General features: G+C 36.6%; 1 protein-coding gene across 1 annotated transcript; it reads right to left on the reverse strand.

The window, feature by feature from the left end:
- Window positions 1-32,949: 32,949 nt before the first annotated feature.
- On the reverse strand, window positions 32,950-58,865 carry LOC139123262 (RYamide receptor-like). The gene is made up of 6 exons (XM_070689391.1): window positions 58,346-58,865; window positions 38,864-39,268; window positions 38,010-38,204; window positions 37,421-37,632; window positions 36,750-36,870; window positions 32,950-33,936 (listed from the first exon to the last, which is right to left on the reverse strand). The coding sequence occupies exons 1-5, from the start codon at window positions 58,691-58,693 to the stop codon at window positions 36,792-36,794; spliced, it is 1,239 nt and encodes a 412-aa protein (XP_070545492.1). The 5' UTR covers window positions 58,694-58,865; the 3' UTR covers window positions 32,950-33,936; window positions 36,750-36,791.
- Window positions 58,866-72,089: the final 13,224 nt, after the last annotated feature.

A 72,089-nucleotide genomic window follows, 5' to 3' on the forward strand; every position in this document is an offset into this window, starting at 1 on the left:
CGAGTAACCGGAAGTGTACCCTTCTTTCATGGGCGCCGCCATGTTTTTTTTTTTGAGTACTCGTAAATAAACAAAAACGAAACAAATTACTATTATATAACATGCCTTTTATAAAATATACCTCTTTTATTAGCCAGTAAATGTTATTATGCACCTTGTCGCTGATACAAAATATCGTTAATATAGATAAAGGGAGAAAACTGTCGTGCATATGAACGGGGGCATACGCAAAGAATGCTGGGATTGAATTATAGAAGAGCGCCCCCTGTGTCAATAATTAGATTCAAAAATTGCCAGTTTTTAGACGGAACGCTATAGTTTTCAGCTTGCAAGTGGAAGGTGGGCAGTGCGGTTACCATTGCAATGATAATGATTGCATAATACGTCCCTTGTTTATCGCAATAGGCTGTTATCATTGTAAAAATTGCCAATTTTTGTCCAAAGTTTTACACGCTACAGAAAATCTATACCTGCCCTGCTGCAGGGTTTGACGTCGTGTACCACAGTTACGAGTGGAGTGATACGTACCGGCCGCCGCGTACTATGCATATAATAATTGGTGCATAGTACGCGGCGGCCGGTACGTATCACTCCACTCGTAACTGTGTCGTGTACGTACGTGAACTGCTTTCATCAGAGGGAAACTGGGCATAGTTGTCACATAAAAGTTTATGAAGTAACAATTACAGTTAATCATGAATCAATACAAATAACATTGCCAATCTTTAATAACCCCTGGCGCGACACCAAGGGCTGAGCCTATATAATATTATATAGGGCTATGCCCTTGATGTCGCGCCAGGGGTTAAGATTGGTAGTGTTATTTGTATTGATTCATGATAAAATAGATTAATTATTACTTCTTATACATTTGTATGACAACTATGCCCAGTTTGCAGTTCATGTACGTACACGACGTCAAACCCTGCAGCAGTGCAGGTATAGATTTTCTGTAATGTGTAAAAATGTTGGATAAAAATGGGCAATTTTTACCATGATACCAGCCTATTGTGTCAAGCAAGGGACGTATTATGCCACCATTATCACTGCAATGGTAACCGCACTGCCCACCTTCCACTTGCAAGCTGAAAACTATAAACTGAAAACTGTGTTATAAAAAAATAATTTGCACGTTTCGTATTTCTTTATTTACGAGGACTCAAAAAGAACATGGCGGCGCCCATGAAAGTAGGGTACACTTCCGGTTACTCGCATAGTATATTATGAATCTGCGCACGCGTAGTCAGTAAGCCGCTGGCGCGACTATTAAGGGTTGACATGAAAGATAATTGCTAATTTGCATATTTAATGAACTTTCTTAATTAGGGCATATATCTGAATTGGCTGGATTAAAATTGACGAAACTTGGTATGTATATTAAAGATACTATGATATTAACATTATTGAAAGTCATTAAGCAATTTTACTACAGCCAATTCCTTTTATGCATATTTAATGAACTTTCCTTATTAGGGATATATATCTGGATTGAGTAGACCAAAGTTGATGAAACTTCCTAAATATATTGAAGATACTATGATACAATATTCTTCAAAGTCATTAAGCATTTTTTCTTCATCCAAGTCCCAATATGCGTATTGAATAAACTTTTGAATTTTGGGATTTATATTTGAATTGACTTATTGATACCTTCATGCCGTCAGTAAATTGAGCATGTTGGTAGACATGCAAAATTGAACATGATTCAATCGCTTTGCAATCAATATACTAGTGTTTTTGATGGAGATTCCGGTTACACAGTGCAGTGTTATTTTTGAACGTTTCAATGTAATCTGTAGGCAAAAGTGACATCTTGCATCAACTATTAAAAAAATTACTGACTTACAGTAGTTAATCTGGCATAAGTATCCATAATGGTGGAGTCTGAAAGGAAAATATAAGGAATGTATAACTTTTATTGTTAAAAAGCCATGTCTCGTCTAGAACAACATTGGCAAAGCATACTCACGATCCTGAATGAAATCAAATGCAGCTGAATACGAACAATACATATGATTGTAGCCTTGCAACATGTAGGCAAAATGATGATACAAACTGGGTCTTTGTGGGCAATGACTTAGTCACTGTACTCTATCTTTCAAGCTATCTTTCATCTAATATGATTAGATGGCTTATCATGGTCGACATTTTGATTTCAGTAGTCATAATTAAATATAGCAAGCAGTAAACTGAAGTCGGCATCAACCTTTACAAATTTAGTCAGTGTGAAACATGATTTATGATCCACTAGCCATTATCATCGTGACTTTAAGCCATCATCAGCACCATTTATTGATGCCTGACCTCGAGATGACAGTGCATAAACTGCAAGACTTTCAAGTATTAACAATTTTTGTATAATGTAGACTAATATATTTCCGAGTTATTGTGTGTTCATATTTAATTGCAACATTTATTTCAAGTACAGGCACCACTGTGACTGTATTACTTTCTATGACATTTTGATGGTTTATAAAGCGGGACGCTTGCCCTGCTACTTTCAGCTGATATGCTTTAAATCAGCAAAATTAAATGCTGTCTAAACTTCATGCAGATAATAAGTTACGAAAAGTCATAACAAGGGTAAATGTTGCCATTACCCTATCAATGCATACATTGGAAACATACGAACAAACTATTATTATTTTTGAAACTAGCAGTATATCAGCATCTTTAGTAAAAAGAACAGTGTATATCGGTGAGACACTTCAGTAAGATCGTCACTTGTTTCGTAGAAATTATTAAAACGTTCAGAGAGAGAGAGAGAGAGAGAGAGAGAGAGAGAGAGAGAGAGAGAGAGAGAGAGAGAGAGAGAGATATTGGGGCTCAGAGGTAATAAATTTTTTGAAGGAGAATGGAAGTTTAAGGGGGCGGTGGCAATATTTTCGACTTAATTATACATGTACATCGTTGCGATGGTTTGTCCTATTCTGCTGTTGACAATGAAGTGCTTCTGCGAAAGTGTCGTCCTCGGAAAGCCTGCATTGTTGTCATCTTCGCTGAATGATTTCAAGGTTGTTATATTACTTGGCGTAGTAAGAGTGCTCATAGAGGATGTAACTTAAAGGTGGAATGAATGTTATCCGTCGATTTTTTTCTATTTTATCATCAATCTTTACGAAGGTTTATATTCCGCTGTTTACTGAGAAGTGTTTCTTGGAAATTGTTGTCCTCGATACGTCCGGTTTGTTATCATCACGACTGAGTGATATCAAGCATGTTATATTACTTGGTGTAGACATAATGCTCTTCGTTGATGTGTAAGAACGCAGTGCAAAGTGCGTTCACGTGTGTTTGATTTACATCACGTAAATGTTTTCAACGCGATGAGACTCGGTATTTGTGTCAGCGCAGAAGCACGATCGTCGAGTTGTGTCTACTTTACGGTCGGCAGGACCCAAAACGGCACTTTTATACGAAATCAAACAGCCTTTTTGAAAAGTTGCTTCAGGAACGCGGGCGGATCGTTAATGCCTACCTGGCGTAATTGTGAAAGATTAACTCCATGTATGACCTTACAATAACAACTCTTTTGTCGCAGTTTTGATAATGACAGTATATCGTTGATATTCGCCTTTCAGGAAATCGAATAACTGAACATTTAAACATTTAAAAGTAAAGACCCATTATTAGAGCTTTGCAGAGCTATTTAGAGAACAGTTTGAATGAAAGTCTCTGCTGTGACTGTCGAGCTGCTGCAAACGTTCAGAGAAAATGTTGAACATGCATATAGTATAACGTGTCCGAGGATTATAACTGGGACAGATCATTATATAGAAAGAAGCTGTATTTTTTCTCATATAAGGAAAGATACGTCTAATCAGGATTATAACTTGGACAGATCATTATAGAAAGAAGCTGTATTTTTTCTCATATAAGGAAAGATACGTCTTATCTCATCGTAGTTATAATATGGAGTATATTGTTACTGGAGGTTGAATCTTTTTCTCTCGCAAACTATTGAAACTTTTCATGCGAACAACCGCAAGGCAACTTATCAAGGTCAACAAAATGTCTTTGATCGTGAACGATGATACCTTAAGAGGCACAGTTTTGCCATAGTACCCCTAAGCCTAGGTGTCGGAAGTCTAATGGAAAACGGTGATTATATATATGGTTTGTTGGTCAGGTAATTTTTTCCATTGTAAACAGGGTATTTTTGTTCCTGCTCGTTATGAGAAAACATAAGCCTAGATTGAGGCAAATGAACCTTGACCGTGAAATCTAGAGTTGACTTACAGGATGTATGCAAGTATAAGATAGTCGCACGTATGTCGTATGATTTCGTTCAAGGTCAAACTCAATAAAAACAAAAATACGATAACATTAATTAATATAGCTCGCCGATACGATACTGGCGTCATTCACTGAGATATGATCAAGATTACGAGTTGTAAACTCCCCAAATTGGCATGTTGCTGAGTTCAATACTCAGACTTCCGTCTTCAAGTGACAGCAAAAAGCACCAGGTTAACGGTTTTACCTTCAAAGGGTGCCGCCGTCTTAAGACATGCAGTGCAGGCAGTACCCTCATTAACCCAGCTTTTTTCAGAATCTAGCATCGCGCGAAAACCGCCGATGCAAAACACAGTTCCTAAAAGCCACTGCATTTTGTCAATGCTCCATACTTAGCCGGAAGAGACGACCGACAAAAACTGATTCAGGATGATCATATGTCAGCTGTTTAGGATGTGAAAGACTAGTTAAACTTTGGCGATTTCAAATTAGTATTTTGCCCACGTACCAACATATCAAAGTGCCTTATTCAGTTTTTGTAAACTACCATTATTTATTCGACTTCGAATCAGTATTTTGTCCGCGTTTAATCATCAAAACCAAATTAAATTGCTTTTTTCAGTTTGTGGAAAGTACCTATGTTACAGTAATAATGCGACTTCGAATTAATATTTTGTCAGCGTACCAACATGAAAGCATAATCAAAGTACAAGTTTGTCAGTTAGTGTAAACTACTAGTATTACACTAATAATTCGACTTCTAATCACTCTTTTGTCCGCACACCCACTCTTTGTGCTTTTGCCAAAGGCAAGTCAAAGTGCCTCGTTCACAGTCAAAACTACCACTGAAATACATAAAAACCTCTCTTTTTACAACATATGTGCATTGATGTATATTTGATTGAACATTTGAAATTGTGGCGTCTGAACGGGTCACATTGGCCTTAAATTACTTTAGAGATATAACTCTTGATTAATGCAAGCCTTTCCACCAGTAATCAAGGCATTTATTATAGTCTATGTTAAATCAATATTACTAATAAAACAAGTATGGTATTTGGTCAGGGTTGAGCTTCCTTTCTGCTCTCCAATTGTTAAAAAATCACTGAACGTGGTCAATGAGTTTGAGCTTCCTTTCCGATCTGCAGAAGATGGATACGGGTCACACTGTACTTGACACAGCCTTGCCAATTACGGCGTGTACAATATTGTATATTAAGGGAAGGTGTTCAGCCTGATCAGGCAGTACAATATCTTTGAAAAGCGTCTGTTGTACACACACCCTGGGGATCTAATTCACCATGTCTCCGCTGCAAGACTGATGACTGATATTATGGCCAGCAATGATGCGTTGAATAGAAAGCAGGCCATTTTAGACATGTCGACAGCTGTACACGCATTTGAGATTTGAATATCGGTCAAATGGATTTAACTTAAGCCCGTCTTGTGAGTTTTCTGTAGTATGATCATTAGCACACATCAATGATATTAGTGATGCAATTAATACTGAATAGGAAACTAAATGTAATCTTGGAATAAAATCAATTCTCAATATTAACCAACATAAGTCAAAGCAGAATGGATTTCATTGACTGGCTAAAGTCAATACAAATGCCACAGAATTCCATTCTGATAACATTAGACATTCTCTCAGTATAAACAAACAAGCCAAAGGATGAAGCCATACAAGTAATGGATCAGAACACTGGACTGGGCAACATTCGGAAATATAAATGTGTGGTATCAAAACACAGCAACATCTTCGCGAAAGCCCTAAAATGAAACAGGGCTCATTTGAATTTGATTGAGAGGACTATGAACAAATACATTGTTGAAAGTTTGATTCATTTCTGTCAAGCTGCCCTCCTTTCACTTCTCCGTTGTTGTTTTAATGTATCAGTGGTTTCCCTTTTCGCTCTAGGCATGGCATGCTGGGTGAAACCATTAGATTTCTAGGGCGGATTTGAAACATTTGTTCCGTCGGGACGAATGTATGTTGTTTGTTTTATTTTTTATGTCATTAGACCACACTGGCTGTACCTTAACTATTATATAATGAAACACAGGAGAAAGAAATCAGCGGAGATCCCAAAATTTCTTAACTTGAAAAAAGAAAAAAATGCATATATTATATATATATATATATATATATATATATATATATATATATATATATATATATATATATATATATATATATATATATATATATATATATATATAGAGAGAGAGAGAGAGAGAGAGAGAGAGAGAGAGAGAGAGAGAGAGAGAGAGAGAGAGAGAGAGAGAGAGAGAGAGAGAGAGAGAGAGAGAGAGTGATAGTTCAATGCATATTTCCATAGTTTGAGTCATATTTGTTCAAGTGTTTTAGGAATAATACCTCTGATCATAAATGTTTTTTTTGAAACAAAAATGACCGTCAATCGATCATAGTGGATCGGATCGCAAGGACAGATTGAACTCATTAAGTTTATATATATATACAAGTTCTGGTACCAAGTACAGCGCATACTTATCTCTCCCATTTCTAGCTTCCATTGATGTTTTTCAGTCTCTTTCTAAGATTACGTAAGCATTGCAACATAATGGCGATAATTGTCTATAACGTTAATAGTATTATCAATAATCATGAAAAGTATGACTTTCACTGGAGATAAACATTGCACGTGTCCTCGTTTTTTCTAAGGTTGAGCCAACGATGGTGTGGTTTGATGAGGTTACGTATGTGCGCAATTTTCTATCTGCTTAGTCCAGTAAGCAATAAAACTAAAATGCGTCGAAATGTATCAAGAACCATGTTTCATACTTTCAATTTTAGTCTGATCGCTTGCACTATGACCTGACAGTTTCAGTAATTTTTATATTCTGGTGGTTTGTTTGGCTAAGGCAGTCTTCGCTGATACTTAAAAGGTTGAATAGCTGGTGATGGAAATATTTGTGACAGTGTCAGAAAGAATCAAAATTCCGTATCTGAAGTCAGACACTGTGAAATTCAAAGAAAATTCAGTTGTAAAAGGAAATAGTGTGTTTAAAAATAGTGATTGCAAGTGGGCTCCATCAAGCTCACAGCATATACAATACACACAGTTCACAGCATGATGACAAGTAAAATACAGTAATTACCTTACAGACTTCACAAAAATCCTGACGCCATTTGGAAAATATTCATTTACGTCCCCGTATTGATAATGTACCCCTTACCGAATTTTTTATCAAAAAGACATGAATTAGAGCGCTATTAGTTTTCATAATATGAGCGTTACTCTGGAAAATTGAGTCTTTAACCAATTTTGCCAGGAAATTGAATTTAAAGTAGACACATAAAAGGTGTCGCAGAAGATCTCACGCCAACCCAGAGAGGTTAAATGACGATATGATTGTCACTCATGTTTTCATGTTCTGTGCATAGCCTTTTGGGAAAGCATACCAAATTACTCCCAACCGTTTAAAGTGAATCATACTTTTACATTAAAAGCGGCGTCGGCGATAAAATGGCGTTGTACCGGTGGCTACTGGTTACTCGATACTCAGTTCACCCCTGTTATTTTGATGCATCGTATCGAATTCCTATAAATATCTCATTGCTCTCTCCATTTGCAAAAGTACACGACTTGTATCTATAACCATTTTTTTCGGCTCAGGATTTATACTCAGGGAGACAATTCGAGAAAATGTGACAGTCGAAAAAATATCACCCTTTAAAATCGTTTAGGATGATCTAGAACGCACTTAACCAACAACAACTGTTGAAACAGTATTATTTGTAATAGGTATGGTCAGTTCCTGGAAATTCTATTACGTTTATGCAAATGCCTTCCAATAGTTTGTGATATAGAATTGCAAACTGTGATTGATAGAGGATACTAATTTCTTCCGTGTCTTCAGCAGGGTTCATAACATGAAGTGGATAGGAGTCAGCGGTCTTGATGTCTCTCGAACTTGTTTTTTGGACGAATCAACTTAAAGGTATACTGTCACCTGTTCCAATTTTGCCACAGTTACCATGGAAAGAGACAATCTAACCAATTACTAGATTTTAAGCGGTTGGCCGCTTTTAAAACAGCGCCCTTACATGGACATTTTGAATACCAAGGAATACCCCTTTGACCATATGTGGGCATATTTAGATTACAGGCGACTGTATACATTTAAGTTTGGGAAAATGTGACTGGAAAGAATAGTCTAAAGGTGCCCGCTTGGGTTAGAATGATACGCACATCAAAACTATCGGAGTTGACCTTCAGCTTAACTTTTCCTCAAGGTCACTTCTAATCTTTCAATCTTTCAAACATTTTAATCTCTGGGAAACGAATCAGCGAAAGTTTACCGATATTTGATAGTCCTCTGCTAACTCTGTAGGGATAAAATTATTTTTTTGATTTTCATGAAACAGGACACTGACAGCATATACAGAAAAAGTGTTTAAGTAATTGAGATTCCAAATGTCTATCCCCGATTCACAGGTTAAAATCACTGGCGACAAAATGTAAAAGACAAGATTGTTTAACTTCCAAATAAAACAATTCTTCTAATTTTTTGTGATTTGTTAAGGACAAAATAGGTCAACTTTATTCTCAACACGTAAGTTATCTTTAAACGAAGGTGATCATGTAACTGATTTGCGTTATGGCAGCGATCAGCGAGTATATGCTCCAGGCTTCCGGCTCGTGTGAGACTGAAATTTTGCAACGAGTGTAAGACATTCCATCGCAGCTCATTAGGGTGTGGGATTATTATTTCACATGTCCCTTCAATACTCAAATTTAGAAAATTGCAGTTATCGTATGTTATTGTAAAAACACCATTGCCATAATGCATTCCTTTGATTTATATCATTCTCATCCGAAAAAATACAACGTTTACCCAAATCACATCGTGTACGAAACATGTTAAGACTGGTGAAAGATTTCTTCTCATTGCTGTAACAGCATTCAGAAATGAAAAAAATGACGTCGAATAAATAAAATGAACATATAACATTATGTTTTGGTCTATCTTCACATACTTGTCACCGACTTAAAAGTGCACAAACACGTCCACTTTGAAGTGTGTCGTCTGCCCGCACTCTAGTTCCGGATTTACATTACGCGACCATCCATTGCTCACATTATACGCCCGACTTGGGCATGGGGACAGTAAATGACCAATGAGCATTCGTCAGACGAAAATATATTTTTCCTCGCGCGATAGACTGTACAGAGTGTGAGAATAAATCGATCCCTTACTATAGTGTTCTCGGACTCCCAGCGTAGCAGGGACGTATGAAATACGATGTCATTTGTAGTCTAGCTTTCACAGTTTTTCGACAATCTTGAGCCTTTAAAATTGCCTTGCTAAGAACTGGGCGAGCGTTTTCATCATTTTACAGCTCACGGTATTTTTGTGACTTTGAAAGCAACTGTCGACAGACCAAACCTACAAAATATAATACCTCAATGGCAAGCCGCTTACTTTTTCAGTGGCATTAATTTACTTTTATGTGGCAAGGAATATTGTGTTCGCTGTATATTTCGACGTTGAAAACCCCAAAAGACTTCATGATTGCAGAAAATGTGTTTGTGTAAATGTGCTAATATACACAGCAAATTTCAGTAACTTATTGATACGCACCAAAACGCCCCGACAGATCACAAAAGATATGAGTAGTTGAGTAGTTTTCACGACAATTTTCAGTCTGATACAAGACTGTTGAAGAGAGCATACTGCATCATTTGAGGGAAATTTGACAATCTGAGCACAAGATATGAAGGTCATTAGAGTAACTTTGACCTCGTCTCACCAAATAGCAAGAATTGCCTCACGATCACGTTTCAATTACAAGATACATGAAATTGTTATAAGTTTTACATAAGCTTGATTCGCGACAACTGTACATGTTTATGAGCAAACGTTTGAAAGCATTGTTTTAGGTGAAATTTCCATGCTGCACACACTCTGAGTCCTTTGAGTGGAATGAAGATTGTAGGGAACGACATGTATCGCAATAACATGTATCGCTGTAACTACACAGTATCATAACATGTAATAAGTCAGCAGACACACCGTGGGTAGTGACAAACTCTGAACTAACACCATTATCTCGACAACGAAATAAGTCAGTGAATAAATCAGATCTGTCTTTATTGCTTAAAATGAAGAACTATTTAAACAAGAGTATAACCAAAAACAAAAATTGTAGCTCTCGAAAGCACAACGATAGCAACATTATCGTTGACAACAAAAGCAAAGAATACAATAATGCAGCTGTTATAACAAAATAATAATATCATCATTATCATCATTATCATCATCAGCAGCAGCAGCACCAGCAGCACCAGCAGCATCACTGGTCTCGTCATCACCGTTATCAGTAAACAGGAGGGTTGCTCAAACGTTTCAATCTGTATCGCAGCAATTCTTTCGAACCCTATGGCCTATAGGTTGTGCAGGATAATGACCCGTCCTATTCAATTATCATAATGTCAAACCGATATTAACACGCTTTGAATCAGCAGCTTCAATGTCAATGAAAGGTTCAATTTAAACTTGAAGCATTAGTACATTGTGGAAATCGTCGTCTCCTATTCATCACTTGTTTGACAGTTTCTACTTCTATTACTAGAGATTCCGGAAGGCTATATGTCTCGAGAATCGATGTTAAAAAAGATATTTTCCAATCTCGCCTTTCCGCACTGTATTGATCTCATTTAAATCAGGGAACACCATTCATTCTGCATTGCTGTGAAAATTGCTGATGGGATAGTTTTCATTCCGCTTAAGAGGAAAGTCTCTATAAGATCAGATTTTAATGGAGTATGTGAAAACCCTATTGTAGCAATTTCCAATGACGCATCATACCAGATTGTGTTTTCATAGATCACTGAACTTTCACTGAGCTTATGAAGTGATTGAGCTATTGTTAGGCTCTAGTGTCTCCACTTGCCTGCAACTACGTGTTCAGACCTAGTAATTTTAAAAATGTATTGGCCGTGTAAGGTCCGTAAGACATACACATTCAATTAAGTCGGCGTCTATGTTCCTAAGAGTTTGAATGTCACGCCTTGCTCATCGTTCCGTGTTTGTAATCACCTTACAGATGAATCATGGAGCACCGAAGCACTTTCACAAAGATTCGACGCCCTCGATACTCACGCTGAACTTTAAAATTGATTCGAAAATTAACCTAGTACGTAACGATTGGGACAATCCTTGCATTTCGAAACGCAACAGTGACTTTAATACACTTCAAAGGGTGTCTAATGACTTTATATTACAGCCTTTATATTATTAGCTACGTTAACGAAATATATCATGCAATGTTGTCTGTTTTACAGAAACTTGCTAATTATCGTACCTACATGTACCTCGTGGATAAACTCGATAAATTATTCTATTCAGACGAGGCCGTTCCCGACTAAAGACTAGCTTGACAAAATTGAAATTTGAGGCTTTAAATTAGACTGAATCTGTATCTGAATAGCAAGTGATGACGATGTCGTTGAATTCTATAGATATACAATGCAGTGGGCCCATTTCATCATCCGGTCCGCATTGCCTGGTTTGGTTGCTTCGGCGTTGATTAGTCTCCCTAACAAACTTTGTTTATTTTGAGTGTCCTGCCCGAATACACATCCTTTGGGCTGACTTGCAGCGTATTGCAAGATCATATCTGATTGGTCGATTGTCACTATTCACAGCAACTTAGGGAGTTTATTTGTATTGTTCAATGATAACGGTAAGATTCTGCGAACAATTTAATAACAGCTTCTAAATCGCTGCAAGTCGGCCCCATCCTTTGATTGCGAAGTTGGGGCATATTTGAACTTTTATGCATGGGAGTTTCATGTTTTACGTAGAAAATGTTACAACCCATCTCTGCGTTGTCTTAATTCTTGATACCTTACGCAAGAGTTTGCCACCTAAGTGAGTCATAAAAGTCTAAGGCAGTCGACCATATTTCAACATGGCGGATTTCTAATTAAGGTAGAACACATACGATTACTGAAGTCAACGTTAAGGTTAAGGTTACACTGGAGTTTCATACAAGAAATGCTTAAAAGATGAAAGATGCGTGAGATTAGCTAGTAAAACAGAAAAAAAGTTTGGCTATTACGATTTTTCGTTAAATGTATTTATCAGATCACTATGTCAAACTCTAACTGCTGTTAGAAGTCGACTTTCACCCACAATGCAACTCAATTCATGCACTTTGACCCCGTAGCAAAAGAAAACAACTAAAGGTAGCAAACATGAAGACATGAAGAGGAAAAAGACGTTGCATTGAATGACGGTTTCGGCAATCGAATACTGTACCTTATTACCTTCTACTAACTTGACCTTCTCCGTCCAAAACCTTCTCCAATACTTACCTATAGTTAATATATATATATATATATATATATATATATATATATATATATATATATATATATATATAATATATTATATACATATATATATATATATATATATATATATATATATTATATATATATATATATATATATATATATATATATATATATATATATATTACAATAATTAATAAATATTACAAATAAAAACACAAATTCCTTCAATTACACCACTTGCTTATAATGCAACACCACCTACACTATAGTATCATGGTCCATCCCAACAATATCAATGACAGTAAAGTCGTAAGGGAAAATTAGTCTGAAGATTGCTATAGCTGTATGAAACTTAAGTAACAGATACAACAACTTTGTAGTTGAAGCAATTTGTGTTATTATTTATAACGCTCTGCGTTTAGCGTCGAGCACGGTAATTTCTATGGACATTTGTGTACTTTGAATATATATATATATATATATATATATATATATATATATATATATATATATCCCATATAAATAAATATGTAACATATAATGACACGATATCATGTAAAATTATGATAAAAGAAGGCAGACTTACTAGCATATCTGAGAAGACTAGATAATTAGTAGTCTTACCGTCAAATATTTTGGGAATTTATCATTGTGACTTTGACAGATGGGACGGTAAAGGTAATGATCCATGATTTAACAGAAAGTAAGATAAATTTTCACATTATACCTTATCCGGCGTCACAGGTATGATAATTCTCGATCAATTAGAAAGGATTGATCACTCTTATTATGTAATAGATTGTGTGTAGTCCGTATCCTATTAGGTTAGCAGATACCCTTACAAGCCGAGCGTGTACATAAAGGTAACATATATCTATGCCTCTAAGACGGAGTCCCTCGCGAAACATGAAATTAAGAAAATAGTTGCATCAGGATTAATCGCTCATGTCGTCTTGGGAATACGTTTGTCGCATTCCTGTTTTCGCATATTGCACTCTTTGCAGCAGTTAAGAAATAGCTATGTCGTCGTTTGAGGAGATTAACCTCGCTTTGGTCAGGTTCACCGGTCTTTTACGCTGTGATTTGTCACATAATTGGCTTGGGAGATTTGAGGCAGTCCGGGAAAAATACCTACTTGACTTCGAATGAGGTCGACCACGACCCAATGACAAATTTTGACACCCTATGAATTTGACTGTTTGGTGATAAGGATGCTAATGATATTTATTAGAGTATTCTCGATTGGATCTAGCCAACAACGTTATATTTCAATTTCTTGCGTCCAATGAAAGTAAACGACGAATAGTTTTTTAGTCTTCGCATGTGGTTCTTCCGATCGCTTTTCTATTTCAGTATCTTTATTGCATTCATGTTAACATGGCCAAAGCGAGCGTTGGCAAACAGACATTTCCTGGAAGCTCGGGTGTATGTAGTAGGTATGGCTAGCAGGCAATGTATTCACGTGACTGCTTCGAGAAACACATGCTTTTCTTCAACGTACAGGACGTGGCAAATGGAATTGATCAAGACTTGTACATTCTCAAATAAAGTTACACGCCAAGAAAAAGCCAAGAGAAAGAAGGATTATTCTATCACTACCACGCAAAAACTTTCAGATAACAACAAGCACGATAGTCTCCGTCTTTTGATTGATAATGTGACACAGAGCTTTTACGGTATCGCACCTGATATCAATCGAGATAATACGGAAAGAAGGTATAAATAGAATGTGAAGGAAGGCGAAATTTACGTCAGTGGTATTTCATCGCCTTCGTGCTCGAAATAAAAAACATACAGAGCGGCGAGATTATCTCTGCGGTGACATATTCGACAGCTACTTTTGGGTTGGGAAATATAGCATCGTCACAACAACTACACTATACGACGGCACGAGAGATGACATTGAAAGCGCTGGATAGGCTGGTTACGTTGACCTATTCAGCTTATAATTCTTACCTGGTGATGCCTTGAATTAAAAAATAACCAAACCGATATATTTCAAGTTGCACTTCCCTAAGTTTCAGGTATAGTGTATAATACATATAGGGCAACAAAAGACTAGATGTGAACTAATTATGATTATATAAAATGGGTAAGGAAGAACAAACAGCGCTTCGCCATTAATCCACTATCAAAGTGCCTCAAAACACGTATGTCCCGATGGAATGTCGTTTCGGAAACTTGCGCAGAGTATGGTTGGGTTATATTGCATATTATATGTCAAGAAACACATGGCCCTGGTGCAACTATTAACCAAATAGGTCAAGCATGTTGAAGTGGGACAAAGCAGGCAGCGCTTTACGTTTGCTCCCTCCATAAACTACTCAATAGTCGGAAATTCTGCTCTCATAATCATGAAGACTACTATAAGCAATACTTTCACCTTCAATAACCATGCAAGACATACCTACTCAAATAGGTCAGTCCAAAAAACATTCCTTCATTAAATTTAATTTCAATCCAATCAGCCATCAATGAGATTTCGAAGCAACAGTCAGATAGACAGACAGACACCCATATATACACACACGGACTTTTGTAAACACCTATATTACCTGGTCATGAGGGCGATATCGCCCGTTCATTGCCCCGAGGGGCCGTGCATTACCAGAAACACATCGCTATTCGCCGAGGCCGTAGCCGAGGAGTATAGCGATGCGTTTCTGGTAACGCACGGCCACGAGGGGTAATGAACAAGCGCTAAGGCCCGAATAAACAGCAGCTTATAGGTGTTTTATAACACGCCACAGGCTCATGTTGTATTAACAGTCTTTAATGTGTTTTGATATTTTGCGCTGCAACAATCCACTGTGACAAGTTTGTTTGCCTATTTCTCCATAGCGGTAACAGTAGTAAGCTTACCAATTTTTTCACAAAAATATCATAAGCATACTATTGACAACATCATTGGGTGCATTTGAATCTTTGTCGTCGATGAGATGTTCAAGTTCTTACGCTGTTAGAATAGAAAATCTTACTGTTTTAGAGAGAGGCTCGTCGCTTATTCCGGGTGCTCATCACGTTATAGTCCCTCGGAATTGTTTCAAAGCTGTAGACGACAATAGGCGTATGGTCAAGTGACCAAACACTTTTTCAAATTTGGCAAAAAAAATATTTCCCTAGGGAAGTAGTCTTTCAAAAATATCCTCTGACGTCATTTTTGTCGATTCAATGGGTATTAGACGTAGCTATTTTCTCGTTTCTGGCGAATCGCAACACAGAATGAACATGTGACATGATATGACATGAACTAAGCAATGCAAAGTGAGAATATAGCAGCTGAAATGTTTTCAATTGTGATTACTGTCTTTTTGTTCAACAAGATCTAATGTTTCCTTCTTGGCTATTGTAGGTAAATATTATAGGTTAAAAAGCCAGCCTCTTCGGGTGCAAAATGCCCGCTTATAACCGACAAATGCTATAACTACGTAAACTGGAATCTTTTGGCATTGACGTCACGCGTAGTCGCACGACAAAATAATTTTAAAGTCAACAAGGCACGTCGTCACGCTTCTTGAATACTATACGCTGGATTTCCTGCACTTAGCGAAAATTAATATATCTCCGTGTGACCTACGTTATTTAAATATTTCATACGTTTCAGCTAAAAGTATTTTGTATAATGTTTCTTAGACACTACCGCTTGTATTTGCAAGCCGTAAGTTACAGTTGTTTCAAGGTGACCATACCCCTTAGCTATGAAATGGTTTTTGTCGAGCACTGTTCTGTTGTTAAGACGAACTGTCGGTATGTTCATCTGACGTTTCTGACGAAGTTGAACTTGAGATCCTCTTTTAGAGATCACGAAAATCTCGCTCCGCATGTAGTGTTAGGCTGACATATTCTAATTGCGGATGTGTATGAACATGTTCCTTCTTGTAAAACAAATAATTCTGCACATGTCAAAACTTGGCCCACCATTAAAAACTTTCCCTACATTAAGGCAAAGATTGCAATCGAAGTAGGTGCTTTAAATACTCTAGAGATCTGTTAATTTTACGCCCTGAAAATTCCAGTCGCTGTCTTTTCTCAGGAATCAATATCTCAAATGCTAGGTGTGAACGGAATAAAAGACATCTCATTAGCGGTCTGTCCGTGTTAGATTAGAACAACGTTGGACATGTTTCATTGATTCATTCGCGCTCATTGCGATTCAACACGTGATTCGTCTCCTCACAGCTTCTCTGAGAGCGCCTCTTGAAAGCGATATTGACCCCTGCTTTTTTCTTTACAAATATCCTCGCAAATATCCTATTTTCCCTTTTTTTCCGAAAAAAAAAATCAATTTCTGTATTTGTATTCCTGTTTTTGTCAGGCTCATAATAAATCAAAGAATGGGGCAGGCTATCTTGTCTGGTTTGGTAGTTATACTGTAACAGTAATAAAGGTTTTAAAATAATACAATTCTCTATTTTATGAAGCTGAGAGTTTAAATATATTGATCGGCAAATTTAAACGTGATGGAAAACTAATAGACGAAATATACAAAATCCTTGAAAAATGTAATGACTTAATTTCATACATATACCGATATAGTAATCAGGTGCATGATTAGGGAACGGCGTCAAAAATATTGAGCTAATGTAACATTTTTGGAAAAGCATTGAGAACATTAGAATTAGTGAATGTGTCATCATCCCAACCAGGTCAGTTTCTGTGTGGGGAAAAGTTTCAATGTCTATCACGTAGAAACAGCAATATATTAGACAATTGTTGGACCAATCCAGATGGATGTAGCATGCTAACAGGGTACGCTTACCCATTCCGGACACCTGGTACCACCACTAACTATCAGTTGTTCAAGATGGTCCTACTTAACGTTGTAAATCACGAATGTCCAATGGACCTGCTGATGTACGAAACGATTTTTGAAAGTTTATTATTCTCGTCGCGCCTATCCTTTGTCACATTATTTTCATACATATATTGTTACCCTGTTTAAGACCCGGGTTTGAGTTTGTGCCACTACAGTATAAAACCGTACGAAGAAGAACATTTCAGGTGAACAAATACTTCAGACGCATAGTATATTTCTGAAGCGGTAGCCCCAGGGGGAAGGTAGAGGCAGCGGTGGATGACATCTTTGGTATTTAAACAAGGCTATATTTAGAGCTACGATTTCATTCTGTCACAGCCGAAGTTTGCTCCGATGCTCTTGTTAATCAAGCGAGATACGAACATGCCATTATTCCGCGAACAGAGCTTTTCACACAACTTAATTAAATCGTCGACCCGGAGGCATCTTGTAAAGGCCAGTGATATGAGACGTCAAGTGATCACCTGACGAAATGCAAAGCATACACTCAAATGGATAAACGAAGGGAAACCGAACAGCAAAAACTGAAATTCGTGTTTGTTTTCCAGACAGAATATTGACAGACGGACTGCGAGACCGATAACGTCCACGAAATTTCCGTAATGATTCTTGATCATTAGGTAAATCACAGGGGTTGAACCAGAAAATAATGTCACTAAAGCACTCAAAGAATTTCTTGATGCATTGACGTCACTGCCATAAAATCTATATCAGCTACATTAAAGGCAACATAAATAAAAATTAATCAAGGCTACAGTCATCTCTAGTGATGATCCCGTATAGACATTGTATCAGATAAATTTTTTAAGCATGGCAGCACATAAAAGTAGATGATGATGTATTAGGAAAAATACCAAGATCTGCAACATGATTGAAATGAGATACTTTTCCCAGAAAACATAACCAGTATACATTACGGCAATACAGTCATTAGCACTGAATATGTGAAAACGTCATATATAGCCTACAATTGGGTAAATAACCTTATTGAACATCCGTTGGAAAGTGCCTCAAATGGAAGCTGAGTAAATAGCTTACACGTGTGAAGAAGCAACATGGTTACATATTTAACGTATTAAGGTAAAGTGCAACGAATTCGGACGCGCACGCGCTTTAGAACGTTTCTGCGCAGATTTAACTCCAGCCTGCCGTAAATGGGTTATTTTGTAGCGCATGTATTTAACATCACCTGTCATTGTTGAAATTGCGCTTTTACCTAATATTTTGACCCAGTCTCTTAGAAATACACGTGACCTATAACCTTGTCATATTTTGACCCCTTAGGAAGCTGGTTTTTATTCAATATGAGCGAAAAAGTAACAGTTCTCTCCCATTTACATGGCGCATATTACCCATTCACCTGGAGATATTGTAAAAAGTAGCGTGGTGACACCCTTTTATTAAAAGTGTAAACTAAATAGTATTATGTCAGGATTTTATTCGCCAAGTTTGGTCAAAATGACACCATTCAAAGCGACAGGAAGAAAGTTCGAAAATTATGTAGTGATATAATTTCGATATCGTCATTTTGTAATCGATACTTATGTTAAAATTTCTTTACAGAAATCATGAAAACTATACATTCGATAGATATGGATCTTAAGTCTTGGTATTTATTAAGATTAACTCATTTGCTTAGCGTTTTATAATTGCTTTCTTTAGTTTAAGTGAATTATATCATTTTTATTTATTTCTAACGACGCCATTTTAACGTCCGTTTCCATGGAAACGAGCGTGGTGACCCCCATTTTTATTTCATTTTTGCACTTGCACAACTTCCAAGAATATTTGTGCAAAGTTTCAAGAAAATGACACCACAACCTAATTTTGACGTAATTCGTAGTACTTCACCTTAAAACCAGAAGAGTCAGCCCGGAGAATTTAAATGGACAATCGAAGGTAAAGATGACATGATTGTATCTTTTGTAACAGTAGATCTTAGGCGACTGGATGGAGTCTGTCTGAATTCTCTGGACAATTGTCTGCTACCGTACGAATCTCAAATGCATGCTTCATTTGAAAAACTATTCACACAAGGGAGCTGCAGGTTGTACAACTAGGCCATCGATAGCTTATATGCACACTATATATGGTAATGTAATTTGTAAGGGCAACCACTATACAATGTAGTCATATAATCAGGTTTATCTTTTTGTCTGTCCGTCTGTTTGCCCCAGTTTCAGTATCTCTTCTCTTTTGTTGCAGATGAGTACCAAGCAGGAACTAAAATCTCATTCATTTGATATTTGGCTAGGGAATATTATGGAAGTTACCGAGACAACATGCCTCTTTAAGAGACTTATGCTCAACAGAATAAGTTAATAGTCCTCTAGAAATAGAAGATTTTCCAAACAGAATATGGCATGAATTACAAACTTCAAAAGCATCAGTTACAGTACAAACAAATGGTTACAGTGTAACACTCTCATACACACATAAATACGTAGACAAATACATAGACACTAGAAGCATGTTGAAACATTTGCATACGTAGATAGATACATAGATAAATACAGTAATACAGAGATACAAACATACATAAATGCATAGAGACAGTGAGACAGACAATCAGATTATCTCCATATCATAAATTCCACAATTTGAAGTATCTTGTGTGACACCTTTAGATTATCCCTAACAGTTATTAAGGAGAGTAGATCTGATTAAGAATACTCATCTTTTTGGATTTTCTCAAAATAGGATTTTTGAAGTGTTAATTACGCCAGACAATCCGTTCCTCCTGGTGTCTTAGGCGTCGCAAGTCACGACCAATAATATGGCTCAAGATATACGGCGATGAGACAGCCCAATATTTAAATACCGTAGCCGTACGTGGCATTGTGTTACTTTGAAAAGGACAGTAGGGTATGGTGAGCATATAGACCTACATTATTTAATTGTCGTTTAAACATGTCACCTTATGGTAGAAGAAAGAGAGACGAAATGAAAAGTTTGAACATGATATTTTCGATAATTTCATTTCACACCAGCGAGATGATTTAATTTGTCAAAATTTTTTTATGTACATGTAAGATTCATACTGTGACTCATTATTATAGTTATAGTTTTTGCGAAATTATAAATTTTATTTTTCTCGATTGCGTTAACACAGGGGTGGCGGCCATTTTGAATTTTAAATATCGGTAAATTTTGGGTTATATTTTTCTCTAGTACCAAAATTTGCACGGTGACCCCCAATTATTATTCTTGATTTTGAAATAGAATGGTTGAAATATTCCTTAAGGAAATTTTGAGTAAAAGTTTTAGTCTTTCACTTTCGAGGCGCATACTACCTTAAGTAAAATGGAAAAGAAACATTAACGTGACTAACTCATATTATCCACGATACGTGTTGGGTTACGAGTGAGTGAGTTTCCCTTGATTTGAAATCCCGAATATTACATTCTAAATTGATGAAGAATACGTAAAAGTAAATTGAAGCTGCTGGCCGTAAAAATTAAGTATCTCGATATTTATAACTGTCTTATAGAAACTTAAGAAAGAATGTAAACGCTAAATGTTCAAAAAAGCTAAATTTAGTATTTCACACTGCATTATACGAATACGAATACAAATCAAGAATGCGAATAACTCTCTCTCTCTCTCTCTCTCTCTCTCTCTCTCTCTCTCTCTGTGTTGCTGACAGATCCGTTACCCTCATAAAACGCTCACAAAATCCTTGTTAAAACGTGACGTTCGTAGTGTCATTTATACCTTGTCTCCTGCCCATTAATTTTCAAGTACGTATTATGTAGTTTCTTCCTTTTTTCGTCTTGTTTTATCGAAAAAAGTGTTTACAAATTATCGTCTTAGGCTGAAATTAAAATTTCTTCATTCAACGCCCTGGCGTAGTTTATTTTAACGACACTGTTTGTCACATCTGTCTCAAGTGCGCTTGTAATAAACAATGGAATAAACAAATTGAGCCTCTCTCAAACAAACAATGTCGAGAGAGGCTGTCTGTCCGGCACATTGAAAGATCCAAAGAATCGAAATTTAGTATCTACGTACATGCAAGTGAGTATCATTTACAGAATACATTTTCGTTGTGCGCTATCGGGTCTTGCTTCACGTCGTGCTTGACTGCACAAAAGAATAGTTAATTAGCTTATATCGAAGGCTACTCAGATGTCCATCCTCCAGCTTTGGTAATGCATTTCATCGACGAGAAGGACGCATTTACAGTGTAATCCAGTGAAATACGTCAAATAGTCTAGTGAATAGTAGTGTATACCCTCAATACGTAAAACACCACATGCATCACTATAGCTTTTTCCTTGGAACGATTTTATTTCTCGTTCGGATATACGTAAGATGTGTTATCAAAAACCCCTAGAAAGCAGCTGCAAACCACTACCTGACAGCCTGCAGGATTTCCTGGCTTTTGTGACCTCTACCGTAAATCCACACTGTAGTTGTCTTATTTCCCTCCAAAAGTAGAACGTATATAACTTGCACTAATCTCATATCGTTTCAAAATATCAAATGAGCCCTTTCCCTGCCTGGCTTCTTGATTTTGATGGCATTTTGAAACACTTAATAAAATTAAGCTCGTATTGCACACCACATTTTAATCAATATAACTTTAGTTCAAAACACAACAGTATTTATGCCAAGTACATTTTTTATGTATTTTCAAAATATACTTTTCATCAACCTTTATGTACATGATGATATTTTTAACCAAAGGGTTTAAAAACGACGAACATAGGCTCAGCTATAAACTTACTTTTTGGTCTATACATGCAATAGACAAAATACATGAGCACAAATAATTCTACCCCAAATATTTTGAAACGTATCAGGTCCCTATTTGAACATGAAAATTTTGATCTCAGCACAAAATAAATACTATAGTGCATTTTTATGTAACTTGACTTGCAGTCTATCGATTAAAAGTTAATTTACATGACTAATCGTGTTTCACCTTGTACACCTCTAGTGGCAGATGTAATTTTGATACAACGCCTCCGAACAGATAGGATTGAATCAAAAATAGCCCTATAAGCTTATTTATTATGATCAATCGTGTTTAATTTCGCAGACAAACACTAATTAAAGCCATCAATCCCAACAAAGGTGGAATAGCGAAAAGTCCTGTCAGGCGAAAAATAGGAGTAAGTGCGGGAATCTGTTGGTGCACGTTAGTCCAACAAGAGATCACAAACAACATTAAGTCGCATATATTTTGATCGCATTAAATCAAACAAATGAAAAGGTATTTGTATCTATTTTGTAAATGATGAAGCAGGATCCTGCACATTGCACTTTTTTCATCTTTCTCAAAATATGTGTGATACTTTTTCGCTTAGTCAAAAGAAGATAGAGTAACTAAAAATTTGATTTCTTGTTTATTACATGTCGTTTATTACATGTCATTTATAAAATGAAATTAAAAAAATAATGGGCAAATCAATACAGGTTAGATAGATGAATATATGATACATGAAATTTTATCACAAATTTAATAAGACACTCAATATGTACGATGTGTCTTTTATAAGGAAGAATAATCTCTCAGATCTTTTGAATGTCATGCCATGTTCACTAAATCTTTACAACAGCTCGACATAATGATGGTGACGATAATGATAATTATAATAATAGTATATGATATGCTGTAAGATATATAAATACAAACATTTTTTGTATTTGAACGGAAGGTCCTACTATTTACATTTTGATTGGCACTGACCTGTAAAGAATGTTTCCACAAAACAGTAAAATATTTATTCTGATCAAACAACTAGGCTTGCTCTAAGGGCAGTATCGGCTATCTTCATCAAATCATCAGAAACTACCAGCACCGACACACACCACAAGGCAAGTCCAATTAAATTCGGAATATTGACCCCGTGTACGACATCAATCTGCCGCTCTTAATCGATTAGCCCGAAAGTTTAACGTCAACGCAGATTTTACCAATATCGATCGTGCTTGCGTACCCAAAGGCGTGTAAAAGTAGTTTAAAGTTGGGTCGTGTTACAAGAAAGAATATAAACTCACTCTGACTGTGAGTGAAAACGTAATTTCAGGATGTAAACATCACAAGAAACTCTGTCTCGACTTACTAGAGGAAGATCTGTCCTATGACGTTAAAGAAGGCCACCCAAGTATCGATTGCAGGAAAGGGTAATTTCAGATCTTAACTTCCATTATCCAACTACTACGTAAGGCATATCATGTCGTATGTATTCGGAAACTTTTATACTGTTGCATAAATCAGACGGTCGTTAGGTATGCTTATATATTTTTCATATATTCCTTTCAGGTAAACTCCATCCGATTGAAGCTCGGGCAATGCAGTTTATATACAAATCTGAAGATAGATTGTCTATTGGAGTGCTTTTTAAAATTTGTAATAGCATTGCTTATTAATGCATTGTTGGCTCGTCGAGCACGACTTATTAAGCATTCTGACTGGCGGGAGATCGAAGAAATCAAACAACCTTTTCGTCCAATTTCGTTTGCCTAATTTGCGTCTTTAAGGAAATGTAAGAGGATTACATAAGTTCGATTGAAGAAAATTTTGATAAGATAAAGCTGCATTCACTCAAACAAGTCCTTTCGAGTATGAGATTCATGGAATATACAAAAGTTTGTCCGCAGTGTCGAAGACCTCAAGTGAATTGCTTAGTAAAACTTGAAGAACTGCGTATTTATGACATAACTGTTTGATATATTACAAGCATATTGATTCATGCTGCTACAGTATTTCGAATGGAGTTTTTGATGGGCAATTTCAGTAATCTTCGCATTTTTTATTGAATTGGCATAAATTATGCAGATTAAGACTGCAAAACATAACGATTTATAAGGATGAAATATTATGTGAAAAGGATAATTTTCCCATGTCATTTATATCTTTCTGCCCTTCATTAAAGATGTTTAGAGGTTTAGAGATATGATGCATATTAATATCTCTGGTGAGCCTGTTTCATAAAAATGCACGGACCATGAGTGCATGAGTGTATAAACTTATTTTTGCAATCATTAATTATTGCATTTATGCAGCAAAATATGGAGAGTGTTCTTTATAGTATGCCCGTGCCTGTTGATGAATATTTTCTTACTATTTGAATTGAATTGGTTCAACATGATAGTATTTACAAAATAATGCGTCATATAAAAACTGTTCGAGGATTCGTTCGATACGATTCATGCTAGGTCCCTGAATAACGGTTACTGTAGTCCAAAAAATGCGACTTTTGTACTACCAGAATTTTATCCTTCTACAACTCAAAACTTAACGAATCAAATATTTGTCAGTTCATTCTTGTTTCAAGTTGAACTGAACAGGCAGTTGCAGTAAAATCTACTCGATATAAAATGTTAATGATAATTATTTGTATAAAACTTGTTTTCTTTCGGAAATTATTATTTCGTTAGAGTAAACAGAACTAGTATTGTAGGTATCGGCGGATGGTAAATACATGTAGTATGTTTCCTACAAGGCTTTCGCGAACAATAATTACCTTCCTCTGTTTGTTTATCTTTTCCCTCCAAATATGCCAATTATTCCCGGAGAAGGCTTTTATTCATTTCCAAACACCATCGTTTGCCTTTTATTCATTTACTTTTTCCAGAAAAAATGCTAATTCCCCGAGAGAGGTCTTATATCTACTACAAAATATCATCGCCTACCTTTTAGGAACCCTAGTTAATGCGTCAGTTAGTGCTCTCAAACCCAATTCTACAATGGCTGTGAGTCTCAAGAATTATATAATAATATAGAATGTCTACTTGCTAGCACTGTCTGTGACCTTTACAGGGTTTGTTTTGTTACATGTTTCGAGCAGCTCCTCGGGATACCACAAAATCTGTCTATGAAAACGCACCAAGATATACCCGTTATATATATACGTTATATATACGTTAATTATTTAATATGGTGATACCAATTTGCATTCAACATTGACTAGAGGCAAAGAAAAGTTACAAGTTGTGCACAGTTTTTACGATTATTTTACACCAGCTGTGCCAATGACTAGTTAAATAATCGCATTCATACCAATCCATAATCCAATGACACTAGGTCAGAATTCGTTAGACAATAGTTGTAAACATAGACACAAAACAGCACAGAACAGACAGTAAATAGACGGTACACAAACAAAGTCATATTCATGAAAGAAAGATATATGGACCTCTGGCCAGAAGACCGAGAAGTAATATCAGGTGTTTCGAAAATAGTAAGCGCATCCTGCCCACATGTGGCACCCGCCATATATCAATCTGTAAGTCAGATAGGTAGTGGTCACTAACTAAGGCCCAATGTCACCGATGCCATCAGCGATCATTTGTCGAAGAGAGATATTGTATTTATCTACCAGCTTGCGATACCTGCCAAAAAGCGTTTGAATGTAGAGACAAGTCTTGCTCTGGTGTAACCTTGATTTAACAGTTTGTAAGAAAGATGGCCATGTCTCTCTACAAAATCACCATATGAACTGCATGCTCTAGCACATCGAATAAGCTAGGAAATGTATACCCCATAAGCTGGTGAGAGTGGAATATTACTGATGAGGTGTGGAAAATTAATTATATCAAAGTTGAAATCATCTATCTTGTCATATAGCCTAGTAGAAAGGTGATCATTAGAGTCAAATGTTGTTCTAGATATAGGCTGTTTAATGTACCCATGCTCCCTTCATCAGTACGAGTGCTATTCTGTGACCTACTGTGTGGAACAAATGCAGAGATATGATGATAATGCCCAATACAGACATTTCATATAAAAGTTTTGATTCACAAAGTTTCATAATTGCGTCATAGAGGCAATGGTGTATTCAAAATTGAACAAACGCACCACAGTTGTCTCCGCATCTTGGGCCTGCCTCTTCGGGTCTGTATAACTGTACATACTGCAGGGTAGTCACACAGAGCTGGAGTCAAGAAGTCCACTTAAGCGACAAGCAAACAATCATGGCTACATTTATCGTAGACCATATGTCGTGATGGCCGGAAGACTCATATCATGCAAATTCTTAGAAACTTGCTATTAGCTTCCAGCTTATCGACTGCCACAATTTAAGTATGGCAAATGACGTCAAATTGTTGAATTAATGACTTTACATTTTTCCAACCTTTCCAAGTCTTATTATTCATGTACAAACGCAAATGTGCTCTCTTTTCTCGTGAGTCTATTCATGTGCAGGCTGTCTCCGCCCACACTAACGGTAATCGGATAGAAGTGAAAATTAGACAATACTAACGTCAAAACGCGAAATTCGTTAATTCCGACTACTTTCCTGTCTGGATTTTTCGTTTTGGGAAAACGTAATAATTTCTTTTTTTATATATATAATACCCTGAACATGTACTCTCTCTTGTAATCTTCGAAAGATTTTTACCATGCCAGGATATTACTGGTACATTACAACCTATATTTCGGCAAGATCCTACATCCTAACAATACACAACTTGTACACAGAGCTTCCGTTAGGATTTTCAAACCCGCGTAAGGCTGTATGCAAATGGTTTTTTTTAATTTGCGTAAAGTGTATCAACAATGCGTACAACTACATGTAAGTACCTATAAAATAGCTGTATACGCGATATCGAAAACTAGTTCAAAAGTCAAAGAATAAAGTGTTCAATAAACATCAGCACTGACAATGTGTTTTCTTTGACGAGTTTTACAATCTTTAATAAATTTCTGTTCTGTTCTCTGACGACAGTATTTATTTCTTACTAATTATTTAGACTACTACTTCCGACGATGTCTTTGCTGCCTGAACTCTATCATCGCTTCTCTTAAGTCAAATTCACAAAGTTTTTGGTCTTCCATGGTTATTACAATTATTTTCATGACCTCTTCACTCAGACAATTACGTTTCGATGTTTTAATCCTGTTTTGGGTACTGAACCAAAAATAACATCGGACAGATGAGACTGTAATCACGGCTGCAATATATGGCCAACTTTGCAATATTTTGAAAGAGTTCGCGATAATCGTTGTAAAGAGTCGTGCAGACTGGCCATTAAACTATTATTTCTAAGTGTGCTTAGCATTGTTTGATTGTTGATATTCGACGCAGAGATCTTCAGGGTTTACAAGTACATATTTGGCGTCCCGGGGGAAAACTTTTTTTGAAACAACGACGAACTATTGAGTTGGTTTCAAATGTCGCCACCAAAACAAATATTATTTATCAAATTTTAACCCCACCTACAAATAGAATGGTACGTCCCAAAGATGTAAAAGAGAGTATGGGTCTAAGAATCCTTTCACTTCATCTGTCTGATGATTGCAGGATGCATGAAACTTAAGTAATAGATATTATTAAGTAATTTGTATAGTCCCGGTTACGAAGTAAGTCACGTGATCTGATCTTTCATGCCATCTGACAGTTGAGTAATCAGATGGAATTCCTTGATTGCCGTTATCTCCCACAATGTACTGAGAGCAAACAGATACTGCGTGGAGGGGTGCTTGTGCGGGCAGAGACTCGGTCTAAGGGAATTAGTTCATCTTTCCAGTAACCAAGACCACGTGGGTTGTCTTTTGGCATGGTTTATGAACTTCTAGGTAGGTTTTCACATTTGTCGCAATGCTGGATTTGTTGCGTGTTTTCATGGTGTAGTTTGAGACCACATCCATTGAGAGATGTTTGGGAGGGACCATGTGCTTTACCAATTGGACTGTGAGCCATTCTGAATCTCAAGCTTCGACAGTATTAGATTGATTTTGTTTTGATTTTTAAATGCCATTAGTTTAACAAGAAATGAATTTGTTCACCTTGACAAAGTGACTAGAATGGCATTGCCATGCCATGGACTAAGCTCCAGCTGATATAACGATCAGCTGACTCAAAGAGCTTCATGTAAATTTAAGAACACTATTTCTATTTGCATGGCTTATGAACTTCTAGTTTCCCGATATACCAGCCCATTGACGGAAGCGTTTGGACTGCTATTGAGTTAATCCCAAAGCAGAACTGTCTGGAGGACGTTTTGTGTGAATCAGTTTCCCGCCCGAACTGGAGGAGGTTACTCAAGGAATTCGTTACCGTAGGAACTGGATCGATGTGGACTCTGAACCATGAACAATTCTGGAGTGTGTCTATTGAGTGAACATGTGTAACTGATATGAACTTGGATAGGTGCGTGTCTAGAGTTTCTGTTCTTTTTTAAACAGTATTGTCAGCTAATCATTGTAGAGTTTCTTTTATCATCATTAGTAGTAGAATTATTAGTTGTAGTGAAATAAACCTCAATATAAAGTGCAACGCAAATTGTACGATAATCATTCTTTCCTTTGTTTGTTGTTTGAATAATATGAACTAGGGTCCGGGTTTAGTTGGCTGGCTAATTTAAAAGACAGTGGAACTACACGGGATATATATATATATATATATATATATATATATATATATATATATATATATATATATATATATATATATATATATATATATATATCCCGTGTATATATATATATAGTGCCACATGTACTTGAGTTCTCAAGTTGAACCTGATGATGCCCTATATGCAGGGCGAAAGCTAGTCATATATATCTCTAGTAACTTGCTGAACTGGTGTTTTGTTCCAAGTCGATCTCACCTCCAATCACAAAGTAAAATTTTAGGCTGATTGGCAACGTTTCGATATGACTTGCATATCTTTATCAAGCCAGTGACTAAAATAGGCACGCATGCGCAAGATGAACAAGGGGGTGAAACTAAAAAAAACTATACGGGGTGGAGACATGATAAATAAGAAACTAGTCGTGTATTGAAGTCGGCTCGTAACCATTCAGTCCATTAGGATACATTTTGTCGGCCCTATGTATCCAGAGACTTTCCAGCTCTTTGAACAAATTCGCGTTAGGGACATGACATAAAAGTATGGCTGAGAGAGCATTGTCTTGGAGAATATGTCCCGTAGTCAAAATGTTGAACAACATATGGTGATCTGTCCGCTCTATTTGTTTTAATGTTGGAACGATGACCATTCAATCTTTTGTGGAAGGGTTCGGTTGTTTTACCGATGTATTGGGTATTGCATGTGCGACAGGTTAAAGAGTAGATGACATTGCTGGACTTGCAATCAAGGTCATGTTTAATTGAGAAAGTTTTGCCTGTTGATGTAGATATAAAAAAATTAGTGTTCTGTATTACAGGGCAACAGTCAAATCTTGGCTAATTGCAAGGTTTACAACCCCATGTCACTTTGTCGAGTTGGTCGTGTTTAAGTCTATTCTGGTGTAAGATGTCGCCGATGGTAGATGGTCTACGGTATGCGATGACAGGAGGCAGAGGCATTACCATTTTCATACGGGGTGATGAATTTAAGATGAATTGGTTTTCGTGACTGATTTTCCTTAAATCTGGTTGGCGTGGGTCAAATGTAGTTTTCCAGGGTATACGGTTTGATGGTTTATGTTGCTTGTATTGTAGAAGATCTGTGCGATTGAATGTTGATGTACGAGAAATCTGGTTATTGATTACGCGACTCGAGTAACTGCATTTCTTGAGATGTTCTGTGAATTCTGCAAGTCTCTTATTGCGCCACTCTGGTTTGCTGCATATCCTGTGTATACGTAGGGCACCGGAATAGACGATTGATTTGAATATATGGTATGGGTGACAACTGGTAGGTGGTAGATAGCGGTTTTAGGCGGTTGGTTTGGTGTATAAGTCAGTTTCTAGCCTGCCGTTAAGAAGATAGATTCTTATATCCAAGGTAGTTGAATTGTTTAACGTTTAAAGTTTCTTTCCTCAAGAAAAAGACATGCCGTCGTCCAACAGTCTGTTTGGCCTATTAATTATCATAATATTTGATTTATCTTTATTAGCTGATAAATGCCATTTTGAAGTGTGCATGTAGAGATTGTCATAACATGTTTGAAGTCCATTTTTAGACTTTGGCAGAATACCGATGTCGTCATCGTAAAGGAGACAGGTGACATTAGTTTAATAACGACTTCTAAAATATCCAAACAATAATGTTGACAAACGAAAAATTTGCATTGCAAAGGGAAATTTAATGACAAACTTTTGATATCAAATGTAAAAACATTTTTATTCATAAATGTGTGTTGTAAACACTCAATTTGTGGAAAAATATACAGTATCCAATAACATATTATTTCTTACCATGAAATCAAATGTGCACATCACTCAGAGTGCTCAATCAGAATTTCAAATAGTAGAGTCAGTCGCATTTCAATGACATCACTAAGATCAGACATAAAATAATAACTCCATTGAACAGGGATATTCTGAACAGGGATATTCAACCGTTTTGTGCAGCATGCATGCTTGAGAAGACATCTAATTTCCTGACAAACGACTATAACGTGCATAATGCTGTAGAGCGACTTGTCGTCCCAGTAACTGAGTGATTAAAATATCCGGTTATGCCATTTCCTGTTTTGAAGTTCACAGGGACAATTAAGCGGACGTGCGTGGCCAAGGCAACGCGTTGTAACTATGAACAGACTGGAAATTCTGATCTTAAACCGACATGTAAATTAAGTATTCCTGTCCGCTGCTGGACCTAGCATGTTGCTTTCCGATCTATTACTTGTTGGCCTTTAAACCATGAATTATTTGAGGCACTTGCCTAGGTTGTGTTTAAATTGGATAAATTATATTTGTTTTGGTGTTTAAATTGGAGAAATTATATTTTTTTGGTGGCAACATTTTGAAATTAATTCAGAGCGTTTGTTTTAGGTCCCAAAACAAGTAATTGACCTTATTAAGCTAGCAATGCTCTTGTGGTTAATAAGCTCAGAACCCCGTAAATTATATATTTTCGGAAAGCCTAAATATAGGGAAACATTTTGGTTACCATAGTGCCACCATTGTCGGCATAACTGTCACATCAGACAATGTGTCCGGGGAAATAAACAAGACTTGTACATGGACCAGTCAATGGTAATGTTACATTGTATCCCAATCTTGAACAAAGGCCGCCAATCGTCAACACTCATTTACAACTCTAGATATAGCTGGTTTTGCCTTTGTACAAGCAGAATTTCTGACTGCATAAAGTAGGCTTAATCAACAGAAAAGTGACTGCGGGTGTATGTATGTATGTATGTATGTATGTATGTATGTATGTATGTATGTATGTATGTATGTATGTATGTATGTATGTATGTATGTATGTATGTATGTATCTATTTATCTATGTATCTATGTATCTATGTATCTATGTATGTATGTATGTATGTATGTATGTATGTATGTATGTATGTATGTATGTATGTATGTATGTATGTATGTATGTATGTATGTATGTATGTATGTATGTATGTATCTATGTATGTATCTATGTATGTATCTATGTATGTATGTATCTATCTATGTATGTATGTATCTATGTATGTATCTATGTATGTATCTATGTACGTGTGTATGTACGTGTGTATATGTATGTATGTATGTATGTATGTATGTATGTATGTATGTATGTATGTATGTATGTATGTATGTATGTATGTATGTATGTATGTATGTATCTATGTATGTATGTATGTATGTATGTATCTATGTATCTATGTATCTATGTATCTATGTATGTATGTATCTATGTATCTATGTATCTATGTATGTATCTATATATCCGAGACTATGTATCTATGTATGTTTGTATGTATCTCTGTATCTATGCATGTATCGATGTATGTATCTATGTATGTATTGTGACTCAGTGGAAGTTGAGATACACTGTAAATTGATTGTGACATTATATGAAAGTGATATGAACGATATGCCGAGAAACTAAAAACAACAAGAAGACCATACACAAAGTCATTCTGTTACATTCAATTGTAATTTATATCTAACTCAAAAACAGAAGAACATGAATCGTATCTGTCATTGCATGTGCTGAAGAGGTCCAGTACTATGCGACAGACAGAAACAAAAATAAATAAAGGTGGGCCTTCATTGAGTAACACGAGAACTTCATCAAAATATTTTTCGCAATAGTATCATTTATATTGGCAATCGTACAATGTGATTAAGGGAAATAGCTGGCATGGGTGTTTAATAAATACATTGTAAATGTAAAAATCTTTCATTTATATTTCTTCCCTATCGTCGGGTCTGCATAGCAATTACAAATCATAAAAGACATCAAGTGATATATAATATAATTTTTAATCCTTTTTATTGATTTTGGAACATTATCATTAAAGATTAAAAATGTTTGTAAACGTGATTTGTAAAGAGCATCATCATTAAATATGAAAGATAATGAATAAAGTAAGATAAATATTGTTCAGAATTTGTAATATGAGATATGCAAAGGTGTTGTCTTTTAATAATTGTGTACCGCGTTTACTTTATTTTCTTATCCGTCGTACAGTAGGATGTGTCTTATGAGCCAAACACATAACACTCTACTCAAAGCATAATTTTCTGCTCACCTATATCAACTATGAAACTTCAGAACAAAATTTAATATGCAATGATGATGAGTAAGTCTAACTATTAAAAGAAGAATGCTCCATCGAAATTTATATATATATATATATATATATATATATATATATATATATATATATGTGTGTGTGTGTGTGTGTGTGTGTGTGTGTGTGTGTGTGTGTGTGTGTCTGTATACTAGGTGTTCTTATTGTTTGAATGTATGTCTATCCCGTCCAGTTAAAACTTCACTGTGCCTCATTTATTGAATATCTATTTTTATTTCTATGTAGATTTAAATACTCGGGTTTTATTCTTATTGTACTCCATAGAAACACATATTAAATTTTACAAATGAATGTGCTTCGAAATGATTCGTGACTCCATTTGATTTTCCCCTCAGTTTTCATAATCAGATACTGCAGAAACAATGACGCCATTATTTAAAATAAAAGAAACTTTTACACAGATATCAATTTACGTAAATAAACATTAACAGGTTTAAAATATTAGACAATAGTAATTAACACTCACAGTATAATCCCTCAAATAGATAAAAGAATATAAAACATTATATTATATAATAATTATTATACTTTATTGTTAAGCTCCATAAGCTGTAACTTTGACATTTTCTCTTATTTTTGTTTTCAATGATTACTTACTTATGTTAATTGTCCTATCAAATAACGCAGAATCACACATTAGTTTGGAATCACAACACGTACTGTAGGCCAACAACGAGCGATTTTATGTTGCCAATTTCCGTTCTGGTCCGGACTGGAATACAACGATGTTGACATCTGGCGCTTGGCGCGGCTGATTTTTTAGCGGCTGTACTTCGGCGGGGAGGTAATTTATGATTTATTTTTACGGAAATACATCGTTTTGGAAGAACTGAACATATTTTATTGACGTTTTAACATGTTTTACTGAACAAAAAATAGGCAAAAATTGGTAAAAGTTACAGCTTATGGGCTTTAAAGATAATTTATGTTGATGCTTCACAGACTGAAGTATGTCTCGTAAATTGGATATTGTTACAGTTTTGGCTCCAATTCATACATTGCTGGTGCCAGGTACCTGATGATGGAGTTGTGTAAGATATGCTGAGGTCAAATATCATCGGTTGAATGAACTGGTTCGGGTAACTTCAGGTCAATCTTCAGTTTCCTGTCTGCAAAAGAGAAATACTAAATTTTACCTGTAACATTTTTAAACTCAATAAAATGTATAACTATTCTAGTCACAATTTACATGTAGGTATCAGCTTTTGTGCTAAAGTACGAGTAGGAATGAAAGTGTTTGCCCTTCTATCTACGTCTTCGGCTTTATTGTGCCGTTTTAGGCAGATCACAGATTTTACGTATATCTGTCTGTTTGTTTGTCTGATTCCAAGCATGGTTGCCTGATCATGTATTATAACGTATTTGACGACAATTATCTCCTTCGTCAAGTTATCGGTTTCTCTCTATTTTCATTGAGGCGTTTTGCTCAACATATGAAGGAATTGTTACAATAACAAAATCAATTTATCCAGTTTTGTTGGCAAAACATTTTTTCTAACTCATCGTCCACTTCGACTCATTTCTGAACTCAAGAAAGACAAGGTGACATCTTCAGCTGTCTTGAATTGAAAATCAAATAAGCTCTCATTGATCATTCATTAAAGTATTACCGACCAACTGGCAGCGCTGTGTCAGCTTATTTCAATGAGGTACATGTAAAATTGTAGATCTGAAATCTTTAAATTGATGTTAATTTATCTTCTTTGAATCTACACTACAAGGACGATTAAAAGCCGAGTTGGAAAATTATTAAAAATACTTTCATCGTATTTGATATAATTGAACAAGGAAAGTAGTATTTCTTCCTTTGACAACCTCTGCACGATGCTGCTAACCAAGTATCCTACAGTCATATTAGAATAAACACAATTGGAACTAATTTGGAATAATTGGATCTCTTTACTTAATTTTTACAAATTTGAATTTATAAAACGTGGGAGATGCCCTGTAGCTGAAAATTGCAATATTAAAATAACCCATCTACGCAGGTGTATTGCACAAAAAGAGCAACAAATGAGCTTACATTTGCTGATTTAATCAACATTACTGCACTATCCAATTATCCCAAATTAGTTCCAATCATGTTAATATTAAAAATTAATACAGCTCGGAGAATTTGATGTATATATTATTCGGTCTGTAATTCATTTATAGGTATATTATTCATACATTTTATAGTAACTTGAACAGAACTTTACGATAAAGGGGAATGATGATATTACTATAATGGTCAGCTTCCCGTATTTTGGAAGAATACAATTTGTAGGCCACTGAACATCAAAAAGGTTATATAAAGATTAATTTCAATGCAAAGTATCAAAAGGTAGTTGCTGTCGTCTACTGACTTCGACCTGAAACTATACAATTGTCAAGAGACTATCATTTTGATACTGCATAGACCCGTAACTTCATCCCGTTTATTCAAAACCCTTATTACCTTAGTTTGTTTGATATTGCACATTGCCTCCACGATCGGTTCTATAAATAGGTAAGATATGTTTATTTTACGTTGACCAAAGTTCTCAGTCACAAAGCCTGTTATGTAGCTTCTATTTACTGTCATTTTAGAGTTTTCAACGAGGACGGCGTAGGTGTCTATTGACCTGTACTCCACAATATTGAGCAAATTTTTTCATCCTCAATTTCCAGTCAACGCATAAGCCGTGGCTCGAGTCAAATATATTGTTTTCATCACTGAAGTTTACCTATAAATTAAACCCTCCGCCCTTGAAACATGCCAAGCAAGGTCAAATTTGATTAGATAAAGAAAACGTATACTGATCTAACAGTAAATATGCCACTTTCCAAAGTAAATACACCTCTTAATTAATTGTTATTTTATATTTCGTTTCATTTTAACGAATTTTAATGATGAATGAATCTATAATAAGTGAATAAGCGTAAACCAAAATAAAGGAGCGAGTGTTAATCCATACTTTCCAACAAAATGCTTGAAATTATCATTTATCAATATCAATTGACCTCAGAATAAAAACAGAACAATCAAATTAACAGTTGATAATAAACAACTCTCGTCTTGTAAAAATTTTGACAGTCTTCATGGGCACTGTGCATTCGAAGTTATATACAACATTTCTTTATAAAATCCGCTATCAAATCATTTCATCTGAAATCAATGATGAATCTACGCCAAAGGCATCTGATTTCTGTCTGATAATGTCTCTCTCCATCACACATTTTCCTTGCGTTGATGCAGTGCGCATCACTTGTCTCAGCTTTGTTATTGGAGAACTATCCGTCAAGGTTCAATGGTCGATTTGTGAGATTTCTACAGAGGCAATAATGTGAACTTATTGCTCTGACATCTAAGAATTCTTATCACCTACAGTTACAATGATAATCTATGGACAGATACTCATAGTTCAATTTACCAGGTAGGGTTGGTGATGCGTTCAAGCTCTTCCTTACTTTACGAATGTTCTTTTTCAGTGACCTGAACTTCAATTTACGATTTTCTAAGTCGATGGAACTGCCACACATGGCACTACCGTTTGGTAGTCTTATACCTTAGTGGAAATACGTAATTTACCAGAGCTGCTTTTGAACTGGCGAAAAAGATTATCTTCTTTCAGAGTAGGCCTAGATCAATTTTTTCTCCGTCTCAAAGACACAAAGGCATGATGACAATAAGCCAATCAATTTTAAAAAGACACAGTTCATTTCGAAAGATATTAACTTGGATAGTCTTATATATCAAATCCCATATCAAACACAGTTGCAGCGGGAAAATCTAATGAACGATGTCATTGTACATTGTTTTTAAAACTTGAACTCAAGATAAATCAAAGCTTTGGTTTTCACATTCAAGTCGACAGTTTCCCCCAAACTGCATATGATTTTACAAAGATATGAAAGAGTAAAACTATTTCATGGCAAGCGAGCCACTGTCATGAAAACATACCCTTGTTTTAGTGCTGTCCTTTCCTCCTCTAACGCATGGCCATCAATTGAAATAGTCATCCGGACGTGGTTTTCCGAACACCAGATGCTTTTGTTTGTCGCCCAGATCAACAACGGTAGCTCTGTGAAAGAAAACATATCAATTCACCGACAATCGATGTTCAGTCACTGTTAAGAGTCTCTGTCTATTCCATGTGGATGTAATTACGTTTTCGCAATCATAGGCTTTTATCGTTTACAATTATGTAAAGATGTGAAGTTAAAATAACCAGGACTACATAGCGATGATTTAAAAACTATACTATAGCAACACGTTTCCAATTAAACTCGACAAAATACATATCATTTCCATGGTACTCATCCAATAGACAAAAAAGTGAACGTTGGCAACTACACTTGCCTTCAACGGATTATTACTGATATGAGAATGATTGGTGAAATATGTCATGAATAATTTCAATGACATATTTGTGGTATATTATTATGTCTGCTGTGATGATTTCTCATATTACGTTTTCAAATGGTTACACATCTTCGTTATATGACTTTGAGGTACCTATTTGTCTTCAAGTTGTAAACAAATACATGTATAAATTATAATAATTAGTATATAAATATAATGCGTAAACAAATAGATAAATAAATTAATTAAATACAGCTTGTACAACTCACATTCCAGGAGTTTGTCCGTCAACAACATTCGTATTTTTGCGTCCCGTGCATTCGTTTGCGGCCAGAGCTCGCAAAGAATGTGAACTTGAAGTAGATTTAGTTCGACGTGAGGTAGAGGAAGATGGGGTGCGCGAGCCTGATCTAAATGCTAGCTGCAACTGTAGCCGCCTGCTGCCATATGAACAGCTTGTTAAAAACCGCCTCAAGTCAGTCTGTGAAGATAATTTAACCAATGAATGAATAAAATTATGACTGAATGGCGAATATTTGAGAAAGAGAGAACACTTGACGAATTAGTTAACAAACTAATACGCAATATTTAATCAATTGTTAAATACCGTATACGTACATCTAATATGAGCATATTATTTATCTATCTACCATCTATTAATACATTTACCTCTCGTTCAAACTCATGTGTTGATATAAAATATATATATATATATATATATATATATATTATATATATATATATATATATATGTATATATATATATATATATATATATATATATATATATATATATATATATATGATTGATAAGTGAGCACATTATGAAATATAATGACATAAAGTATTGTAACTCACCCTGAAACTGTCGTTCAGAAAACCATAAACGATAGGGTTAATGAAACTGTTGGCCATGGCCAGCCAGTGACAACAGAAATAGATTATGACCTTCTTGTCGACGTGAACGTCAAACCTGCCTAGAACATTTAAGGTATTGAGTGGTAACCAGCAGAATGCAAATAGACACACTATTATGGCGAGCATTTTGATCACCTGTTAAATTGATACAGAGGAAAAATGTCAGTAAAAAAGCATCAGTCATGATATTTTGCAAGTGAAAACGAAAATGACTTTTAATAACTTGCACAGTTTTTACATCTCAAACGAAAATGTACTTTATCTTCTCTTGTGTCCCTGTGAAATAATCATTTCTTTATGAATTGCTTCATATGAGTCCCATAATATTCTATTCTTGGGTAATACCGGACCGACAACTAATTCAAAGAAACTTGACGCCAATGAAATAATAGTATGTAAAGTCTCGTAGGTAAGCTCATTATAAAATGAAATCCATGTGTGTTTCTCCAGAAACATGGCTCAAAGAAGAGTAAAGGTCGGTCGAAAACGGTGTTCTTTCTTACATTTCATATAGATTTTTGTCTTAAAGTGCAAAAACAGGGGATCAGGTTTCAGATTAAGGTATGTTGTTTAGCGGAAAACTCATATTTTTACTCTTTTGCCTAATGAGATCACCAAGGGCAATAGATTGGGAACTAATAATAAGAGAGCAGATGTATGATCATGATAAGCTAAAGGCAAGGAGCGATGTTAACGTTGGAGCCCAACCCAGAATTAGCCTTACGAATAATTCTTAAACCAGGTCCTAAATGAGGTGCATCAAAGGCAGCAAAGGAAAAACTCTTGAACCAAACCTTTTGTTTTGAACGCGAATTTGTCATGTCCCTGTTTCGATGTGCGTTTCCCGGCAAATTTCGTCCCCACAGGCGACGCCCAACCAGAAAATATGTGAGTCCTAGTGCGCAGAGGGGAATGACATATGTTATGATCATAATAAATAGTTCGTAGGCTATTCCAATCTTCTGTTGCGGCCACCATTCATCACATATTATTAGCTTCTCCGTCATTGATATTTGATATTCCCTGGTAATACCATACACCAGTTGAACAATGGCTAGACCAGAGCTCACAAACCAGATGAAGGCGATAGCAAACTTCGCTGAGTGCTTTGACATTCGCTTCTTTATGGGATAGTACACTGCGAAAAACCGATCCACTCCAATGGCTACCAAGGTGTAAATGCTAGCAGTAACTGAAACCTGTATGTTGAGAGAGAGAGAGAGAGAGAGAGAGAGAGAGAGAGAGAGAGAGAGAGAGGAGGGACGGACGGAAGGAAGGACAGGCAGGCAGGCAGATAAACAGACAGAGAGAGACAGAGAGACACACACAGACAGACAGATGGTGAGAAAGAAAGAGAGACAAATAAAAGTACAATTATGTGAGGGTTGTTTTACCATGAATTACGATCAATCTTAACTGCTCTTAATGTTTACAGTGCCTGTTGGTGTAGTATGCAAGTACGGATAGTTTTCAATCGGATTAGTATGCAAGTTTAGTTGGTTGATTGATCAAGCCCGAAAGTTTGCGACAAGTCGATTTATCATGACCAACACTATCACAACCTCATAACTACCATTGTTAAGGTGATACCGGAGAATTCCAATTGCTAAGTAACGGTTACCAAGGGTCATTTCCAAAATCAATAAAAATACAAATTTTTTATGTTTTTTTTTCATAATAAAGATTTACAGAACCGATTCCAAAGACGCAGGTTTGTCGCGGGATTGGTCAGTGACGTCACACATATACACATTTTCACAGCTCTACTTTAAAACGTTTCAGCTCCTACAAATTTGCACCAAATTTTTCAAAATTTCAGAATGTAACACATGAGATATCTTTTCAGAGCCCCTAGCATGGATAAGGTTATCTGTTCAAGTACAAACGAATTTTGAACAGGAAAATATCTACTGTGACATTTTGTGAAAATTTGAAGGGTTTTACGGCGATTTACGATCAGGAATTTTTAGAAACACATGCTTATCTATATTCTCATGTATGACTTCAATAATCCTACCAAACGTCTGCTAAATTGGTTTACAATTGAGAGAGTTGAAAGATTTTGAGCATTTTCAAAATACCAGGAGTCGAAAATCCATAAGATACTTAAAAAGAACAAGACATGGTCTAGAAAGCATTTCCTTTATACTGAAACTTGACAGTTGTGTTCCATCTAGTGAATATCCGTGGCGCTTTTCTCCTAACACATTGTTTAGAATTTCGAGGATACGACGGATGGGGGCACATACCTCACATAAACCAGTGAGCAAAGGGTGTCTGAAGTAGAGCTGATATTGAATTAAGAGAGCCGATAATCTTGAATGCCTTTGAAAAACTCCATGTTACCTACTTTTCATTAAAGTTGTAATATTTCTGCGAAATGTCACTTGATAACAAAACGAGGCAACGTCACTTTGTAATAAAACGAGGCAATACAATATTTTGACCTTTGATGTACTGAAAGTATTACCCGCAGAAACTTACATCGCAACTACATCGCAACGCGATGTATAATGTATAGTTTTTCGTAGGCCTAAGTAATCGCTTTCCATCCCTCGATAATGATCTATCCTGCATCCTAACATCTCATCTCAGACTTTGTCGAAAATTTTAAACTGACTAAGTGTTGTTAGCCAGACACCTCTGATAGATCGGTAACCTTCGACGCGATGATTACCGAGAGATGAATCTTTAAAGTTTGAAGTTCAGAACAGCTGGAATGAAAACATTCGGTTCCACGCATATGAGGATTAGGGTAGACGGAACTGACTAGAACCTTAGCGTGTATATGAGTTTGTACGACGTTGTATGTATGCACAGCTTGGCTTTTCTAAACTAGTCACATAACAAACGTTACAGAAAAGACATGAACTTTTCGAAATCATTGGCATTGATATGTAAGCTACTAAGACAGTATTTTCTCAACTTCTATTATAAAATTCAAGTTTTTGTCAATTGAACAATTTTAACACTCCATGATTTTGCATCAGCTTTTATCGGGGAACTGTCAATTTTATGGGATCATCAATCCTATAGACGTCAAGATGATGATGACGAATCATTACACTGGATATATTACAGAGAACACCATCCATCAACAGCTCATGACACACAGCTCATCCTACCATTCCAAAATCAAACTCCAATGTCATCCAGGTTGACTGAATTTTTATTAAGTCATTGATATTTATGATTTATTGTTCAATACAGTATTTTCCGTGAGGGGACCATTGGTAGTGCAACCAAAGCGAACGACACAAGAAAATCATTGCTTTGAGGGACTAGATAGTTTACCTTTGTCTCGATTATCGTAGGCGAATTCAAACCGTAATGACACTTTACTTCATTGAAATCATTAAAATCCATTGTACTGAACTGTTTGGACTTCGTCACATTGATTTTTATTAAAAAAGCAATTTAACTTTCTAAACAACCATGGTGTATTTGAGAAGTTCAAATCATAATGTCATCTTCCAATTTTCACGTGTAGGGAAGGTAGGGTTACCAGGTCAAACGCAATAAGTTTCCGTTTCCTATTCGTCACTCACTCATTCATCCATATAGATAGTGTACACGTAACATCTGTAACCTCCACAAATGTAATAATCTCCACAAATGTAATATCAACCACAATTGTAATAAAATCAACCACAAATGTAATAAAATAGTCAACCATTAATGTAACAACCCGCAACCACAAATGTAATAAACAAATTAACCATAATGTAATAAAACTCACCCATAAATGTAATAAACTTGAACTTGCATATGTGATCGTTTGTTTATCAATGCCCTGAGTAAATATAACATTAATAAGACTAGTGTAATGTTATTACATACTTTCCTGAAACTAGGTTTCCTTTCCGAAACACAGAATAGAATACTTTGAGAACGCTATCAGAAAACGGCGAGGTACTGATAAAACCATTAGATATTGGAAGTCGAACAGCAGTTCTACACACTGATAATTACATAATAAGGAAGCGTCAAAATAACTCGTCAACCAGTGATACCACTCAAGTTTATGACAGATGACTCAGAACAAATAACAGAGAAATATAAAACCTTAAAACAGAAACTTACGACACAAAACATGTTGACGAGAACATATATTTGAATCTAGTAAAAAACAATACGAACACTACTGTTATGTAGGTCATTTCCCCACACTCATCATGACCTGAGTTCAATCAGTCTAGAACATTCCCAAGGTCACTGCCCTTGATGACCTCACAACCTTGAATTCAATTAGTCATGTTGGAATGTTCTGGAAAGTTGATTAGTTGTGTAAGGGAGATAATTTTAGAACAGTAATTAGCATGTCAATAAAAGGTTCTAGATTGTTCTTACATGCCTTTATAAAAGGGACGTGCACAGCTTCCAGTCAGACTTTTGGATCGTGTCTCTTGTGTGTTACTAAACTCCAGCAGTAGTCATTCTCAAGACTTTTCAAGACCTTCACTGTCAACGCTGGATTTATACTGTGGTCTTTGTGCAGCTTCAAGCCTGCAAGCCAAAGGACTGTTCATTCATCCAACTGACTGTTACAACTCTGAGACTGGAGCTTTGCCGTCCCAGCTGAGATAAGTAGTCTGTACACTTTTAAAGCTTGTACTCTGTCCCTAACTTAGCAATTAGTTTTGTTTTCGTAATAAATTTTGTTTAAACGGAAACTGCTGAGTTCACCCTTTTGTTCGTTTTCTCTGCACGTAACAAATTGGGGGCTCGTCCGGGAGACGAATATTTTGAGCCGTTTGACAACATTTTGACAGCCTTTTCAAAACTACTGTATACTTTGAACTCAGCGAAATTTAATCATGGCGGAATTTAAACCAGAGGAAATGGATGACCTTGATCAGGACACATTTGATTCCCTCAGAAAAGACGACCTCATAACACTGGCCAATTTCCTTAAAGTAGAAGTCAAAAGATCTATGCGCAAGAGGGAAATACAGTACCGTATTGCCAAACATCTAGTTGATTTAGGCCAATTGAGGAATCCACCCTGAAAGATTATGAGCCCGAGTCTACCTCTGAACTCAGAAAATTAGAATTAGAAATGCAGACAAATTTGGAGATCAAGAAACTAGAATTACAAATGGAAAAAGAGAGACAGGCATTAGAAAAAGAAAAAATACAAATGCAATTAGAAATGGAAGAAAGACAGAGAGAGAAAGATAGGCAGAAAGATTAGAAATGAAACGTTTGGAGCTTGGACAGTCAGGAAAATTCTTCCCTTCAGACAAGTTTGACATCACTAAGCATTTCAGGTTAGTTCCCCCTTTCCAAGAAAAGGATGTTGATAAATATTTCCTTCATTTTGAGAAAATTGCTCAGAGTCTGAATTGGCCTAAGGAGTCCTGGTCTATGCTTTTTACAGAGTGCTTTGGTGGGTAAAGCCAGAGAAATTTACATTCAGTTGTCAGTAGAGCAGGCTTCAAATTATGATTCTGTGAAGGAATTAATTCTCAGGGCTATGAGTTGGTGCCTGAAGCTTACCGTCAGAAATTTAGGGATTGTGAGAAGGTGAAAGATCAAACTTATGTTGAATTTGCTCGAACAAAAGAACAACTGTTTGATCGTTGGTGTTCTTCTGAAAAGGTCAGTCAGAATTATGACAAATTACGACAACTTGTTTTGATTGAGGAATTTAAAAGGTGCATCCGGAGTGACATCAAGACGTTTATCAATGAACAAAAGGCAGATACATTAGAGGTTGCTGCACGTTTGGCCGATGATTATTCATTGACCCACAAATCTTCATTTCTCAGCAAACCATCCCAGTCCTTTTCCTACAGAAACAATGCAGTGAAATTTAACACCTCCTTTTCATCCAAGAATTTCTCAAAGGACAGTAGAAAATCAAATGACAACAGTTCACAGAGTTCAAGTAACACTCCCACATCATCAGATCCCAAGTCTCAATCTCCTTCTGACAAACAGTTCGGTACACTTTCTTGTAATTATTGTAAGAAAGACGGCCATTTAATGTCAGAGTGTTTCAAATTGAAAAGAAAACGTGAAGGTCAAAGTGGTCAAAGTGGATCTAAGCCAACCGGCTTTATTTCTTCATCAACTCAATTAGAGTCTAATAATGTGTGCAACACATTTTCTGAGGTTAAACCCCTCTTATCCCCAATTAATGAGGTCAAGGTCAATTCTTCTCAAGATAGCATTATGGGTATTTTCGAGCCATTTATTCATAATGGTTTTATATCACTTTCTAGTGATTTCTCTTCCGCTACCCCTGTCAAAATTTTAAGAGATACCGGGGCTTCCCAGTCTCTTTTGTTGGCAGATACCCTGCCGTTTTCTGAAAAGTCATTTTCAGGTTCTAAAGTTCTTATTAAGGGGGTAGATTGTAATGACTACATTCCTGTTCCTCTCCATAATGTCTATTTGTCTTCGGACTTTGTTTCTGGACCTGTGGCTTTAGGTATTAGGCCTTTTTTTGCCTTTTGAAGGGATTCACCTTCTTCTTGGAAACGACCTTGCTGGGGACAAGGTCATTACTAATCCACTTGTGACTGATAATCCTACTTTAGATCAGGATCCAGAGCCAATTGAACAAGAGATACCCGATTTATTTCCTTCATGTGCCATTACTCGAGCCATGTCAAAGAAAACTTCCGAGAATCAAAATACTCTCAAAAATAATGTCACAGATGTTGACTTAAATGACACCTTTCTCAGTCAGGTGTTTGACACGGATCATTCCGTTATCCGTCGTGGATTTGAAACTTCCAGTAAAACTTCTGCTGACCAAAGTCAGACATTTTCTAGATCAAATCTCATTGCAGAACAACACAAAGACCCAGATATTTTGTCTTTGTTTGACAGGGTAGATGATGAAGGTAAAACTTCAGATAGCTCTGTTTCCTATTATACAAAATCTGGTATTCTCATGCGTAAATGGAGACCTCCAGATGTCTTGGTTGATGACGATTGGGCTATAAAACATCAAATTGTGGTTCCAAAGCCCTATCCGTGCTGAAATATTGCGCCTGGCCCATGAAACCCCTGGGCTGGTCACTTAGGAGTCAGGAAAACTTATCATAAAATTCTCAGTCACTTTTATTGGCCTAATCTCAGGCAGGATGTAGCACATTTCTGTAAAACTTGTCACACATGTCAAATGGTAGGAAAGCCAATCAGACCATTCCAAAGGCCCCTTTACAGCCAATTCCTGCATTTCAAGAACCATTTAGTAGGATACTAATAGACTGTGTTGGGCCCCTACCAAAAACAAGATCAGAAATGAGTACATGTTGACAATTATGTGTACATCAACTCGGTTCCCAGAAGCCATACCACTGAGAAACATAAAGACAAAGACTATAGTGAGAGCTTTAGTCAATTTTTCACTTTATTCGGCCTCCCTAAATGTGTCCAGTCCGATCAAGGCTCCAACTTTATGTCTGGAATTTTTCAACAAGTAATGGATCAGCTAGGCATTAAACAGTATAGGTCATCCGCCTATCATCCAGAAAGTCAGGGTGCTCTTGAGCGATTTCATCAAACTTTGAAAAACATGATTAGGACCTACTGTTTTGACACAGAGAAGCAGTGGGATGAAGGAATTCATTTTCTGCTCTTTGCTGTTAGAGAGTCAATTCAAGAGTCTCTTGGTTTTAGCCCATTTGAGCTTGTATTTGGACATACAGTCCGTGGCCCACTTAGCTCGTTAAAGAGAAATTCCTGTCAGACGACGATGATTGTCTGAATATTTTGCAATATGTCAGATTTTCGTACAAAACTCTCTAAAGCATGTGAATTAGCCAGAGAAAATCTTGAGTCATCTCAGCAGTCAATGAAAACCAGATATGATAAAAGCACCTCAAAACGGAAGTTTGAACCAGGTCAAAAAGTTCTTGTTCTACTTCCAATTCCTGGCAAACCACTCCATGCTCGTTACTTTGGGCCATACCTAATTGATAAGAAATTGAGTGATTTAAATTACATCATAATAACACCTGACAGGCGAAAACAAAACAGCTATGTCACATAAATATGCTTAAGCCATATTTGGATAGGGATAATCCTACTAAAACAAAGCCTGTCAGTACAGTCAGTTCTGGCCATTATGAAGATAGTGATACTGAAACTGACTTGAGTGAAAATACTCTAAACTCAAAGCTGGGCTCGGTCAAGCTTCAGAACTCAGAAATCCTGGAGAAGCTGGAGTCTACAAAGTTGGCACACCTCCAGCCAGAACACCAACAACAGCTGAAAGAACCAATCCATGAACATTTGTTTCCAAGATGTTCCAACGAGGACAAACATCATCTACCACAACGAAGATGTCTGCGACAGTAATCCAGTGGAACAACATCCAGACGGACTGAATCCTGCGAAAGCGGAATATCTCCAGGAGGAAGCCAAGTATTTGCCGAACAATGACTTTATCGAACTCAGTAAAAATAACCGGACTTTGCCGTGCATACTTTATGCCAAATTCAGTGCCATTTCAAGTTTTCCAACAACAAATTGCAAGAAGATAGTCATGGGACATCCTGTTTGCTACTTTTCACACAAATTTAACAAATCCAGAGAAACTACTCTACAATTGAAAAAGAGTGTTTATCTTTGATATTAGCTTTACAGCATTTTGAAGTTTATGTTACTTCTTCAAATCAGCCAATAGTGGTTTATATTGATCACAACCCTCTTGTTTTTCTGCAGAAATTCAAAGGCAAAAATCAGAGATTGCTAAGATGGAGTTTAATGTTACAGGAGTTTAATCTTGACATTAGACATATCAAAGGCAGAGACAATTTAATTGCAGACTGTCTCTCTCGTATTTAGAGTTTATTGTTGTTCACTTTCAAGAAATTTTATTGTTGTTCACTTTCAAGAATTTTACTTTAGAGTAAAACAAAATTTGAGTACTTAAATCCTTTTCAAGATTACATTTGTAAAAGAAAGATTTTTCTTTGAAAAATTTTCTTTTTTTGAAGAGGGGTGTGTTATGTAGGTCATTTCCCCCACACTCATCATGACCTGAGTTCAATTAGTCTAGAACATTCCCAAGGTCACTGCCCTTGATGACCTCACAACCTTGAATTCAATTAGTCATGTTTGGAATGTTCTGGAAAGTTGATTAGTTGTGTAAGGGAGATAATTTTAGAACAGTAATTAGCATGTCAATAAAGGTTCTAGATTGTTCTTACATGCCTTTATAAAAGGGACGTGCACAGCTTCCAGTCAGACTTTTGGGATCGTGTCTCTTGTGTGTTACTAAACTCCAGCAGTAGTCATTCTCAAGACTTTTCAAGACCTTCACTGTCAACGCTGGATTTATACTGTGGTCTTTGTGCAGCTTCAAGCCTGCAAGCCAAAGGACTGTTCATTCATCCAACTGACTGTTACAACTCTGAGACTGGAGCTTTGCCGTCCCAGCTGAGATAAGTAGTCTGTACACTTTTAAAGCTTGTACTCTGTCCCTAACTTAGCAATTAGTTTTGTTTTCGTAATAAATTTTGTTTAAACGGAAACTGCTGAGTTCACCCTTTTGTTCGTTTTCTCTGCACGTAACACTACCTTGAACACAGTAATCAAAATTAGACATCCTGGCATCCCTAGTGAAGGAACAAACTTCAAGTGGGACAACATAGGAATACAGACAATCCATCGATTATGCCACACAATTTATCTACTGAAGACGAATTTGAGGCAATTGATTAAGAAAGTACGGCAATTTTCGAAAAACGGCGTTAAAGGATATTAGTGTTATACAGTCTTCCCCTTTCTGGAGTAGAGACTGCACTGACATTCACATTACAGCTGTGTCTAGCCATGGCCAATCAGTTCTGTACACAAAACAGGGAAACGTAAAATACACTTTCAAATATGCAAAACACACTAAACGCAAACAATTAAGAAATGAATAATGTGTGGAGTTGCTTTCCTTATTACATAGATCAATATTTAGGGGATAATTCCTCAATTGCAACGACAAAATAGATTTATTACATTTATGGTTGATATGTATTACATTTATGGGTGTTTTTTTATTACGTTTATGGTTATCATTTATTACATTTGTGGTTGGTGTTTTTATTACATTTATGGTTGATTTTTGTTACATTTAGGGCGATATTACATTTATGGGTGCATTTTATTACAATTGTGGTTGATATTACATTTGTGGAGATTATTACATTTGTGGAGGTTACAACATCAACCAGTCAGATTTCTTGTTGTTAAGGTTATTTGTCACTCGAAATTGAAAACCTTAAATTTTTTTCAAGGTTTCCGTACAGAGCCTATCAAGCATTCGATTTCGCAGTCAATAATAACAGCACGTCACCTCGGCAACTTTGGTACAAGTGAAACAAATAATAATGTTAACCGACACATGAAATTCAAAATTGCAGCCATCCCGGGGTTAGTTCTTGGGGCAAAATTAAATTTTGTTTCTACAAGCATAAGCAGGTGAAAACTTGTATTTTCTTACTCCAAGATCCTCAAAATGAAACCCACAAGTGTTTGTGAAACAATTAGTCGATTTTGACTTTGTCCAAAATCAGACATTGTCCAAATGAGACGTTGTTTGTCGAAGATTCAAATAAGAAATTCTTGATTTACTTTCAGGGCGACTGCATAGTTGCTGAAACATAAGACCGATTTTACAGATATCAATGTGTTAAAAAACATCAGTGCCCTAGTATATATGAAAATTTCTAGATATAGATAACCCGCGGCTTTCCTTATTGATCAAATACCATGCGTGCATGGTGCATTGGTTTTGAAACACTGTCATTTGTACAAAAGGTCTTGCGGTTACACAGCAAACAAGAAAACTCGTATGTTCTGTTACCTACATTAGTATGTCTGACTTTAATGAAGATGAAAAGCATCACATCTGACACCACGACATTGTTTGAAAATGTAATAAAACTCGTAATTTTGAATCACAAGACATCACGGGGCGCATATTAAGGGAACCTATAGCGACTGTCGAAATAAAAGATTGCGAAGACATTTTGTACTAAATGTCACCTGTTTTACAACTTTTATATGTGTATCATCACTTTAGGGCTTTCTCCTTACTTCCCCCTTTGCTAAAATCATGACGTCATTCACTAGTGGTTTACCAGCGTTGCTAGGAGTCCGCTTGTAGTCACACGAGTACTGTAAATGATTTAGGCGACAAAACTGAAGGTTTAGAATGCGCTTCGGGATCAGATACCATGGCTCTCAAACTTAATGTTACTTGTTTGGTCTTTCACTTTTTAGGTGGCTCGTTTTAAAAGTCTTGGAATAAGAAAAAATTTCACCGTCTAATTGTTTCAAAAATCAAAAATTCAAATTTTCTCGGAATAGTTAACCCCTGGATGAGGCCATTTTGAATTTCAATTGTCAGGAAGTATTTGGTAATTTGTTTCTCTGGTACCAAACTTGCTCGGAGACCCTTGCTTTTTATTCTTGATTTGGTAAGAGAATGGTTGAAGGTTTCATTGAGGACAGTTTTAGCAACATTTAAATATTTCACTTTCCAGGTGCATAATACCTTAATAGAAACGATAATATAAAACCCAGTGCTCCTCGTAACGTAGAACTCGCCTCGGGGACAGATATTCGGACTCTCAAACTTTTTCTAATCTTTCTGATCTACCACTTGTGGGGGGCTCATTTTAAAGCCTTTGGTGTAAGAAAACTTTTCACAGAAGTAGTTTTTCGAAAATCGAAAATTTAATTTTTCCCCGGAAGAGTTAACACAGGGATGGTGGTCATTTTGAATTTCAACTGTCGGGAAATCTCACGTTATTTGTTTCTCTTGTACAAAATTTGCACGGTGACCCCTGATTTTTATTTGTGATTTGGTAAGAGAGTGGTCGAAAGCTTCATCGAGGAAAGTTTGACAAAAGTTCAAATCTTTCACTTTCCAGGTGCATAATAGCTTAATTGAAACGATAATATCAAACCTAGTGCTCCTTTTAATGTGTTTCAAGTGTCAAGTAATCAATGACAACAACTGAAGATGTTTGAAAGTCATCGGACGTTTCCTAGCATTCACGCAAATCGGTAGTCCATGGTGTAGTCGCTCGTTAAACAGCTGGTGCATGGATAATATTGTGACGGACAAACTTTACGCTCGCGTTTGTGAAGTATATAAAGCTACGTGCTTGTGCGCATCAAGAAGATTTTTAACTCAGATTTAAACTTTCTCCAATGATAACAAAAGTGATATAATTGGAAACTTAAAAACACGAACGCCACTGTTATTCGGATATGTAAAACTGATATGTGGACTTCAGCCTGATTCACAACCCCAAACTCGATTAAAAACACAGTCCTCAACGTGGAGTAAGCAAATATGCTTAGGGTGGATGTTCAATTTGCCAGGCCGGATACAACTGATCCGTAAAGCAAAAGTTTCATTAGTTAGCAATTATGAGTTATTTACTAAATTTTAAACTAGTTAAAACCTTGATTATGGTCTCCCCATATAAGCGGCCTTGCAAAAAAAAGGAAACCCGTCGTCAACAGACACCAAATCTTGTGATATTAATCGACTTTTGACCCGACGAACATATAAGACCAAAACCTGTGGGTATAGATTAGCCATCTTTTTCAGTCCGTCAGACTTTAAATAAAATATTGCCATCTGTCTGCTGTCCCCTTGTGCACCTGATTGCCAGCCTCAATCACACAAACTCACACTGTGCATGGTTATATGGTTATCTCCAGGCTGCCTACTGCTTGATCTGTGTCATGACTATATATCAGTCGACTAAACTACGTCCACGTCAAAGACGATAAACCGCTACTAAAATAAGAGTTAATATCTACCTTTACTCTCTGATTAGTCAACTCATCATAATGCCATTTACCATTAAATTTGGGGAGGGGCGATCAATATTGAAAAAAAAATGCAAATTGCAATTGTCAGAAACTCGTTCAGCATATACTGCTTTTACACAAAAACGAATGCAAAGACAGGAATGAAGATTTCTCGAGTTTGCAATTCTGCAGCAACTTCTTTGTGGGTGTATTTAATTTCACAAATCACAGATGACTTCAATTTGCCCTTAAATTTCCATCAAACTTAGGTTCCGTTCCATTCATAGGCGGTTACCATACACTTGCCGCTCTTTCTCTGAATTTTCGTCTTTCGATTAAATATCAGGTCAACATGTTTGTTTTGATCGAGTCGAAAAGATTGACGGGGTTTTGGTTTGCGACATTTCGCTCTATCACGGCGACGAGTTTCCAAGGCGAGGGTAATCAAAAACGAACGAAAGGCGCCGGATAGTCTGATTCAGTCGTTCCATGACTTGCGAGCTTGCCAAATCTACTCTTTTAAAGTTACGAATACCATGTAATCAACTAGATTGTTCTACTGTTATTTTCCACGTATTCTATCCATTTAAATTTAATTATCAACTTAAACTTAGATCGATAGCATTCATTTGATTGAATCTCACGATTTCTGATGATGATTTTCTGCAAAAAACAATTCGTCATGCAGTTAGTATTTATCACAATCGTATAGTGACGTACAGAGCAAATGAATCTTTCAGCTTATATAATCCATTATTATTTCTTGCCTAGCTTCTTGATAAATCCTTCCGTGACATCGGATTGCTTGCCGTTTCTCGCTTCCTTTCCTCCAAGAGCACTCAGGAGAGGGTTAAAGGAGCTGTACATGTAATATATATTCTCAAAACGGAGTCGTGTAGCAAGCAATATTCACCCCGAAACACAGAATGTCAATTAGAATGACCGGGCATTGCCCTGTCAGCATTCGCCTGAGGTGACTAACTGTACACTCTTGATCGGCGGAATATAATTTTCTATTTTCTCAGCAAGGTTGAGTTGTATTAACTGCATAGCATATGTTGCTATATGGCTTTCTCACCATGCACGTGTTCTAGAATGAAATCAAATATAGCGTGCACGTACTAAGGTCATCATCATTATCATGGTGATTGTTTTCCTTCGTAAATCTTTAGAATCGATGACCATCGGAATTGATAACGTGTACGTGATTAGACTGATAAAGGAAAATTACAAGACCTCGATTTACTTGCTGTCGACGTGAGAAAGCATTTACATGACGTATAATTTACGTACCATTTCCAAACCATATTATTCGAGGTAAATGATGATCATTACAAGTTTAATTTTGTAATAAATGACATTTGGTCGTCTGCGCAAAGGTCAAAGGCAGTTGAGTTCGCCCAAGCTATTAAGCAAGATTCATGAGTTTCAGTTTTATTGGTCATCACGACGTCGAATGTCTGTTGGTTAAGCAGCGGCGGGCTAATATAGAAAAACTTCACTTAACGGCAACATGTCAAGTGTAACAGGAAGGATAACTCAAGCTTGTACACGTCCACGACCAACTTATAACCATTCGTTCAACCACATTTCGAACTAGGTTTCGAATATCACTGTAAATTTATTATGAATATGAATATGAAGTCTGCTTGTGGCTTAAAAGTTATGCTGTATGCTTTGAGATCAATGACGTAAACTGTTAAGGTAACAGGTGAAGGCAACCTTTTACAGACAAGATCATCGCATGTAAGGCGACTCGTGACAAATGGAAGACGTCATATTTGAACATGTAATGGCAGAGGAAATTAGAAAATTGCTCTCTTTTGGAAGGTACACAAATAAGTTGACATCAAGGACATAAAAAGAACAGGATAAACAGTTACTTTAAAAATCATTCTTCGTCGACGCAGAAACGATTCACGCGTTCAATCCAATAACTAGTTTACGCTTTAATCTCTTGGCAATTACGCGCACGGATGGTTAGTGATAGGTAATTAACCAGTATGTTCGTGACGTAGTATCTTCGACTTCGTCTCCACTTTGATGCAGTGCAAATGACACTCAAGCTGATACAACACAGGAAAAGACAATATTGTGTAATTTTGCCATCGAGTCTCAATGAACACTATAACAAATATAACAAGACTCAAAAAGTAGCACTGGATGAACGCTTTATGTTTACAGTCACAATGGTTATTAATCCAAAATTCAAATTTTCAGGATTTTAGTTGCACTCGATCGTCTGAAGAAGCAGAGAGAAGCGGCCATTTTTATACTTTTTACTTTCGAGTGTACAGTTCCGGAACAAACCAAATCTGATAACATTTATCGTGCATATATCGACGTTTACCATTAAATACCACGGCTGATATTTTGTGGTAAACGTCACCAAGAGGAGCGATGTAGGCAATGGTGTATGATAAATCATTATACTGCCCGACTTAGTCTGCGCAGCAGCGTAAAAGTTATTACTAATTTATATATCTGCCTCATAAAAGAGGCATATATCTGTAAATTTCACCGTGACAGGAGTTAGAATCAGCAATTAGCTGCAATCAGTGGCAATCGCCATCCTAGAACGCAATGTCATAGGGCTAGAAAACATTTCGATACTTATAATTCGTCGAAAGTAGAGATTGCCTAAGATATCATAAAATGTGGCATCAACAAGATGGTGTCAATCGTCGAATGTTTTTTACGTTAGTGATGCCATCGGGGAAAGTTTCTCGTCATAGTTACGCATGCATGGACTTCAGTAGTCACTCAGATGGAAGTAACTGCTGTATCTAATTAACCTTAAACCCGAACACGTGGCGGTCATTGAGAACGTAAATACCTTAGGCTATCAGGCTATCGAATAAAGTATAAGAATCAGCCCTGTTTTAACATTCTTTACACTTACGTTTTATCTTGGATTTTTATTACTATTATGTACTTAACTTCATTTCACAAATAACATGCATGGCACGTCCTTGAGCAGCGAGTAGCTGCAATATACCATGGCACACATATATTAGACAGCGCGGCAGACCATAGCTTTAATTGTAACGCCAGGAATATGTCGTCATGAAAAAATATGAACACGGTCGACGGAGCTGACTGAGCAAGGAGTAATTTCCGCCAAAAGAATTTTCATGTCGTAGGAACTGTGCCACAAGGGTTTTTAACCGTAAAATAGTTCATGTATAGTTCCAATGTGCCTTTTAATTATCTTTGGAGATCTAATAACATTTTCAATAAAGTCAAGAAGTAGGCTGCCCTGCAAGACAGATTCAAATGCTCAGAAAACTAGGATCTACCAGTACTTAGACGAAACAATAATATATTGACTTGCCTCGGAAATTCGACAAGAGTACTGTATTTATCATATATAAACATATTTCGACAAAAAGAAGTCATTAAATCCATGATGTGCACCCCGATTCTTTGGCGTCAAATGAAGGTCTTCACCTCAGCATCATCTAAATATTCAATCAACATTAGCTAAGTATTAGCTAAATACTCCTTTCCCCCTGCCTCAGCGATGTATCGGTCTTTAAAGTCTTACGCGCCACCGTTGACCACGTTTAATGCTTCTTAGCGGAAAATATAAGTGTATGGACATCAGTTGTTGGCTCATTACAAAATTGCCCTTATAAACGACGCAAAACAGACGTTCTTCGAGATACCTTTTACCTTCCTCTGAACTAATAGACATAAGGATGCAACAGTAAAGCAAAACCAACATAGATTATTTCAATTATTCCACAGTCCTATCATCATACTTTTGACGTCAGCAGTTGGGTATACGGTCAGCACTTTTTCCGCTCTTACGTATGGATGGATGTATGTGTGTGCGTGTGTACGTATCTATGCATCTATCTATATATGTATCTATTTATGTATCTAAGTATGTCTGTTATCGAAAATGGGTCAATGGATTGAGGGATGGAAAGGGGCACAATCATACATTAGTGATTGCAATTATTCATTGTGCTAGTTTAGTGACGACAATTGAATTTGCATCATTGACGCCTTTTATGAGAGTCGCGGAAAAGGCGACTAAAAATATTTAAAAGCCATGATGCCCTTTCAGTCGCCATCAGTCTACTTTTGTTTTTTATCGATTTGTAGGCAAAAACATATAGACAGTGTAGCCTAATTGAATGACATCATTTGTGACACAACTGCTCGAATTCTAAAAGCCCAATTTGTTTCGCCATACATATACTATATTCTATCTATTCCTTGAACTTAATTTCCAATTAGTTCAGATGATGCGGACTCCAAAACCGAAACAATAATTGCTGATATGATACGCCTGTTTACGAGTATGCTCATTTCTTCAGAAATGTGCCATCCATTTGATGTGGAATTGTATAATACAGGGAAGTGGGAATGAATAACTAAGCTATGAATATCCTGGGGTAAATCTTTAGTCTGCTGAGTAATGCAAGATGTAGAAAAGTTGGATCATTTGGATTCTTGTGTGTGCCGAGGGGAACTCCAAGTAATTGAAACTGTATACCCTCTCAGCTTCTGGATTATTGTTCTGATGCTTTGATGTCAACGGCTGTAAAGTGTCACCGATACCGTCGATAGTGCCGAAAATACGTCGTTCTGTTAGCTAGGACGACCTATTGGCTGTCAGAGTCCTGTTCTGTTCTGTTCTTATGAATATTTAGTGTTATCCTTTGTCCACGCTCGATCGATCATGGCCGCATGGGGCTTGCGTCAGAGACTGGACCTGACCGACAAAGGAAGCAGCTGATAAGAAATTGAACTTGATTGAAATCGTAGCGTTCACTTGTCTCGGTAGTCGACGGATTTTGTACTTTGTACCGCACCTTAAACAAAAAGAATAAAGTACCAAACGGCAGCTACCGTTGACTTTCTAGATGGGAAATCAAAGGATTTTGTTAGCATCAGTTTTAATTTAAGTCATTTCCGTCTCCTTCTTAAATGACTTAGACAATCTAAACCCTAGGGACCATACTGAATATTTTAGAGAAAACGAATCATGTAGGCTATATGCGTGTTTTTAATTCGAAATAATCCTTGTAACAGGCGTTACCGCTGGGGACAAATTAAAACAGTGCACGCCGTTAAGTGAGGTGATCAATATCGTCTTCTATTCTGTTCACGTGTTATATAGTCTACTGATAAAGTGGAAAATAGCTCATAATAAATAATTCATGTTGAATATCGGTGAACCTTTTACCCGAGGTTCTGCTTCAGATATGTCGGGAAAGAAACTAGAATAAGCAGCTACAGGTATGTTTTGATTAATTTCAACGTCATTGGTCAACATCCGATAAGGGAGAGAAAAAATATTGCAGTTTTGAAGGTCATTTGAATAATTCTATATACTTCATGGCTTGATTGCATCGCTATAGGAATATAGATTTGTGATTCATAATCCACTCGTAAATATTAACCCATTAATATTTCATGCGGTAGTATAACCCGTGAAATTAATGTACTTCGTCAAAAAATCAACATTTAAAGTGGTGTTGTGATCAAACAATTCTGAATGTGATTTCGTTATCCATGCGTGGAATTATCAGCTGCCACACCGAACATGAGTAGTCTTGTAAACATGTCAGTGCGAACTCGCTCTCTGGCAGTACACGGCAACGCTTTAAAAGCGGTCTATTGACATGGAAATACCCGTCGATATAAAAACATGTATTCGATGGTAGGCTACTCCATCGGTTTCGTGTGTGTTTTGTCTCTTAGACACGATTTACTGTTCATGGTAAGACACATAGTTGTTGTCATGGACAACACAGCCCCGACTGGGTCTTTAAATCGACATAACAGGGACATGCAATGACAATATCTCTCAAATGCAATGGCATTACAACTACACACGCACACTGCCTTTTGAACAACTCTCGCATGGTAACGCGGCTACGAAAGTGGTGAAAAAAGGACTTTCAATACAAAAACGTTGAAACCTGTATGAGGAGCATATTGTGGGATCCGGGAATCCGCCCTGAAATCCTCGGGATACAGCGTTGAGTATAATTCAGTGTCAAGCCGCTGTATCGTGTTTGTTGTTTCTATAACGAATGAATAATATCTCCCACTATATTAAAAATCAGTGTTGAAGCTAGGTAGTATTTCCATTCAAGCTGGTTCTATCCCCGTGTTAACTCTATTGGGAAACATCCAATTTTTCGATTTTCACAAAAGTAAGCCAGTAAAAGTTTCAGTTACTCAATGATATTCAAAATGAGCCCAGCAAGTGGTATGATCCTAAAACGCATTTTAAAGGTTTGAGTGTTCGATTATCTGGTCCCGAGGCGCATACTACACTTAAACAGCTCAATCGTTATATGTTTCAACATATAGATGTGCTGACTCATCAAAGTGAAAGCTTCACCCTTTTCAGTGTTAGTGATATTTAGGATTTCACGTCAAGGTAGGAAAATACCTTCTTCTTCCCATGTGTAAATAGCAGAGGCAAAGAAATAGCACGAAGAGGCCAGATACACGCGGCGTGTAGAATATCAGCCTGATATGTATGTATAACAGTGACTGGAAAACAAATGTAATTGACATCCGGATCACTGTAACAAAATACTTTTATATCTACTGAACTGATAGCCAGTTTGTGTATCGTTTGCGATAATACTAATGAAAATCATTCCGATTATTCCATTTGTGTAACCTTTAGTTTCAACTTTGCTCATTTTAGTCTCTGTCAGAAATGGTAAAAGACAAGGTCCAGATTCAGACTCAATATTTATATAGAATGGAACCTATAAGCGCAGCACAATCTTATCTTTTTATTTTGTAAGATATGTATGGACATATGTCTTACAAAATAGTACGATAAGACTGCACTGCGTTTATTGGTCTCATCGTACAAGAGTTGAACAGTTTCTCCGGTTTTCAACATTCACATTTATTTTCATCTCAAAAAAGGTAAACATGTCGGGAAGAATTAATTAAGGTCGCTTGAAAACGTATTTAGCAGTACCTCTTGGGATTTTGATGCATTAAAGGTGCTTTAATTTACATCGAGGTAATGTTTTTCCTCGCGCAATACCACTTAGGCAAACAAGAATTATAAGCTTGTTTCCCATCTTGGATCTCCTACAAAAATGTGGTAACGTGGGCTTTTATGTTCTTTCCTTTCATCTAGTTCACAAGTTCCCACTACCGACATGAAAACAACAACAACAGGAATGATTACATGTAGTGGTAATGTAACAATCAGCAAGACGACGATGCAAAGTTTAATGTTCATATCTTTACCTGTATTGTGTGCGCATGGGATCCTGCACATACGCGTATTAACATCATTGAGCCATACAGAGCAGTGTAATTTTTGTACTTATTGTTTCAACGAAGTTGAAAAATACGACCGCGCACCTAGTCTAAATCGACAGGCGTGAGGATGTGAAACAAATCATTTTCTTTTCTGGCTAACGGCTTATCGGAGATGTTAACATTTACGTGTTCAGGAATTATTATGAAGGATGCCTGTGTTGTTCACCTACCTGCTGCATGAAAACAACGACTTTGCAGAGACCACGGCCAAATATCCAGTGACCCAGCATGGCTTGTACGAAGGAGAAAGGTATGCCGAAAACCGCCATGGTAACGTCAGACACGGAGAGATTGATGAGGAATGTGTTGAGGTCTGTACGCGACCTGCCACTGCAGGCAAGAACAAATATAACAGTCACATTGCCGATGATTGCTAAGAGTGTCGTAAGACTGTAAATGACGATGAGACCGATTTGGCCACCGAGTGAAATTCCATAAGGTTTTTTGTAAGGATAAATATCATCTATGTAGGAATAATTTCCGTAGGAAATATTATCGTCATAAAATTCAGATTCCATTCTAAGTATCGATCGCGAAGTTCGTTGGATTTTCAGTTTTTTCTCGTCAGAGAGAATCGGGAAACGGTGACTTCCTGCGCGTCGTAGGCTCGAATAACGCCAAAAACCTTCATGTTGACAATGGTACGTATTGGGAACTGAATCTAGCCAGCGTCAAGCGCGTCTACGATCAATGTGCTGCCGCTAAGTGGATGATCACGTTTATATGATCGAAAAAATGCAGGTTGCCGGGCCGTTTGTGATTCAGATTCAAGTTATGACGTTCATCAGATTCGGTGAATCGAAATACACTGGAACAGTTCTGCTGCGAAACATATGGTCTTTTTTTCAGTGCGTCTTTGAATAGAATTCAAGCGCTAGTCCTTGAAAAATATAATCGGAGTTTGAACAATGGCCATATTTGCTAGTCTATTTTTAGGGGACTTACCGTTGACATTACATATCACTACTTTCAGTTTCAGAACTCAAGCGATCGATAGCGACAAGTGAGAGCTATTCACAGATATTCAAAGGGGTACGAATATTGGCGGAGGGGCAACGTTACAATATCTGTACTACACGTTTGCACTTCCTGCTCACTTTTATTTTGCCTTTTTAAAAATACCTAGGCATGATAAGTAAAGCATTAACCGGTAGAGTTGACTTTTAAAAAGTCATCGATCGAAACGTCACGGTTTTTCAACCATGTGAAACACTAGATGTAGAATTTGACCTGTCTCTGCAGGAGGTAACAGACGTCAGGATCACAATGTTTTGCAGGGATTATTTCAGAATTCAAAATTGCTTGTTGGAGAAGAAGCTAATCAGGATGTTGAATGATCTTCGTAAGAGCATGCTTATGAACCTTCACTACAAATAATATTATATAAAACGGCGGCCTAAAACCAACAGACCATGCTTGGTATATGTAATTCGCGATTAAAGGTATACTTTCACCTGAAATCTAAATATGCCCATATATGGTCAAAGGGGTGTTTCTTGGTATTCAAAATGCCAATATGAGGGCGCTGTTTTTAAAAAAACGGCCACCCGCTTAAAATCTGTGACTGGTTAGATTTTCTCTTTCCTTGGTAACTGTGGCAAAATTGGAACAGGTGACAGTATACTTTTAAAGGTTATCAAGGAGTTCCTGGAATGTTGACAGATACATGCAGGGTTAGCTTGCAAGGGAACAGATCATGGCCATCAGAACCAGTCAATAAACACATGATCTAAAGATAGGATCATCGTAAAAATTTCATGGTGCTACAAATATGAAATGGAGCACTGGCATATTAAAAAGAATGGTTGGTAGGAAGCATGGGACGACACAACAGAAAATTTGACTTGTTGATGTTACATACCATATATATCGATGAATAAGTCACGAATAGGAAAGAAACTTATTGCGTTTGACCTGGTAACCCTTCTCCCCTAAATAAAAGTTATGGATTGTGAAAGTCCGAAGATGAAATTGTGATTTGAACTTGAAATACGATAAATTTTGAGATAGTTTAGAAATTTAAATGTCTTGCAGTTTTTTGTAAAAAGAAAAACATTTCAAAAAAAAGTTCGAACGGTTCAGTAATATGAATGTACACGGTTTGCATGAGGTAAACGCCGACATACAGTAAGTGTGAATCCGCGCACGATAATCGGGATAAAGGTCAATGCTGTGTGACTCCCGTTTGTCATGCGCATGGTATTTGAGGATTATTGGTAATTACCCGTATGTGTATTGAGAAATGAACAGTGTATATTACGGTTTAATAATAATTCGATGTTCTTGTATGGCATTGGAGCTGGATACAGAAATGTGTTATGAGCTGTTGATGGATGGTTCGAGCAATCTGCACTTTGTGCTCGCTCATATATTTAGTGTAGCGATTCTTTTAATCTGTTATCAACTTGATTTTTATAGGATTGATATCCGCTTAAAACTGATAGCTCCCCGATAAAAGTCGACGGAAATTACGGACGGTCAAGGTTATTTTTTCGCAAACACATGACAAATTGCATTTTTATCATGGAAATTTCTGTATTAAGGTGGTGCATGCCTCGAAAGTGAAAGACTTCTCCCCTTCAACTCTCCTCAGGGAAACCTTCAATCATATTCTTTCAAAGCAAGAATAAAAAAATCAAGGGATCACCATGCAAACGTTAATACCAGAGAAACAAATTACATTTCAAATTTACCAATATTTGAAATTACAATGGACATTATCTCTATGTAAACTGTATAGAAAATCAAATTTTAGATTTTCACAAAAATAAGATTTTATCTGCACTTGCTGCTTCGAAATGAGCTGACATAAGTGGTCGATCAGAAAAGTTGAGCGTTCGATTATCTTCCCTAGACGTGCTTAACCTTTAAAGCCGTACAGTTCGCACCGAGAAGGACGTCTGTTTGTATTTTCAAACTTGTTGGATATTTTCGCTTTCTAATCCCCAATGGGCGTTGCGGTATTTATGTCAACACGAAAAAATTTACAAATTTTGAAATGCATCTGATTCAAACAGAATCCCATAAGAGTTGTTGTCGCGCTGATTTTAAGGAACGTATACGTCGATCACATTTATTTTTGTTTTCGACAGTGAGTCATTTTTTAAGAATACGAATGCACTTCATCCATACCATAAAGTCGGTAAATGACAATCACAGTAAAGTTCTGAAAACTATGTCGACCTGAGAATAACATGAAAATTCAACATGGTTCCGTGAGCGATTAGTCAATCACGTACCTTTAACGACACAAGGCTTATGTTCTTTTAACAGGTATCAAAGCTAACTTTCCCCTTTCAATCGGCCTATACCTTTTCCCTTATGGCAGCCTTCGCCATGGGTACTCCGTTTTCCCCGGTGTTATTTCTCCTTGGGCCCAGGTCTGTCATTTACCAAGGGTAATAAATCGTTATTAAACAAATATCATTGGACGCTTGTGAAAAGCACAGCCTTGGGGATATTTGGCCATTAAGATCCGTTATCGATTTAGACAATGGCGGGAATGGTGACGGATGCTGTAATACCATGCTGTGCATCATTTAGCATTGTCACTTGTCATTTGAAGTGGTACACACGAATGATCAGCAAGAAAGTGTTCAAAATGTTGACATGAATACATACAGACTCACCTTGTTGGAAACCTTCACTTGGACGTCGCATGTTTTGAAGTGTTTTTGCTAAAAGCATATTGCCTCTGTCTTTTTCATTCCACACTTCTAATTTTTCTGTGAAGATGAGCTGCAAAGCCACGTGATAAGGATTTGCCGGCCATTGTTGTGGAAATCCTCCATTTTTAGCAATTGAAAACACCGTTCATACGTTGTAGAATGAACCGTTACCAAACACCCATTCTCAAAGTCCCTTTCAGGTGGCGTTGTACATAACACAGTGTATTTTGCACAAAATCACATTTTTGCAAAGATTCATTCAATTTTCATTTTGTTTGATTACTATAGATCGTTTTTATTGAACATAGTACTCTATTTTTCAATGGGATATTAAATTTCATAAAGAAGAATCAAGGTTTTGAATTGAATAAATTTTACCATTAATATCGAAATTGAGGGTTTTTACGGTAACCCCAAATACGCAACCCTCAACCTTCGAGTAAACTACTGCTACATACCTAATTTTAGATTCTGTGCCTCTTGAAAATATATGTCATCTTTGATGAGAAAAATCGCTTTGAAAAAAGTATTTTGGTTAAGTAGAATACTACCTTAATTGTCAAGTCTATAGAAGCGATACTTGTCCACTTTGTTTTAAGACCTTGGAGATATCGATTGCTTCAGTTTGCTAACTGACACCTCGTGTATCTCAAGCGTCTTAGAAAGTGTAGGCTGTTATATCTCAGAAATACCTATATGAAATTAAAAGCGAATTAAATTGGTAGGAGCGCCATGGAATGTCAATATATACTTTACCCACGTACAAACGGTACCGTGAAACACATGAGATAACAGATACGACATAGAAGGAGTGTACAGGAACATTAAAATATTGTTTGATTGGATTGTTTGTTTTTCTGCTTGTTTATTTTTCTATTTATTTATTTATTTATTTGCACATTTACACATTTACACATTGTAAATAAATATTATATACCTCACAAAGAAGCTTTAATGCAGAAAACGTTCAAAGTTAAAAAGATATTATACTTAAAAGGTCAGTTGTCCTAACTTTGGTGACTTTTTCCACCATTTTCATTTTTATTGTCATTTTCAAGTTATTATCCTAATCACCCAAACATGTTGCAACGCCTATTATTCAGCTTGTCAACACAGAGTCTATTCGTGTAGGATGCATGATATTGGTTACATTCCATTTCTAGTCCCGACAAGAATTCACTTGGGTTTTTTAAGTACAAACTGAACAGTCACAAAGAAAGAAATAGTGAACCAACTACGGCGCGCCTAAATGTTTCAAAATATTTATCGTCATAGAGTAAAAATAAACTGTCAATTTTTCTTTCTAAATAAAATGTTAAACGTGTATGAATAACAAAGAAAAAAATTCTTTCGTCCATATCATTTATTTTATTAATGTACTTTTTCACAAAAATAACATTCATTTGAAAATATGTGTCATTAAATATTTGAATGTGTCTGTACAGATAAAGATGACGTGCAACCGTCGTTCTCGATTGAAATAAAAATTCGATGGAATTACGGAAGAAAATAAACGAGAAAAGTATTATTGCAAAAAAGGGGAGAATGTTATGTAATACTTAATTGTAAAATACCCTTTAAACCGTAATGAGAAGATAAACTGTTTGCAAAAATTTGAAAATACCACAATCCCATACTTATTGACGTACATACACGTGTATTTGATATAAAGGTGCAATGAATGCTGATTATAAGGGAAAAAGCAAAAAAAAAAATCAAGCACACACAAAAATATGAAATGCTTAAAAACAAAACCAAAAATAGTACTTTCACTACTACAAAAAACCAAAGCGAACCACCATCAGGTCTGACTAAAAAAAGAAAGAAAATCACAACTGAAAAGTCGACCGAGATCGCGCTGGCGTTGAGGCTGAAAAGAAACCAAAACGAGGTCAGCTTGAAAAAAAACCAAAACGAGGTTACAAAAAAAAAAAAAAAAAACCCGAAAACGAGGTTACCAAAAAAAAAAAAAAAAAAAAAAAGTAGAAAAAAAGAGGCCCGTTCGAGAAAAGAATTTAGAGTGGGACACCCCGCAGAAAAAGCCCAACATGTAAATTGAATAATTCTCAATCTGATTGTTAGAGTTTAGTGCCAGAGGGTTTTGGATCATCACACTCGGATGTTGGACAAGATATTTTGGGTATTTCAGCGATAACTCTCAGCTTCTAGTCTTCAATATCATCTCATGGACGTCCAAGTTACCGACACGTCCCATTCTATATTAAACAGTTACAAGTGGACAAAACATTCGTGGTGGTTCGTCGGCTGCCAGCGGTCCCCTCGCTCATGGCGTGCCTCCTCAATGTACCCCTTTGAGATGGTAAGCTAGCGGCCGGCGGTCCCGTCGCTAGTACAGTACACGCCGCGCCGGCGACCAGCGATCCCCTCGCTGTACAGTGTAGGGCCGCCTCTCCCAAACCATAGACAGTCTGTGCCAAAGCCATGGAGTCCTACCCCAATAAAACGATGGCTAGCCGCTAGCCCACGGTTATCGTGTGTGATTCAATACATAGCGGCCGCAGTGTGGGTATGCATAGTTGCATAGTAAAATTGCATACCACGCGGCGGCCGCCATGTATCGAACCACACGTACATGTAACCTGGGTTTAGCATCTAAACGGAGTGTGGCAAAGGAAAAAATACTCAGGCTAAAACACTCCGTTTAGATTCGAGGCAACGTTTTCAGTAGTACATGTAGAACGCGAACGCGCCCGACTTGACAAACACTGATCAAGCAGCCGCTATTTCTCTGTATACTGATTAATGTAGCTCTGGGTGGCAGGGCTGTGAGTTACCGGCGTTACACGGCCAGACCGTATAACGCCGGTAACTCACCGCCCTGGCACCCAGAGCTATGTATAAGCTACTGCACAAATATCGTAGCTCCATATATTGGACTGTGTGGAAATAAAGCTTTCTGCAATGGGGATCGACATGTCGTGTATGTGCCGGTCTAGCCCTGCGAGTATAATGAGAGTGTCTGGCGTTGCGAAGGCCGGACACTCTCGCCATACTCGTTAGGCTTGTGCCGGTCCTGAGGGATCGCGGTTGCATCATAGTGCGTGTTTATAGTTGCGTCGCTCGTCTTGTCGAACACGGAAAACGATGGACGTTCTCTCAACACGCCGGCCGCTATGTATCGAACCACACGTAACCGTGTAGAAATCATATAACGGCGATGACAGAGCGGCTCGGTGCAAGGCCTGCATGTGAGCCCCCTGCCGTATCGCACCTAAGGCATCCATATGTTCGCAGTGTTGCTATGAAGGGACATGGGTTGTACGTCTCGCTCGTGATCTGAACTGTGGACTGTCTCAAATTGGCTCAGTTAACTTGACTCTCTGGAACTATTCACTGTTAACCTGGACGTTCTTTAGGTGATATTGCACTTCACTTCATCAAGTACGGTTTCAAGTAGCTCTGCTTGGCTGGGCCTAGCCAAACAGAGCTAGGATTCAAGATGTCAAAGTTATCACTGAAATGCTCAATTAATATTTCGTCAAACATTTGAGTATGTGGTGATCGAATTCCCGGCTGTTGGGGATTCATCGATCGAAGGAAACGTGAACCATGAGTTTTTTGAATAAATTAATTGTAATTTCGCGCGTTTGGGTTTTTTTTTGTGTGGCGAGTGCTCGGGTTTTTTTTGTTTTTTTTTTTCTTTTTTTTCCGTTTTTTCTTTTTTTTTTTTGCTGTGGCGAGTGCTCATTTGTTTTTTCTTTCCACAGGCCCACGCGTTTTTTTTGTATTTGCTGTGTCCATGGCATTTTTATTTTTTATTTTTTTTATTTATTTATTTATTTATTTATTTATTTATTTATTTTTTTAGTAGATGATGTCCACTTTTGTCTAGAGCCATCACTGCCGAATTTTTCTGTGATTTTCTCTCTTTACTGGTTAAAGCGGCTGGTGATTCATATTATATTTTGATTATCTACAATACGTTTTTTATGAGACGTACTGCTTTTTAATTTTCTTAAGTACATAAATAATTTTATGTATGCATGGCTTTTTTGTCTGATTCTTTTATAATGATTTTCTGTATGTGGTTCACATTTTAATTTTTTGTACTATTTTTTTCCGAGTGGTAGTAGTGATTTTTATTATTTTCCTGTGAATTTTGTGGACGTACCACTGTAAAACATTTTCTTCTTTTTTTTCGTAAAATCAGCACTATTGCACCTTTACGCGAACTATTATACGTGTATGTATGTCGACTAAGTATGGATGTATGACTTTTTCAAATCGTTGATAATTGTTTATTTCCTAATTACGCTTAAAAGATTTTTTCTCAAGTTAAAATGAAGTATTAAATGACATTTCTGTCTTTTGTTTTTTAATTATACTTTTCTTACTTATTTCTTTGCCTAATGAGACCGAATTGACAGTTTATATTTGCACTGAAACGATAAATATTTTTGAAACATTGGCGCGCGTAGCCAACTTATTGCCACAGAGATAAGCTTACAATCTGACATAATCTGTGCTATATTCAGTTGATTAGTGGTGTTGAATTGCTCTGAATTATTGATTTATATTAACAGACAAATAAAATTGACAGTAGTTTTTCTTTTATAGTATACTTTTCCAAAGGATTGATTAATCTTTAAGGTGAAAAAAGAACAACTGCGTTGCCACGGTGGCGACTTATAAGATCAGAATAATTAATATATGGAAATTGCATAAAGGATCAGTATTTTGGGGGTTTGATGCACCTTTCAGTATCATTTGCCTGTTCGCGAAAAGAAAACTGTTTTGCTTATACTCCTGACGAATTATTTTCAAAAATAACATTGCATATCGTAACGTTTTTATTGTCAAGACTAATACAACGTATTTCAACACATACTTTCGGCGGACGACATGGAAATATCCTTTATTCTGGGACAAAAATAATGAAAGGATTGTCTAGAATTACAGCAATTGTCCATTAAGTATTGTTTAGTTATTTCTTTTACAATAATTAGTGACTTTTCTGTGTTTATCTATAGGGCGAAGTCATCGAAGTCATAAACAAAGTATGAAGCCAGGCTGAGGTCCTGATATTAAATATAGTATATCAGAAAATGTACACTTATTTGAAAGACGCAGGTGAATTTTTCGAAAATTGGAGACTTTTGTTATACGTGCCGTACCAGTTTTAACGTGTTTCAGTATATCGGGGAGAGAGGAGGATACAATTCAATGAAGCGAATCCGTGGCACTATTTGATGCCTATAAAGGAATTACAGCGCAGTCGATCGGGTGAGCGAAATCTGATAGAAATGAGGTAGCACTAAATAGATTTAGAATGATGAATTATTTTGCCAAGTAAAATGCAATGAGACATTTATTATTCGGCCTTGAGTCCTGATTCGCCCTCCTCATTTCCCTTTTATATTGTTTAATAGACTTTTATCTAAACTCGAAGTATTTAAAGTATAAGTCGATTCTTTAATGGGGGTAATACATCATCCAACCCAATAGTTTTGTGCGTTACCAACGTCATAACCGACAAGTACAACAGAGTTGACATCGGTAATCATCGGTTCTTGTATTTGACTTCTAATTTCATTTCGAAAATAATGCTTTTATCAGTTAGATGTTAAGCTTTTTCTCAACAACGTTATTTGTAAACAATACGGAATCAGATAATTAACAATATAAATAAAATGATTATTAAATACGTTTACATCAATTCAAAGATGATGACTTTCCGTCCAGACCAAATAGCGCCTGTTTGCATCAAACGGGAGGTATCGTTGATGGTCGTCGAGACACAACCATATCAGTGAGCTATTTCTTCGGTACAAGGTGTAGTATGGATTTAAATGGAATAAACGAGGATAAATGACATTTTTAAGAAGTCTTTTCAGTGGTCCACGTACATGTAATGTCGGCTTTCTTCTGTAGTCATGGCAACTTAGAAAGACTTGCGCGAATGAAGAATTACCTGAAGTAGCTGGTCGCAATTATAAAGTTTATTCAAAATGGAATCTAAGAGACGAAAATCGTTAAAAAAGGAGGATTTGGAGCGTAAAACCATAGAATACTAGATTATTAGTAGAAAATCAGGAATATTAACATGATCAACTTAATAATTATTATTCACTAAGGGTAAAAGAACCCTGTGGACAATGTTTTGGAAGATGTAGAACACAGACTCTGGGGCTCTCTATCAGACGATTTTACACACTAATCGTTTCCTTTGATAACAACAATAATTTGGGTTAACATGACCTATAAACGAAATGAATACTGTGCTCTTTCTGACCCGTATAGACGAGAAAATCTATCTCATAACCTGAGTTGGGCCACTCAAATTCTATTAAATTAATTTCTGACCTGGTATCCTAGCAATGATAGCGAATCTATTTTCGTCCATTTTCTGTAAAGTAGAACATCTCGACAAAAGACCACAATGTATATTATATCGTGGTTAAAGTATTCGACTTGTAATCATCCTTTTTCCATTCGTCATAGTTAATAGATCGCCTAGCTGTGAAGGAACATTTTATGAATGTTTTTAATTGCCACTGACATGCCAGGTGATTGACATGTATCATTATGATTGATTGATTGACGGATTGATTGGTTGATTTATAACAGGGAACTAACTAAATCACTTTCACCGATTCCATAATGCTTCATTTTTGTATGGTTGGGCTTGTTTCAAATAATCGTCTTCTAAATACAGCACCATAAAGTTTTATGATTATGAGCACCACTTTAAAAAGCAATGTATACTTTGACCTCATTCGTGCACTACATGTAGAAGTCTTGTTTTCAAAATTTAAATGTAGTCGAGTTCCATTTTCCCTTTTCGAAAACTTGTACTAGTATATAGTAATTTCTTGAAAATGAAATTGACCGGAATACCTTTTATAAAAAAAGAGAATGGATTAGCAAGGAGGCAAATTTCAACAAAATATTGAACAGAAATTAACAACGTCAAATTTAAAAGTTCTATTATAGTTTCTGTATACGTATAGAAAAGGACTTTGTTACGGCTACTTTCAGTGATGTCTTGGCAAATAAAAAGAAAATATACAAAAACATCACTCTTATCAACTCAATGGTGCAGAATTTACTTTTAAATAGCGTGTCTCTAGTCAATGAACCACTTTACTTCTTCGATCTCAGTATTGTTTTTATACTAAGAGTAAGGTCACTTGAGTTCATAGTTGCTACCGGAGCACACAAATGAATGGATAATTGCTTTCAAACACTTGCGGCAATGTTATAACCGCCTTCCAGTTTAGGTTTCCCAGAAGTCGTTTATTCGCGGGTGCATGTATAGCTTTGTTCAAGACGACCCGACGCGTGGCTTATTTGTGAATTCAGGTACTCTTACTATTTTCCGAGGTTATGGGCTCGTATCCTTCAAAAAAGTACCTTGTAGCTCTGTCTTTACACCTGCCTCTTTGACCAAGGGTATGAACAGATTTGTAAAGCGCAAGGAGCATGGTGTGATTTTCGGAGAGTAATTATTTTTCATGCAAATGTGTAAGGAAGATCCCTTCTTATTGTGAATGACTGGAAAAGAATGAGGAACATATGGAGACGCAGCCCTGATTAAAACGTTTAAATGAAAGGGTACGTGCGGGGCAAATTATCATATACTAATATTATACCAACGTGTCACAGCATGCGCTTGCATCGATACAAACTAACAAACTGATTTACCAGCACTAAAACGGGCCTCTCAGCATGCATAGAAGGATGGAGAGTGTAAGCAATACAAATCGGCGTTTTGACTCATGAAAACGATTAAATCAATGAGATACATAAAAGAGTATTCTAAAGTCAGAAGATCTTTTTATTTAGGAATGTCTTATTTGTGTTACCCTTTGACACATAAGCGTTGTCACTTTTTGTTTTCTGCGTCGCTTCCACTTTAATAGCCGAGCAAGCGTGCTATGTATCCATTTCGTCAACAAAGCTCGTGCCGTTTGATGAACTTCCGTTCGACGAACGATGGTCGCTCTAAATTTTAAGTCTGCCTTCACCTTTTTAGGTTGTAAACCTACGAAGAAAACAACCTTTTAACGCCAGAAAGACACATTTAGTTATGATATCGTTGCAATAATCCCCTTAAGGAACTCATTAAGTGGTTGGCGCTGTATGTCGCGTATTGTATCAAAATCTAGATCAATCCGTGCCTGCGGCTGAGGTTATTCCTTAATTATACTCTACATTATATCTGTACACGGCCTTTACTATCATATACACTGTTATTCGCGCACGTTAAAAAATTCGTTTACTATTCTACTCTTGGAGGCATCATGGGCCAGTTGCTAGAGCAGTGGACTCACGATCAAAGGATGGCGAGTTCGAGCCCCGGCATGGCTGTGGTGTTGTGTCCTTGGGCAAGGCACTTTATTCCTCATTGCTTCTCCCCACCCAGGAGTGATGGGTACCTGGTAGGACAGTGGTTGCAATGTGTGTGTTTAGCTCTGCTGCGCTTATTGGCTGCACATGTGAGCTGTTGTTTGCTCCCCAGGGAGTTGAGTGGTATCATATTAGGTCCAGTGACCAGGGGTAATAATAATTGTAAAAGCGCCTTGATCACATGTACTTATGGATATGTGCGCTACATAAGAACCCAATATTATATAATTATTTATTATTATAAGTCCCACTTTTCTTTATATGTGAGCTTATGCACTATTTTCTGATCTATTTCATCGTGATTCATGATGGTGAAATAAATGTCACTATAACGTTATCAAAAGAGTGTAATCTGTGCATTATTGAGTTCCGAACCAAAATTTATAATTGTCATTATCGTTTCTATTGACAACTCATTGCAATGTAGAACCAGTCGAAAAAAATATGGGTTTCTGCTCATTGATATTGGCAAAGTGTTGTAGTGATGCACATTTTTTCTTTTTTTTCTGTTTTGAAACCTGTTACCGGAATAATTATTGTACTTTTCATTGACTGAAAAGAAATCTCCCCTTCCTCTTAGTGGTATAGGTCATGAAACGAAATAGGTGGTTAATGTTGTATATATTATAAGCGGCCTGTCCGCCATATTATGAACACGTGCCATATCTTAGCGGTATTCTCTCTCGATGTCCATGAAAAGGACCTAGGATTATTTGTTCCTCATTCTACTACAACAGGATAGTTTGAAATTTTGGAAGTGGTAAATAAGAATTCTGAGAATTAGATATACTTGCATCGATTTGCATTTTATTTAGATCGTGAGGTAGGAAGATGACGTCCGTACAATACCTCAACATATCATAACCATGAATTACTGAACCAAGAGACAACATTGCTTTGGCCAATGGTAAATATATAACTAGCAAACACTGTCCTTTACAATTTTAGCACTTTATTGTAAATAGTTTCAATAAAATATGTTTCAAGAAACCTAATCCACGTTGCCCCATTCCTGTCGATATTTCCTCTGCAATCAATAATCATTTCCTAATATAATCATTGAGTTACATTATTATCCATCTGTCACAAGATATATTTTGTTAAAAGGCAAACATTGAGTACTCGATAGGGATTAAACTTGTTTCAACATAGCCCATGCACTCGCTGGAGCGATTTTCACATTATCAAAGATATTTGAAAAAAAGTAATAAGACAGAGTAATTTTAAGAAAAAATACATTCAAAGTAGCATTTATGAAATGTTTAATAACATTTTCTTTCAAGTCACCAAATTTAGAAATAGAAGGATCTATCTGTACTGTATAAATTGTTTTTTTCCTTATACAGCAAACGAAACGGTCCATATTATTCGGCATCTCTCTCCTACCCATCTCCGCCCCAGTCCGGTCCACCATCTTAGATCTCTCGATCTTCACTCAGTAGCTGAAAAGGTTTTGCAGTAGGTGTATAATATAATTACTGCAAACACGTTTACAGGTTTCCTTTTGGTGTCTAATGAGATCATATTTGCAGCATTACGAATACTTTCATAACCTCGAAAACGTGATACATAGATAAGTCAGTCAATGCAACGCCGGCCCGGCACAGTATAGCCTACACATTTTTAATCGACAGCATTGATGGAAAATTAACTCTCCGTTACATTTCTGGTACTGATGTTTCCGAAACCATGAGCCATTTAGTCATGCAACTGACTCAAAAATAGCCGATAACTTTCTTTCTTAAGTATTATTTTTGATGTGATGATAAAGAAGAATGCTTTGTTCCCTTCTTAGCAATATTGTACAGAAGATAATATTTCAGCAACAAATCCCATCGCGTAATGGGTATACACTTCAATTATCACCACATGTGTG

Source organism: Ptychodera flava, chromosome 22, assembly GCF_041260155.1.
Source record: "Ptychodera flava strain L36383 chromosome 22, AS_Pfla_20210202, whole genome shotgun sequence".
NCBI lineage: Eukaryota > Metazoa > Hemichordata > Enteropneusta > Ptychoderidae > Ptychodera > Ptychodera flava.

Coding starts and splice junctions, on each gene's coding strand:
- LOC139123262 (XM_070689391.1), bottom strand. CDS start 58,693: ATGGAATCTGAATTTTATGACGATAATATTTCCTACGGAAATTATTCC. Junction 37,633..38,009: donor TTCTGAACGACAGTTTCAGG/GTGAGTTACAAT, acceptor TTATCTTCACAG/ACTGACTTGAGGCGGTTTTT. Junction 36,871..37,420: donor GACGGACAAACTCCTGGAAT/GTGAGTTGTACA, acceptor TTTCTTTCACAG/AGCTACCGTTGTTGATCTGG.